Source organism: Gossypium hirsutum, chromosome A07, assembly GCF_007990345.1.
Source record: "Gossypium hirsutum isolate 1008001.06 chromosome A07, Gossypium_hirsutum_v2.1, whole genome shotgun sequence".
NCBI classification, from domain to species: Eukaryota; Viridiplantae; Streptophyta; class Magnoliopsida; order Malvales; family Malvaceae; genus Gossypium; species Gossypium hirsutum.
Window position 1 is genome coordinate 15,502,785 of NC_053430.1, and position 72,089 is coordinate 15,574,873.

Here is a 72,089-nt window from a genome sequence, read left to right on the forward strand (position 1 = left end):
ACATTTTCGTTCCTCCAGGATGCAAAGCAAAATGACTATCATGAGCTTCGCGAAATATCAACTCTTTTAATTCAGAAACATCTGGAACGTAGATTCGGTTATGAAATCTCAAGCAACCACAATAATCAATGCTGAAATTTTCTAATATACCATTCTAACCCATTTCTGTTTTCTTCGCCAACTTGTTATCATCTAACTACTCTAACTTGATTTGATCAAACATCACCGGTTTGATCTTTAATTTAGCCAATAGGATTTTATTGTTATTGATACTGAGCTGAACAAACATTACTCACAATTCAATTGTTGCTTTTCTATTCAACGCATCAGCTACGATATTAGCTTTACCAGGGTGGTAATCAATAACTCAATCAAAATCTTTCAGAAGTTCTACCCAATGACGTTGTCTCAAATTCAACTCCATTTGAGATAGGAGGTTTTTAAGACTTTTATGATCGGTATAGATATGACACTTTTCACCGTACAAGTAGTGTCTCTAGATCTTTAGAGCAAAAACCACAACAGCTAGCTCTAAATCGTGTGTCGAATAATTACGTTCATGCATTTTCAGTTGACGAGATGCATAAGTGATCATTTTCTCGATTCTGGTAAAGTCAAAACTGGCGCTTCAGTCAACATCTGCTTCAATTTCTCAAAACTTTCTTGACACTGATTGTCCTAGATAAATTGAACATTCTTATGCAACAACTTTGTCATCGGCAAAACCATATTCGAAAATCCATTTACAAATATTCGGTAATAACCAGCTAATCCAAGAAAATTGCGAACCTTTAAAATATTCCTCGGTGCTTTACACTGAACAATTGCCTTAATTTTTTTCAAATCAACTCTAATTCCATCTGCTGAGATAACATGACCCAAAAAGACAACCTCTGATAACCAGAATTCATACTTACTAAGCTTTCCGTATAACTATTTTTTTCGTAACACTTGCAAAATAATTCTGAGGTATTGATCATGCTCGAATTTGGTTTTCAAATAGATCAAAATATTATCAACAAAAACCCTATTCTGGAGACCGATACGGGTTAGAGGTATTACATTTAGTGGTATCAAAACTTGTAGGTTTAGCTGATTATCGGACTAAATTGAGCTCAAAATTGAGTCTAGAGGTACATGCCATAATTGAATTGAATTGAGTCTAAATGTAATACCCCTAAGCCCATGTGCCAAGCCGTATACCCTTTTAAATGGCTTCGCACGCCAGTATGCTAGTTGTGTGTCTCACATGGCCAAGTCACATGCCAGTGTGTCTGGCCGTGTGGACCTAAAATGTGCCTTAAACAACAAATTTACCATTTTCTACAAGCTTGAACATTAAACAACTCAAAAACCATTCGTTTAACATGTTCAAAAAATGATCAAACACATTCAAAACATGCCAAAACAATCATCCTAGGTGCCTAACCAATGTACCCTCATTGGTACCACATTTATATCATCAAATCATATCATCAAAGCATCATTCAAATACAAATTATAAACATACCAAATTCAATCCAATTTTCCTAGTTCATAAGCACTTAAACATCAACTTAAATTTACATGCACATATCTAGATTTGGTTCAATTTACCATGCCATAATATGGCTTCAAACACAAACACATGTTTATATATATACCAAACCAACATTACACTTATAACTTCATTTACACACCATCCACAAAATAACTATCATTTAGACATCCTAGGTACATGCCGACATAAAATATAAACATCACCACATTTGAGTTTGGGATCGTTGTTGGATGCTGAATCGATGATCAAAAGTGAAGTACCTAATTTTCGCACAGAAAAATAAAGCCATAGACTTAGTAAAAGTCAGTGGTATTTCAATAATCCGAACATTTAAAGACAAGATAATATAATATGCCCAACTGAATTATAAGCACATATTAATGTCTAGTATCATAACTATCTTATGCTAGTCTTTTTAATTTATACATATTAGCATATCACTTTATATTTTATTCAATTTACACAAGCTATCATATTTTTTTTGTTAAACAATGTCCCAATTCACACAATTGCTATATAAATAATTATTCACATATCAAACCATATTTATTTGTACAATGGCATTAGCCATTCAATACTCAATTCATGAATATATCATTTCATACCATACTCAATTCTCATTAGTTGCTATATAATAGCTTTTCACAATTTGATCCACATATCATTTAAACAATAACATTATCCATTCCATATCCAATTCATGAGTACATAACTCATGTATCTTATTTTCATGTTTCAGATCACTATTCCAATTTCAATTCACATACAATATCATCCAATATCAATCATAGTACCATTAATTTAATTACCCCTATTAATATGACTCGAACTCGGATGGATACAAGGATCTAACCAATATACCAGTTTAGCACCCAGTGCCTCATCGAATAAATCCGAAGTAATATGCGTCCAACGCTATATACATTGACACCCAGTGTCTCATTGGTTAAACTGAAGTAAATTGGCACCCAGTGCCTCATAGGCTCGAAGTCGAAGAAATCCATGAACTCTTTCTATCCTATGGCATGCCATCTATATCGGACTCAGCCCGATACAGTTAATAGTGTTTAATTTTACATTTCAGATATAACCAATATCCAATACTAATTTTTCATATAATCACATAAATTCATTTCAATTCAGTAATCAATACATTCAATATATAACTACCAATTCGATTATCAAAATGTCAATTACTCACCTCAACGCTTACCATATGCATTAAATTAAATTATAACAATTAACAACTAAGTTCGGATTATAGAAATACAAATCAAGAATTTCGAGCTATTCCATGTCGATTTTATCTTTTCCATTTTTAGTCGAGGATTAGACACAGAACCAAACAATTAAAATTCATTAATACAATAAATTTTCAATTACATATTGAATATTTCAATTTTTACTCAATATTTGCCTAAATTTCAATTTAGTCCCTAAACCGAGACTAATTTTTATTCTTCATATTTGATCTTATATTTTTATACTAATTTCACTTTAACCTAAATTAAGCTGCCTATTTTCAATTAAACCCTTAAATTTTAAATTTTTCACAATTTAGTCCCTATTACTCAAAACTTATAATTTGTTCTATAATTTAATCCTTTTTCATTTCTAACTTAAAAATCTATCAATTTAATCCTTAATACTAAAATCATTCAACATTAATAACACTTAAAAACTTAATAATTGCTAAAATTTTAACATGAATTGAATAACCCTAGGTACCGGGATTCCAAAAACATACCAATTACAAGAAAAGATACTAAATTGACTAACAAATTAAATATTTTAACAATTTGAATCCCTAGGCGGTGCGTCTCCTTCTTTTCTTCTTTCTTTATTTTTCTTAGTTTGTATGTTCTTTTCTTGTTTTTTTACCTATTTTGTTTTATTATACTTTAATTATTATTATATAATATATATACATTTACATTATTAAGATAAAATATTTTAACTTTAATTATTATAATATAAGTATAATTACTACATTGGCCCTTTAAATAATTTTTAATTTATAATTCAACTTTCACCCTATACGTAATTTAGTCCTTATACTTAATTACTTTTAATTCAAGTAAATTCACTAAACTGAAACCTAATTAACTACACTACTAACTTTATAAATATTCATTAAAAATATTTACAAACTTAATTTACGAGAATAGAATTCCAAAAATACACTTTCTGACACACCAAAGTATGGGGTCATTACAAGTATAATCAACTACCATATTAAAAACATACAATTTTAGGTTGTATAATATGGTTTCTCATTGGACAAGTTGACGTATACCATAATTGAGATTAATCTTGTATAGAATAATAATGTCCTTCGATTTTAGGAAATTAATTTTCTTTTTCGGAATCATATTATTGAATGTTGATAATACTGATTAATCTTATCCAGAGCACTTTCTAGAAAAGATTAAACAGACAACATGAAATACTTTCACTGAGCATTTGGTTGAGAAATCTTTTATCAGAAAAGCAACTATCATAGATTCAAATTAAAAATTGTTACTATAAAATATAAATAACTTCTCCTATCACCTTAACATACAAATATATATTAAAACATTTGGTTGACGAAAACTAAATCATACAAATCCCAACTACGGTATCCAAACGCCATCCTTAAAAAAAAAAGCTTCGATTTGATCTCTTTTAGTGAAAAAAATGGCTGAAAATCTTATGCATGCTTTACAATATAACAGCTATGGCGGAGGCGCTGCTGCTTTGAAGGTTAAAATCTACATACGATTATTTATTTTCCTTTTTTTTCTTTTTTTGTACTGTTTTTCTTCATATAGTTTTGTTTGGTTGAGATATTAGTTCGTCTTTTAAGTGGAGATTTCAATTAAGGTTGTTAATTTAGTGTTTATATTGATCTAAGTTTGTTCTTCGGATTCAAAATTCTATTAGTTAAATTTGTTATTGAAGAAAGCGTGAAGATGATTCCAGTGAGTGCCGTGAGTTACTAAGGAAGTGGAATTTTCTGGAACGGAAATGAACTAGGGATTTGGTATTCGGAATTAAAATTTCACAAAAAGGATCTGAGATTGAGAGGTTGACTTGATGGAGAAGTTAAGTCTTGACCCATTTTATCGTCGGATTCAAATTTTTATTAGTTAAATTTGTGATTGAAAGCATATAGATAATTTGAATTAGTGCCGCAAAGCACTAGGATAGTGGAATTTTCTGGAATTGAAGTAAATTAAGGATTTGCTGAGACGGAGAGGTTGATACTTTACAGTGAAGTTAAGTGTTTTAAATTTTTTATATGGAACTGCTTGATATAAACTTGAAAAAATAATAGCCAGCGACTTGATGTCATAACAGCTTTGAATTTTGTGCTTGTTCCAGCATGTTGAAGTTCCGATCCCCACTCCAAGTAAAGGTGAAATTTTGCTTAAGCTGGAGGCAACTAGTCTAAACCCAATTGACTGGAAAATACAGAAAGGGATTCTGCGCCCAGTTTTACCAAGAAAATTTCCCCACATACCTGGTAGTTTATATATTCTCGAGACTCTTTTCTTTTTATCGATGTTTGAACCAGACCAATAGAGGTACCGGTCCGGAGAATGGCTTTGAACCGGTACAGACCGGTTGAACTGATGGTTTACATTTGTGGAGTTTGCTTTAGTTGCAACTATTGATGGGAAAAAATGTGTCTATTTGTTAACTCAAGTTATCATTAAAGGACAGAATTTGTCTACTTGTTAAGGCATATCCTTCTTTTATAATTAACCAACAAAATAATAGACTGGATTGTAGGTCTCTTAGTTTAAGCACTTGTGGTTATTTGATAGTAATTTTTGGCATCCTATTGTCATAGAGCTAATGCTTTTAAAACGTGAAGATCTGATATCTCAAATGAAAGTTGTCTAGCTATATACCATTTGCAAGTTACATTAAAGAACCTGTCTTACAGTAAGCTTTGCAGTTTTCTCTCTGTTGATATTTGGATCGCCGCGTTTTAATCATCGATTAAAGATTTTTATTTTCCTGTGCAGCAAGTGATGTAGCCGGAGAAGTCGTAAAGGTTGGACCAGGAGTCACAAATTACAAAGTTGGGGATAAAGTTGTATCTCTTCTTGATCATTTGGTAAAGTTCTCATTCTCATTCTTAACATCCCCCCCTCCCCCCCCCCAAAAAAAAAAAAATACAGCATAAAATGTCTGGCCCTGTAGTCTCGTATTATAGACGAATCAATATCAATTATGTACATTGCTATGGCCATATTCTAATATGAATTATATTTGCAATGATAGACTGGTGGACTAGCTGAATATGCTGTGGCTACGGAGAATCTGACAGTTGCAAGGCCACCAGAAATATCAGTTGCCGAAGCTGCTGGTTTACCCATGGCTGGTCTCACAGCTCACCGAGCAGTCACCCATGGGGCTGGGGTCAAGCTTGACGGAAGTGGCCAGCAATTAAACCTCTTGATTACTGCTGCTTCAGGTGGTGTAGGTCATTATGCAGTTCAACTAGCAAAGCTTGGAAACACACATGTAACAGCTACTTGTGGGGCTCGTAATCTGGATTTTGTCAAAAGCCTCGGAGCAGATGAGGTTCTTGACTACAAAACTCCTGACGGTGCAGCTCTGAAAAGCCCTTCCGGTCGCAAATACGATGTAGTTATCCACTGTGCTTCTGGTATTCCTTGGTCTACCTTTGAACCTAATCTAAGTTCAAACGGGAAGGTAATCGACATAACCCCTGGTCTTAGTGCTTTCCTAACTTGTGCTATAAAAAAGCTTACCTTCTCAAAGAAGAAGCTGGTACCACTCTTTATGTCACCGAAAAGGAGAACCTCGATTATCTGGTTAACTTAATGAAAGACGGGAAGCTGAAGACGGTAATCGATTCAAAGTATCCCCTAAGTAAGGCTGAGGAAGCATGGGCTAAGAGCATTGATGGTCATGCCACTGGTAAGATCATTGTGGAGCCTTAATCTATGAAATATTACTTTATACTTACTGCAGTGATGCTTGGAGGTCATGCTGCTTGTGTGTATAATTAGGATTTGTGTATCTTGAAAATTATGTGTATGAAATGTATGGTTAATATACACATTGGATGACATTGCAAAATTTTCTTAATGTGTTATAAGCTTTGTATTCACAAATTTAGCTCTTCTTTTATATGTTTCCTACTTTTCCTTACTTTTTCTAATTGACAATTTGAGCAATGAAATGTTGTTGGGACGTGGAGTTATATGTGTTTTTTTTCATGTCTATTTTATAATTATGTTTGGAGTTAATAACCATCTTTTATAATAATGTCTATTTTAAGGTTAAAAATACTTGTTGAAAATTGTATGGTTGAAAATTGTATGGATTTTCATTGGATACATATTTCAATGTTTTTTTTAAAAAATTAAAGTTTAGCTTATGAATTAAATTTCTTGTGAATAATATCTATTATATATAATATTTGAAAGTTTATTGAGCAATTTTTTTATGAATTTTTTTATTTTAGAAAATATTTAAAATTTATGAAATTACCTTTTTTTATCCCATCTTCAATTATTTATTGTAACACATTGATTTTGATTTTATAGAATGTAGTAAAAATTTTAAAAAATGATTATATAAATAAATGTGACATTTATCATACTTTTAATTCACTTATAAAGTATAAAAAATTTTATTGACAATATATTAAATAATTACCTATTAATTTTTATTATTTTTAATTATATTCACGTTTGATTAACTTGTAATAACAATTTATTCCTCAATTCAAATAATATCCTCAACGCATGTGGAGTCTATTTTCGTTTGAAATATTTTTCCCAAGCCTTGCCATCATATCTGTATATTTGTTACCTTCTTTAAGGTTAATAAATAATGGCTTTCTTGTTTTTGGCAAAATTTTTACGTAAAATACTAACAATTTTGTGTCTGAAAACCGAAAGTTACTTTCAAATGTGTGCCTTTTATGCCTCTTGAGTTTCGTATTTTTCTAAGTTTTTAATTTCTTTAAATTATAAATTTTTTTAAAAAAATTATAATTTTTTATATTAAATCTCTTGATATAAAATTTCGCTAACAAAAAAAAAAGTGGTCATCTTCACATGTCAAATTTAAAATTTTGGCTTAAATATTCAATGACTCAAATTCATTTAACTCAAATTTAAAATTATCCAAACTCAAATAGATTTAAATATAAAATAATTTGAATTTGAAACTACACGAATACGAAACTACAAAACTCAAAATAGCCTATACAACCTCTATAAATTGAAATGATTCAAACTCAAAATTGACCCGATTTAATACTAACTTGAACCAATCAATTGATATAATTTACTTTTCTTATCAATAAAAATGGCCGCAAAAAGGCCATTGTATCACTTTCTTAGTATAGGTACATATTGATATTGACATTTTCGATGTATCATTTTAAGTTTATTGATGTTTTTAAGTATTTTTCACATGTGATTTTTTCTTTTCTCCAAGTTGTTTGCTTCTCATATTTTATTTTGCCCAAGACAATGTCAACCTTTAAGTTGGTTATTGCTCGCTTTTTTCTCCTTCCATCAATTCTTTCTTTCTTTATTTCTTCTTCTTATTCACTCCACATGTATTCTCTCTTTTCAGTTTGCAGATCTATTTTGTAGGTATTTTTGTTGTTTTCACAAGTTGTGATGGATAGATGACGATGCCTGTCATTCGCTAAAACTTCACTGGCTACCCGGTAGCTTTTCTTGGAAAATGAGTGGCTCTTCATTACCTTCTTAATTTGTTTCTGTTTTGAGAGTATTTCAGAACAATAAATGATTTCACGATTCGATTTGGGCTCGTGTTGTCTTAAGTTTTATATATATTTTTGTTTGTTTTTCCATTGTTTAATAAGTCTTCAGTTTTGGAAGTTTTTGATTGCTTTTGTAGCACGATTTTTAGTCTTGCTTATACATGTAATCTTAGTTTTACGAGTGATTTTTGAGATGATTTTGTTGTCGCCCTCTATAATTTGGTGAATGCTTGATTCTTTTGTCAATTTTTGCTCGCCGCTTTGGACCATCCGGGGCTAATATCCTTGTCATGTTAAATGCTTGCTGTACAATCTCGATTCTGCCCGGGCCTTAAATGCCCAATACACCCAATTTGCCTAGCCCAAAACCTACTTTTACAATCCCTAAACCCAACACTCAAAACCAGACTAAATTAAAACAAGCCCACTACCCGGTTACAGGCCCAGTTACATTTACAACATAAGCCCACCTACCCAATCCAACCCATTACAATTGAACCCATTAAAACTCTTAACCCATCAGACCCACTAACCCAAAACAACCATAACCCAACAACCTATTAAATACCCACAGCCCAATTACCCATCTGAATTAACCCAATAACCCAATTTGACCCAACAACCCAACCTAGCCCACCAAGCCCACATCTTTTTCAATTAAAAAAAAACCAGTCAAAAGAAACCCTAGGTGTGCCGCACCTAGGTCTCCCCTTGTCCCATCCACCATAGACGTCTGCCACCACCTACTCAGCACCGCTTCAACCACTACCTGCACAGCAAACAGAACACGCAACAGCAGCAAAGAATAAGAAATAGACAGTGTAACAAATGGGCTATAAAAGCCGAATGGAAAACTATTGTAAAAGGGAAGGAAAAAGTTTGTAAAAAATACAGAAAAATCAAAAGAGAAAAAACGGGCCATTCTTCATCAATACGAACAACAAATTTTAAAACAAAGAAATCAGTTCAAATCGAAGGAAAAAAAACAGTAAGCAATAAGCAGATTCAGTCCAAGGTAGCCAATATTTTTCTTTTTCATATGCACATCCATCTACACACATATACATAAAGATTTCATTTTTTATTTTTGATTACACGCGTATATATATACAAGAATAAAGAACATATAAAATATAAAAAAAGACCTAAAAATACCATTTTTTGAAAGTTCGGCCACCGTGTAAGGTGGCCGACGGCGACGGTGGCCTTCCGGGCCGGATTCTGGATTTGATCGAGAGAAAATAAGTTTCTCTCTCCCTCTTTTTTTCCTCAACACGCAGAAATGATTTAATTTTCAAAATTTTTTAACTTTTATAGTGGCCTGGAACGGCGTCGTTTTAGGCCTTGCACTTAAGCACTGAAACGGCGTCGTTTAGGTGCCGACCCGCGTGTTAACCCGACCCGCTCCAAGGATCTGCGTGTTTTTTATTGGAAGGGCTAATTTCACTTTTAGCCCCTCCGATTTTTTATGATTTCACAATTAGATTTATTGTGCTTTTAATTTGGCCCTACAATTTGTTGTACTTTTCAATTCGGTCCCCAATGCTGCTGCGCGTTTTAGCTGGAGGAGTTTATTCTGCATTTGGTCCCTCTAGGTCATGCGCGCGTTGCAATTTGATCCTGTTTCCTATTTTATTTCTAATTTCACCCCAATAATTCTATTTTGGTCTCAATTTCACCCTTTTTTTGTTTTCATTCTTAAATATTATTTGTAATATTAATTTTGCTATTATTACTGTTATATTATTGTTACTTATTATTATTATTATTGTTATGTACATTTTATTTATACTATTCTTAATATTATTATTATATGTATTATCATTATTATAAATATTAGTGTATATTTTTATTATACATGTATATATACTCTTTATATATGGTATTATTTTTAACATTATTATATTTACTATCATATTTATTATTTTTAATATATTATTATTTATTATTTTATTTTCCTTATCTCATTATTATATCATATTTTCTTTTTGTATTTTTTCTATTACTATTATTATTATTATTATGTAATAATGTATACCTTTTATGTACGTATATGTATATACATGTTTATATATGGTGTTACTTTATTATGTTATTTTAATATCTTTATTATATTTGCTTTTTATATTTTAATATTTTAATATTTTAATTATCATGATTACTATATATTAGTGTGTGAATTTTTTTATATATGTATATGTTTTTTAATATATTTATGTATATACTTATGTAGGTTGTTAATAGTCGTTTTTATTCTTAATATTTATATATTATGTAAATATTCTAATATTATATTGTATATATCTATATATATTTTTTGTATATATTATGTATATATGTTTTCAATATTGTATTTTACGTATATTATTATGTATATATTTTAATATTATTAGATATACATCTTTTATATTATTTTATGTATATTTCTAATATCATTGTATATTTCTAACATCATTATTATTTATATATATATGTATGTATGTATGCATTTATATAGCGTATGAATAGTTTTTTTATTTTATTATCATTTCTAATATATATATTATATATATTTTATATATTATGTATGTATTGTAATGTTATTAGTTACATATTTCTTATGCTTTTCCATGTATGTATTTTTTATATCATCTTATGTACGTATACAAACACTACGTTATATACGTATATAAATAATATAAAATTTTAATACCATATTATGTACGTATTGTTATCATATCTATTTTTATCCCTATTATATTTGTTTTTAATACTAGTACATACATTTTAGGAGTGTATATATACTTTTATATATAGTATTATTTTCATACATCATTATATTTATTATTATACCTATTATTTTCACTATTATCACTTATTATTTTATTTTAATATTATTATGTTTTTCATATATGTTATGTACATACATTTTTCAATATTTATTTCCTATATATATGTATTATGTATATATATTTTTTAACATTACTAGTTATATATTTTTACTATCTTATGTATATACTTCAAACACTATTACTATTTATATATATATATATATTTTTAAGTACATACTCTTAATATCATTATTATGTATATATATTCATTGTTTTTATTTCGTGTTTGATACTATTATTACGTTTAACATATCGCATGCATTATTATTGTCCTTAATATTGTTGTCGTATTTATTATGTGCTTCAATGTGTTTCTAAATCTTATTTTTTTTTCCTCGCCCATTTTATATCAATTGGTTGTTCACTATTTTAAAGATTTTTATTCATGTTTTTATAAATAAGGCAATGTACCGATTTAACATTAAGCCATAGATTTCATCGCTATATTAGATGAAATTTGTCGGCTCGTGTTAAAGACGGAACACCCTTCTAAAAAAACCGAAAAAACTAAAAGATTTTCATTTTTAATTAGATCATGATTAAATGTTAAATTGAATTCGTACTTTTGAAAATTAAGACAACACGAGTTTAATAATGATACCAATTTTGGGTGTCGCGAGGGTGCTAATACCTTACTTGTGCGTAACCAACTCCCGAACTCTATTTTTCTCTAGATTTTCACATAGATCCAAATTCAGCCTTCATTTTTGTTCAAGAATAAGTTTTCTTTTAAAAAAAGATGATTTATTAGGTGTCCGATCACACCTAGAAAAAGGATCGGTGGCGACTCCCCTTTTTAATAAAATCGAAAGTCATTTTGAAATTTTCAATAAATCGCCTCAATTAGCGACTCGAAAGCTAAAATTTTTACGTCGCTACACTTGCAACCACTCTAGATATATGGTGCTTGAGTTGTGACAAAGTCAATTGTCAACGTGTCATAATATTCTATTGATGCTTAGGCTAAAGCCTTTGTTGTGTTGACATATTTTGTCCTTTACTATATACGACGAGTGTTTATTATTTTTTTTCCTGAATTGTATGGCTCCATTCATTGAATGAATTAATGGATTTCCCTTTAAAAAAATTATTCACATATATATATTCAGGGGCGTAGCCAGGGGGGCTGGCATGGGCCCCGACCCCCCTAAAATGGAAAATTTTATTTTAGGCCATTGAAATTTTTTAAAAATTTTAAATTAGTAAAGATAAAATTGTACTTTGCCCTCCCTAAAATTATAAAAATTCAATTTAATCCTTTACAAATTATAAAAATATAAACTATAAAAAATTAAAATTTCATCCGACCCCCCCTAAAAAATTTTTCTGGCTTCGCCCCTGTATATATTTATAGTTAATTTTAGTTTTTTAATAAATGATGCATTATTTTAGTTAAAAAATAAATTATTATTGTATATGTCGAAACCATTTTCAAATCGAGTATTGGAAAATGGGAATCGATTTTAAAAACAAAAACGGGAGTCGCCACCAATCTTTTTAGGTGTGATTGGATCACCTTTAAAACATTTTGTTTTAAAATCATTAGTTTTGGTCCACGAAATAAAAGAACGGGTTCGGGAGTCAGTTACGTACGAGGAAGGATTAGCACCCTCGTAACGCCCAAAAGTTGGTACCTAATCGATTATCAAATGTCTTTAATGTCGGAAATTTAAAAAAAAAATTAAGATGTAGTGCTCTTTAAAATATTTTAACTTTGAAAATTGAGATTCACTCGCGTCAAAGTATTGACATTAAGTTAACCATTTTTGAAATTCCTATCTCGAAACAGCAAAACGCCATATCCAATAAGTTAGGACACATTGCTTTGAAATTCCAAGATAGTGGCTTGCATTTAGAAAACCTTTAAAAAAACTTAGAAGGGTACTTAATTATTCGAATTCAACGAGAAAAGTGGCAACCCAATAAGTTAGGGCACTACTTTCTCGAAATTTCCAAACACAAAGCATTGCCTTTATATTTTTTGAAATCCTTGAAGTCTCATTTTTAAAATCGATGCATGAAGGAGTGCATTAACATGATAAAACATAACATACAAGATAGTGTCGTAATCATTTTTTTTGAAAACGGGATCGACTTTGGTTTTGAAAGTGACAATTAAAACGGGAACGGATTTGAAATTGGATCCTTTCTATTAATATCGATTTTAAAATGCTTGAATTAGCTCAAATCGATTGTTTAAAGATTTCCTTATCTCGAGATATCGAAATATCACATTCCTTAAGTTAGGACATAATAACGTGAATTCCCCAAGCACAAGGTCGTCTTTTAATTTAAATGAGAGTTTCGTGTGTTTTAAAACTATAAAAGGATATTTAGCTATTTAGAGATAACGAGAAAATCGAAACCCCGTAAGTTAGGGCACAATTCCTCGATATCTCAAAATGCATAACATTGCCTTATTTGGAAAATTTCGTTTTTGAATAGTAGCGAATGCAATATTTAAACAACAAGTGTTATTTATTTGGAGTAAAAGTGGAACGATCCATATTGGATAAAACGTTGAAGTCTAATACACGATACGATGACGTGAGAAAAAAATATAGTAATGTGCATAGAATGATAGTGCGCGGAATAATAATGCATGAATAAAATATTACACTAGTGAATGACAATAATATGAAAATATAAATAACGAATCATAGTACATGCAATAGCAACAATCATACAACATTTAAATGATAACATCAATAAATAAGGACCAATGAATTAAAATGATAAAAAGGTATAAAACAAATTAAAATAAATAAAGTGTGAACAAATTTTAGAATGATAATAAATGAGTTTAAAATAAGTAATATAAAAAAGGTGTCTTAAAAATCCATTACCACACAAAGTAGAATTTAAAAAAAATGAATAATTTTATATAATATGTATATATAAAAGGGGTAAAATGATATGTAAAAAAACCTAAAATAAATAATGATAAAATCATTTGAAATAAGTAAAATGGGTTTAAAATAAAGTATATAAAATAATTTTAAAATAAGTAATATATAATAGTTAATTTAAAATGATATATAACAAGTTTAAAAAAACATATAATATGTGAAAGAATTAAAAAGGGACAATATAAATATACTTTGTAATAGTAACAATTCAAAGATAATAAAGAGAGAGTTATTTGAAATACATAATATACAATAATAACTTAAAATATATATAAAAAAATTAAAATAAATATATAATAATTTTTGAAGAATTATAAATATATAAAAAGCTTGAAATAAACTATATATATACATATATATAATAGGTAAGGAATAAAAAAAATACATATAAAGTAGATTAAGGTAATATATATACATAAAGCAAGTTAAGATAAATAATAAGAATTTGAATAATCAAAACATTAAAATAAGTTAGAATAGATATAAATAAGTAACATATAAAATATTTGAAATAATATGTAAATAAAACAAACACAAAAAAAGGTTAATAAGTGAATTAAATAGATTTAGGTCATGACTAAAAATAAATTAAAATTCGAGGTATAAAAGTATAAATACTGAAAAGTTAATTAAGGATAAAAACGAAAACCAAATAGGATCTGAGGGCTAAATTTTAAAACAAAAGAAGACAGAAAATGAGGCTGATTGAATTGCATAAATATCCCTTTTAGGGAAAATGCCAAACCCCCCCCACCATACCAAACGTCATCATCTCATCGTCATCATTTAAAAACAAAACCTTTCTTTTTCATTTCATCTCCAGTTCCTTTTTTTTTCAACAGAGAGCCTTTTTTTTTTTTTGCTTTCTCTCATTTCCCTTTTCTCCCCACCCCTTGGTTTCTCTCTTTTTGGCTAGGGTTTTAAGACCCATCCTAGCCGCCGTCGTCCCGACTCCGCCATGGGTGGTGGTTAAAACCGCAAGGGACGTTTTTAGGCCCGTTTCAGAGCTATTCAAATGCCACGTTTCCTTTAGCCCGAAGACGAGAAGGAAGGAGATCCTTTTACCCCCTTTGGAATCGACTCTGTCGACGGAGATGAGGCTCCGTCGGCGCGGCTCTGGTGCGGTCCAGGTAAGTGTTTCCTTCCTTTTTGTTTAGAGAATAAATTTCTAAAAAAAATATGATATGAAATATAAAAAATACCAAAAGAACATGAGAATAGAAATCGAAATCGACCTTCCTCTTTTTTTTTGCTTTTTTGATTGCTTAATATGTGTGATACAATTTTTGTATCTTCCCCCCACTTTGTTTTGACTTCTTCTTGGCTTTATAGCCGATTACAATAGTAGAAAAATATTGTTTTTCTTTGTCTCTACCACTGTTCGTGTCTTGTTTCGGTTTTCTACTCCTTGTTTGTCTTTTCTTTTGCAGGTGTGGTCAGAGGCGTGGAGGGCAGAAGGTATGGGCGATGGTATGGGACGCCTGTTTCAGGTGTTGTGCACCCTGAGGCCAGCACATGGAGGCAGCGGCGCAAGGCTTGTGGAGCTAGGGTTTGAATTGTTGAAAAGTTTTAAGATAGTTGGGTTAGGATTTTGACTTGGGCTTGGGTATTGGGTTAATGGGCTGATCTGGTCTGTATTTTGATTTGTAAAAGGACGGTATAAATGGACATTTTGATTTTTTTCAAAATTTGGTTTATTTATTTTAAGGCCGGGGCAAAATATAGGTTCTACAGTATACATGTAAATATATCTCAATTATATCCATATATAAATATAAGTTTTAAAATTATTAATTTTTTTTCAATAATTTAATCTAATAACTATTAATTTGAAATTTACTTGTAGAAAAATTAAAATAGTTAAGATAAAAAAATTTAAAATTAGCTGAAATACCAAAATTTTGTACTAGTCAGTACAAGTCAGTATTGACCAAAAAAAGTTGAAACACACCGAAAATTTAACCAAAATGGAACGTAGACTATTTTATACTGGTTTAGAATCGGAATGGTATGATCAATAACCAGTTCATTACCAACTACCATATTAAAAGCATACAATTTTGGGTTGTATAATATAGTTTCTGATCGGATAAGTTGACGTTTACCATAATTAAGATCAATTTTGTATAGAATAACAAAGTCATTCAATTTTAACGAATCAATAAATGTTTTCGAAATCGTAATATTCTGATTAATCTTTTCAATACGAGTACTTTCTGAAAAGATAAGTGTGCTCCACTCCTATAAACAGATAACCACATGATTGGAGAAACGCTTTGACTGAGCATTTGGTTGAGAAATTTTTTATCAGGAAAGGAAATATCATAGATTCAAATTCAAAATTGTTACTATAAAATATTAATAACTTCTCCTATCACCTTAACATACAAATATATATTAAAACAAAAACTAAATAATACAAATCCCACCGACGGTATCCAAACGCCATTCTCTGAACTTCATTTTTCCTTCAAAATAAAGCTTCGATTTGATCTCTTTTAGTGAAAAAATGGCTGAAAATCTTATGCATGCTTTACAATATAACGGCTATGGCGGAGGCGCTGCTGCTTTGAAGGTGAAAATCTACTTCATTACAATGATTTATTTTGCTTTTCTTTTTTTTTTGTACTGTTTTTCTTCATTTAATTTTGTTTGGTTGAGATATTAGTTCGTCTTTTAAGTGGAGATTTCAATTAAGGTTGTTAATCTAGTGTTTATATTGATCTAAGTTTGTTCTTCGGATTCAAAATTCTATTAGTTAAATTTGTGATTTAAGAAAGCATGAAGATGATTCCAATGTGTGCCGTGAGTTACAAAGGAAGTGGAATTTTCTGGAACGGAAATGAACTAGGGATTTGGTATTCGGAATTAAAATTTCACAAAAAGGATCTGAGATTGAGAGGTTGACTTGATGGAGAAGTTAAGTCTTGACCCATTTTATCGTCGGATTCAAATTTTTATTAGTTAAATTTGTGATTGAAAGCATATAGATAATTTGAATGAGTGCCGCAAAGCACTAGGATAGTGGAATTTTCTGGAAATGAAGTAAATTAAGGATTTGCTGAGACGGAGAGGTTGATACTTGACAGTGAAGTTAAGTGTTTAAATTTTTTATATGGACCTGCTTGATATAAACTTGAAAAAATAACCGGCAGGGACTTGATTTTATAACGCTGTGAATTTTTGTGCTTTTTACAGCATGTTGAAGTTCCGATCCCAACTCCAAATAAAGGTGAAATTTTGCTTAAACTGGAGGCAATTAGTCTAAACCCAGCTGACTGGAAAATACAGAAAGGGATGCTGCACCCACTTTTACCTAGAAAATTCCCCTTCATACCTGGTAGTTTATATATTCTCGAGACTCTTTCTTTTTATGAATGATGTTTGAACCAGACCGGTAGGGGTACCAGTCCAGATAATGGCTTTGAACCGGTACAGACCGGTTGAACCGATGGTTTACATTTGTGGAGTTTGCTTTAATTGCAACTATTGATGGGAAAAAATGTGTCTATTTGTTAACTCAAGTGATCATTAAAGGACAGAATTTGTCTAGTTGTTAAGGCATATCCTTTTTTATAATTAACCAACAAAATAATAGACTGGTTTGTAGGTCTCTTAGTTTAAGCATTTGTGGTTATTTGATGGTAATTTTTGGCATCCTATTGTCATAGAGCTAATGCTTTTAAAACTTGAAGATTTGATATCTCAAATGAAAGTTGTCTAGCTATATACCATTTGTAAGTTATATTAAAGAACCAGTCTTCAGTAAGCTTTGCAGTTTTCTCTCTGTTGATATTTGGATCGCCGCATTTTAATCATCGGTTAAAGATTTTTATTTTCTTGTGCAGCAAGTGATGTAGCCGGAGACGTCGTAAAGGTTGGACCAGGAGTCACAAATTACAAAGTTGGGGATAAAGTTGTGTCTCTGCTTCATCATTTTGTAAGTTCTCATTCTCATTCTTAACCCCGCCACCCCCCCCCCCCAAAAAAAAAAAACCAACATAAAAAGTCCTGCCCTGTTGTCTTGTATTATAAACGAATCAATATCAATTATGTAGATTGCTATTGCCATCTTCTAATATGAATTAGATTTGAAATGATAGACCGGAGGTGGACTAGCTGAATATGCTGTGGCTAAGGAGAATCTGATAGTTGCAAGGCCACCAGAAATACCAGTTGCCGAAGCCGCTGGTTTACCCATGGCTGGTCTCACAGCTCACCAAGCTGTCACCCATGGGGCTGGGGTCAAGCTTGACGGAAGTGGCCAGCAATTAAACCTCTTGATTACTGCTGCTTCAGGTGGTATAGGTCATTATGCAGTTCAACTAGCAAAGCTTGGAAACACACATGTAACAGCACTTGTGGGGCTCGTAATCTGGATTTTGTCAAAAGCCTCGGAGCAGACGAGGTTCTTGACTACAAAACTCCCGACGGTGCAACTCTGAAAAGCCCTTCCGGTCGCAAATACGATGTAGTTATCCACTGTGCTTCTGGTATTACTTGGTCTACCTTTGAACCTAATCTAAGTTCAAACGGGAAGGTAATCGACATAACCCCTGGTCTTAGTGCTTTCCTGACTTGTGCTATGAAAAAGCTTACCTTCTCAAAGAAGAAGATGGTACCACTGCAATTGTCACCTAAAAAGGAGAACCTCGATTATCTGGTAAACTTAGTGAAAGACGAGAAGCTTAAGACGGTAATCGATTCAAAGTATCCCCTAAGTAAGGCTGAGGAAGCATGGGCTAAGAGCATTGATGGTCATGCCACTGGTAAGATCATTGTGGAGCCTTAATCTATGAAATATTACTTTTTACTTACTACAGTGATGCTTGGTGGTCATGCTGCTTGTGTGTATAATTGGGATTTGTGTATCTTAAAAATTATGTGTATGAAATGTATGGTTAATATACACATTGGATGACATTGCAAAAATTTCTTAATGTGTTATAAGCTTTGTATTCACAAATTTAGCTCTTCTTTTATATGTTTCCTACTTTTCCTTACTTTTTCTAGTTGATAAATTGAGCAATGAAATGTTGTTATGACTTAGATTTATATGTGTTTTTTTTTTCATGTCTATTTTATAATTTATATTCGGAATTAATAGTCATCTTTTTTAATAATCTCGATTTTAAGATTAAAAATACTTGTTGAAACTTGTATGGCTTTTCACTGGTAGCATATTTCAAAATTTTTTAAAATTAAAATTGTACTTATAAATTAAATTGCTTGTTAATAATATCTATTATATATAATATTTGAAAGTTTATTGAGCAAATTTTTTATGAATTATATTTTATTAAAAAATATTTAAAATTTATTAAATTACTTTTTTTATCTTATTTTCAATTATTTATTGTAACACATTAATTTTTATTTTTATAGGATGTAATAAAAAATAAAAATTAATTATATAAATAAGTGTGAACACAATTTATACATAATACAAAAGTTAATAACGAAAATTAATCTAAACTATTAAAAACTATTAAATCTTGTCACACATAATATAGGTGAAAATGCATGTAACAAAGTTTTAAAAAAATGAAAAACATTGATATGATAACAAAAAATGGAGTTAGAAAAATAAAAAAAATAATATTTTATGTTCAGGTTTCATTATATTTATCTATTTTTCTAGATTTTATATAAAAAACAAATAAAATTACCCTTAAAATTATTTCTATTACTAATTAAAAATAATAATTTTTTAATAAATTCACTCTTCAATATAGTGGAATAATAAATAATAGATAAATAATATATTTACTCATAAGTCTTCTCTCAATCTATAAATAAAAAAATAATATATTTTAGCATACTTAAACTTTCATTCTCTTATATTAACAATAATATTCATATAAATCAAACAAATACTCAATTTAACTTCACTCTAAGTTTATAATATATTAGAGAATTAAATATGGTAACAGATAATAGATAACAAATTAAACATTTCGAGAGATTTCTTGCAAAATCATCGAGGGTGTATCCGTCAAGTCAACAATGTGGTCCCCATTTGTTTAAATGGTTATGGCTATCGCCTAGCAGTTAACAATACGAATCCCCACCTACGTTATCCTCCGCCATTCTCTGAACTTTATTTTTCCTTCGAAAAAAAAAAACAAAACAAAACAAAAAAACTTCGATTTTATCTCTTTTAACGAAAAAAATGGCTGAAAATCTTATGCATGCTTTACAATATAACAGCTATGGCGGAGGCGCTGCTGGTTTGAAGGTAAATATCTACTTTCTTATGATGATTTATTTTGCTTTCCGTAGTGTTTTGTCGCATATATAATTTTGTTTAGTTGAGATATTAATTCGTTTTTTAAGTGAAGATTGCAAAAGGTTTTTAATCTAGTGTTTATATTGATCTAAGTTTGCTCTTCGGATTCAAAATACTATCAGTTAAATTTGTGATTGAAAAAGCATGAAGATGATTTCAGTGAGTGCCGTGAGTTACTATGGAAGTGGAATTTTCTGGAACGGAAATGAACTAGGGATTTGCTATTCGGAATTAAAATTTCACAAAAAGGATCTGAGATTGAGAGGATGACTTGATAGTTAAATGTTGAGCGATTTTATCGTCGGATTCAAAATTTTATTTGTTAAATTTGTGATGGAAAGCATATGGATAATTTGAATGAGTGCTGCGAGGCAGTAGGATAGTGGAATTTTCTGGAATGGGAGTAAATTAAGGATTTGCTCTTTTGAAGAGATCTGAGACTGAGGCTGGTACTTGACAGTGAAGTTGAGTGTTTAAATTTTTTATATGGACCTGCTTGATATAAGCTTGAAAAACTAATAGCCAGCGACTTGATGTCATAACGGCTTTGAATTTTTTTGTGCTTGTTACAGCATGTTGAAGTTCCGATCCCCACTCCAAATCAAGGTGAAATTTTGCTTAAACTGGAGGCAACTAGTCTAAACCCAGTTGACTGGAAAATACAGAAAGGGATGCTGCGCCCATTTTTACCTAGAAAATTCCCCTACATACCTGGTAGTTTATTTATTTTATCCTTTCACGACTGTTTTGGTCTTGAAATATTATCGAGACTCTTTTACTTTTACTTGGTTAGTGGTATTTGTATTTAATTTACACTATCTGTTAAGTATCTGAAGTTACATCAGTCTTCAATATCTGGGTTTGTTGTAGTACCATGTCAAATTCCCAATCAGTATTCAACTTGGAATCTAATTTGCTTCGATTTACATTGTGAAGTTTGCTTTAGTAGTAACAATTGATGGGAAGAAATGTGTATTTGTTAACTCAAGTTTTTATTAAAGGACAGAATTTGTCTATTTGTTAAGGCATATCTTTTTTCTATAATTAACCAACATAATAATAGACTGGTTGGTAGGTCTCCTAGGTTAAGCAGTTGTGGTTATTTGATGGTAATTTTTGGCATCCTATTGTCATGGAAGATTTGATATCTCAAACAAAAGTTGTCTATATATCGTTTGCAAATTATATTAAAGAACCCATCATCAGTAAGCTTTGTAGTTTTCTCTGTCTATATTTGGATTGCTGCATTTTAAGCATTGGTCAAAGAAAATTTTTTTCATGTGCAGCTTCTGATGTAGCGGGAGAAGTTGTAAAAGTTGGACCGGGAGTCACAAATTACAAAGCTGGGGATAAAGTTGTGTCTATGCTCCATCATTTTGTAAGTTCTCATTCTCATTCTCAATCCTTCCCCCCACCTGAAAAAAAAAATTAGCATAAAAGGTCTGGCCCTTAGGCTCTCAACTGGCATGTCATTAATCATTCTGAGAACAATCAGAAAGGAGATTTCTTCATGAAAAGTGGAAGAATCACCGGCATTTTACTAGCTTAATAGATCACAATTTGAAAAATAGTTAATGATATTTGTGTTTTTGGTATTAGCTCAAGCAATTAATTGAGCACCGTGCTTGGTAGGACTTTAGGCAACAATTCTTGAGGTAAAATATGGATCTCCTTATGGCCAAAAAATCAACTTCAGAATCCAACAATGACAGAACAACATAAATTGTAGCCCCATAAAAAGGATTTTTATGGACTGGTTCTACATTTTTTGTTCTAAATAAACCATGTTGATCTTCCAATGAGTGATCTTGATTAGCTCTAGTTATGAGAACTGGTTAGCATTGGCCTGCTTGCCTGATTAGATTAATCAAAGTAAATTGAAGCTGTCATCCCCAGAATTTGAAATCCTGAAAGCTTTTGGCTTTCTTTATTTTGCTTGTATTGATAGTGATGCTAGAGAAATATAGGTATATTCGATGTTTCACTGGCCTTATTACAACTATAGGATTATCCTGAGACCCCAGATTTTATTACAACTTCTACTTTTCATATCGAGTCATATCGTGTTTAGAATGCAAAAACTATCTACGTGGATATCATTTCTGAGGTAGTGATTTTACTCTCATCATGTGGCCATTTGGCTGAGAGAAACTTAGATATCATTACTGCAGGCCAGTGGTTCGGTGAATTTATCTTCTATTCGTATTATCAATGAATCAGTATCAGTTATGTCGATTGCTATGGCTATCTTCTATTATGAATTATTTGCAATGATAGACTGGAGGTGGACTAGCTGAATATGCTGTGGCTAAGGAGAATCTGACCGTTGCAAGGCCACCAGAAGTATCAGCTGCCGAAGGTGCAGGTTTGCCTGTTGCTGGTCTTACAGCTCACCAGGCACTCACCCAGTCGGCTGGGGTCAAGCTTGATGTAAGTGGCCAGCAAGTAAACCTCTTGATTACTGCTGCTTCAGGTGGTGTAGGTCAATATGCAGTTCAACTAGCAAAGCTTGGAAACACCCATGTGACAGCCACTTGTGGGGCTCGCAATCTGGATTTTGTCAAAAGCCTCGGAGCAGATGAGGTTCTTGACTACAAAACTCCCGATGGTGCAGCTCTAAAAAGCCCTTCGGGTCGCAAATATGATGCAGTGATCCACTGTGCAATGGGCATTCCTTGGTCTACCTTTGAACCTAATCTAAGTTCAAACGGGAAGGTAATCGATATAACCCCGGGTCCTAGTGCTCTGCTAACTTTTGCTATGAAAAAGCTTACCTTCTCAAAGAAGAACCTGGTACCACTGCTATTGTCACCTAAGAAGGAGAACCTTGAATATCTCGTTAACTTAGTGAAAGATAAGAAGCTTAAGACGGTAATTGATTCAAAGCATCCCTTAAGTAAGGCTGAAGAAGCATGGGCTAAGAGCATTGATGGCCATGCCACTGGTAAGATCATTGTGGAGCCTTAATCTATGAAATATTACTTTATACTTACTACAGGGATGCTTGAAGGACATATTGCTTGTTTGTATAATTATGATTTTTTTGCACTTTGAAATTTATGTTTATGGAATGTTTGGTTAATATATTGCAAAATTTTCTTAACGTGTTGTAAGCTTCGAATTCACAAATTTAACTCTGCTTTCATGTGGCTCCTACATCTCCTTGCTTTTCTTGGTTGATAATTTGAACAATGAAATGTTGTTGGAAGTTGGACCATCTTGTGTTTTTTATTTCCCAGTTAATGGTTATTTTTCCTTGTAATATCATTTTCAAGGTTTAAATTTGCAATATTTCTTTGATAGTGTCGTGTCTCTTATCATTACATTTAATACTTGTTGGTATTTGTATACTTTTTTATATTCCAATTTTTTTTAAATTAAAATTTTGCTTTATCAATATTTATGATATTAAAATATTTGAAAGTTTAATTTTGTCAATTTTATTTAGTTCTAAAATATTTAAAAATGATTAAATTATTTTTTTTATTGTAACACATTAATTTTGATTTTTATCGTTGTCAATTAAATTGATCTTGTGACATTAAATTATTCATCAGTTAAAATTATATCTTTGTAGAGTTTTTAAAAATAATATATGGAATAATTATTGTTTAAGTACATATTGTACATCTGTTACCTTCTCATCAGTTTGTACTGATGATTAAGAATCATGCAATCTATGGTTGATGTATGCGATTCAATCAAAAATCTATCATCATAGTTCATGCATTGACTAATCATTTCAACTGATTTTTTTAGCCTTGACTATAATAATTTATTGGTCAAATTTTACTTATTTGTACTTGTAGGATGCGTCAGGTATGAGTTTAATTTTTATAATTTAATTTATAAAATTTTTGAATTGATTTGTTTTAGTTATTATGATAATAATTAAATTTATTTCAATTAAATTTTATTTTAATTTTATATTATGTTTAAAGTTGTAAAATTTATCCATATTCTCTTATTTAGTAAATCTTAGTTTTTCAAAATTTGAAATTTTAGTCTTGACGTAAATGATAATTACTAAATCTATTAATTGATTTTTATGAGTGATATGTTAAAATAGAGTGATATGTTAAAATAGTAAGTTAACATTGACATAATATATTTACCGCATAAAATTTTAAAAATAATATAACTTAATTTAACCATTATTATTTAGTTAAAATTTTAAAAAATAAATATTCAAAATCAAACAAGTTAAAGTAAAAAACTAAACACACAACTTTTATATATATAGTACAATAATAAATAGTATAAATAAATTTAATCTATTAACAATTATTAGATTTCGTCATAAGGGTGAAAAATGTATGTAATAAATATAATAACAAAAAATAGTTTTGGATGAAGTGATAAAGTTAAAAGATTAAAAATCATAATGTTTTGAGTTTAAATCCCATTATCATGGCTATCTAATTTTTTAGATTTTATATGTAAAAGGATAAAATTACCTTTAAAATTATATTTAGTATTGATTTAAATGAGAAGTTTTTGAAATATTTACAATTGTAGTGTAGAGCAGGTTGAGCTTTGGGCGATTTACGATAGACTCCTTCTGACGTGGGTGTTAATTGGGCTAATATTATTGTCGATAAGAATTGCGCTCAAGCTGTGGAAGCCATTTTAGATAAATCTTCTGGGCATTTGAACAGGGATTTGGTCTTGAGAATCCAGGAGTTATGTAGGAGATAATGGTAGGTGATCATACAACAAACTCTTAAAAAAGCCAATGTAGCTGTGCTTACACTAGTTAGGATGATGAGAGCTTTCCCTTATGGTCTGATAGCGTTTACGGAGACTTCGACAGTGGTCGTGGAGCAATTACGATTGAATGTTCGGCTTATGTGTGATGGTATTGGAATAATTTTATAATTGCTTCCATTTTTTTATCTAAAAAAATAAGAAGTTTTTAATAAATTCATTATTGAGTTGTGACTCAATTGAAAATGATATTAATTTAATAAAAGACTTAAATATGATAATAAACATTTAAATATGATAATAGATAAATATTTTTTAAATATGAAATAAATAATACAACTTTAGCAGCTACCAAATTCAACATTTCAAGAGATTTCTTGCAAAATCATCCAGGGTATATCCGTCAAATTAACAATGTGGTCCCCATTTGTTTATATTGTTATGGCTAGCGGTTAACAATACAATTCGCTCCTACGGCATCCATACGACATTCTTTGAACTTCATTTTTTCTTATAAAAAAAAGCTTCGATTGATCTCTTTTAGTGAAAGAAATGGCTGAAACTCTTATGCATGCTTTACAATATAACAGCTATGGCGGAGGCGCTGCTGCTTTGAAGGTAAAAATCTACTTCATTATGATGATCCATTTTGCTTGCTTTTACTTTTTTCTTACTGTTTTATCATATAAGTTTAGTTCCTTTTTTTAGTGGAGACTTCAATTAAGGTTGTTAATCTAGTGTTTATATTGATCTAAGTTTGCTCTTCGGATTCAAAATTCTATTAGTTTAACTTGTGATTGAAGAAAGCATGAATATGATTTCAATGAGTGCCGTGAGTTATTAAGGAATTGGAATTTTCTGGAACGGAAATGAACTATAGGGAATTTGCTATTCGGAATTAAAATTTCACGACAAGGATATGAGATTGTGAGGTTGACTTGATGGAGAAGTTAAGTGTTGACCGATTTTATCGTCGGATTCAAAATTTTATTTGTTAAATTTGTGATTGAAAGCATATAGATAATTTGAATGAGTACTCCGATGCACTAGGATGCTGGAATTTTCAGGAATTGAAGTAAATTAAGTATTTGCTCTTTTGGAATTAAAAATTCCAAAAAAGATCTGTGACTTATGGGCTAGGACTTGATAGTGAAGTTAAGTGTTAACTGATTTTATCGTCGGATTCAAAATTCTATTAGTTAAAAAATTGTGATTGAAAGCACATTCTGGAACGGAAGTAAATAAGGATTTGCTCTTGGAAGAGATCTGAGACCGAGAGGTTGATAGGTTGATACTCTTTTTATTTTTTTTTTAAAATTTAATCGGCATGCTTTATTAATACCACAAAACAAGACAAAATTGGTTGTTTGGAAAACTCCACCCACAGCAACACTAAACCACCAAAAACAAACAATTAAAACAAAAGAAATTTTTTATATGGACCTGCTTGATATAAACTTGAAAAGAAAATTTACCAGTGACTTGATGTCATAACAGCTTTGAATTTTTTGTGCTTGTTACAGCATGTTGAAGTTCCAATACCCACTCCAAATAAAGATGAAATATTGCTTAAACTGGACGCAATTAGTCTAAACCCAGTTGACTGGAAAATACAGGAAGGGGTGCTTCGTCCATTTTTACCTAGAAAATTCCCCTGCATACCTGGTAGTTTATATATTTTGTTCTTTTCACTTTTTCTGTCTTGAAATTTTCTTGAGAATTTTTTTTGTCAATGATGTTTGAACCGGATCAGACTGGCCAGTTAGACTAGGAATAGGCCAAGGTATTGATCCGGAGAATGACTTTGAATAGATACGGACCAGTTGAACCGACGGTTGGATTGGGAACTAGTCGAGGTATCAGTTTAGAGAATGACTTTGAACTAGTTTGGATTGAGAACCAGTACTGGCCGGTTCAACAGATTAAAAAACCAGTTGAACCGAGTATTTTGAGTTTTTTAGTTTTTTTTTTAATTGAACCAATCGAATTCATCAAACCAGCGAACGAGTGGCCTGATTTCTAAAACACTATTGTTAAGTATATCTCAAGTTACGTGAGTCTTCACAATCTGTTTTTGTTGTATTACTATGTTGAATTCCCTAGCAGGGCTTTCTGAAAAATTTACTTAGTATCTGCCGGATTATTCAACTTGTAATCTAATTTGCGTCGATTTACATTGTGGAGTTTGCTTTAGTGGTAACTATTGATGGGAAAAGAATGTGTCTATTTAACTCAAGTTATCATTAAAGGACAGAATTTGTCTATTTGTTAAGGCATATCCTTTTTCTATAATTAACCAACATAATAATAAGCTGGTTGGCAGGTCTCTTAGTTTAAGCAATTGTGGTTATTGATGGTAATTTTGGCACCCTCTTGTCATGGAAGATTTGATATCTTAAATATATTTTTTTTGCAGCTAGTGATGTAGCAGGAGAAGTCGTAAAGATTGGACCAGGAGTTACAAATTTCAAAGCTGGGGATAAAGTTGTAGCCATGCTTCATCATTTTGTAAGTTCTAGTTCTCATTCTTAATCCCCCCCTCCCCAAGTCAGCATAAAAAGTCTGGCCAGTAGGCTTAGTTTTCAGAATCAGATAGGTGGTTGAACTGATGATACCACCATTTTGATTAAATAATTAATTAAAAAATATATAAAATATAAAATATAAAATCTGATTTAAGTGGTTCAACCAGTCCGTATTGATTCCTGAGTCAAAAGGTTCAAAGCCTTCTTCCGGATAGGTACTCTAGCTGGATCTTTGTCCAACAGTCCGATCAGCTGGTCTAATCTGGTTCAAACAATCTTGCCGGCATGTCATTAATCATTCTGAGAACAATCAGAAAGGAGATTTCTTCTTGAAGAGTGGAAGAATCACCAGTATTTTACTAGCTTAATGGATCACAATTTGAAAAATAGTCAATGATATTTGTATTTTTGGTATTAGCTCGAGTAATTAATTGGGCGTTGAGCTTGGTAGGACTTTAGGCAACAATTCTTGAGGTAAAATATGGATCTCCTCATGGCCAAAAGATCAACTTTTGAATCCAACAATGATGGAATGCGCGTAAATTGTAGCCCCATAAAAAGAAATTCTAAGGACTGGTGCTACATTTTTTGTTCTAGTAAACCATGTTGGTCTTCCAATGAGTGATCTTGATTAGCTTAGCCATGAGAACCGCTTAGAATTGACCTGCTTGCCTGTTTGGATTAATCGGTATCGTGTTTAGAATGCAACCATCCTTTGTCTATGTGACTATCATTACTCTCATTATGTGGCCATTTGGCTGAGAGAAACTTAGATATCCTTACTGCAGTCCAGTGGTTCAGTGAATTTATCTTCTATTTATATTATCAACGAATCAGTATCAGTTATGTCGATTGCTATGACTCTCTTCTATAATGAATTATATTTACAATGATAGACCGGAGGTGGACTAGCTGAATATGCTGTGGCTAAGGAGAATCTGACAGTTGCAAGGCCACCAGAAGTATCAGCTGCCGAAGGTGCAGGTTTGCCTGTTGCTGGTCTCACAGCTCACCAGGCACTCTCCCAGGCAGCTGGGGTCAAGCTTGACGGAAGTGGCCAGCAAGTAAACCTCTTGATTACTGCTGCTTCAGGTGGTGTAGGTCATTACGCAGTTCAACTAGCAAAGCTTGGAAACACACATGTAACAGCCACTTGTGGGGCTCGTAATCTGGATTTTGTCAAAAGCCTTGGAGCAGACGAGGTTCTTGACTACAAGACTCCCGACGGGGCAGCTCTGAAAAGCCCTTCGGGTCGCAAATATGATGCAGTGATCCACTGTGCAGCGGGCATTCCTTGGTCTACCTTTGAACCTAATCTAAGTTCAAATGGGAAGGTAATCGATATAACCCCTGGTCCTAGTGCTTTCCTAACTTTTGCTATGAAAAAGCTTACTTTCTCAAAGAAGAAGCTGGAACCACTCTTTGTGTCACTTAAGAAGGAGAACCTCAATTATCTCGTTAACTTGGTGAAAGACGGGAAGCTTAAGACGGTAATCGATTCGAAGTATCCCTTAAGTAAGGCTGAAGAAGCATGGGCTAAGAGCATTGATGGTCATGCCACTGGTAAGATCATTGTGGAGCCTTAGTCTATAAAATATTACTTTATTAGACTAACTGCAGTTATAAGCAATTAAAACAATAAACAGCGATGCTTGGAGGTCATGTTGCTTGTATGGATAATTAGGATTTGTGGACTTTGAAAATTATGTTTATGAAATGTATCATGTATGGCTAATATTACATTTTGGTTGCAAAATTTTCTTAATATGTTGTAAGCTCTGTATTCACAAATTAGCTCTTCTTTTGTGTGGTTCCTACATTTCCTTGCTTTTTGGTTTGACAATTTCAACAATGAAATGTGATTATGTTGGACTTGTATGCTTTTTCTTATTAGTTCATATTTGAGGTTTGAATTGTATGTATTTTAACTATGTTCATATTTCAATTTTTTAATTAAAGTTTTGCTTATAAATTTGTTTTTATGTAAAAATATTTAATAGTTCAAAATCTTTTTTGAAAATATGTGTTAATTATATGAATAAGTGAATATTTTAATATTTATAGGGATAAATATTAAATTTATACATAAATATTGATTAAACTTATAATTTGATACATAAATTTTTATTTGGTGTTATTATATAAATAAAATTTAAATTGAGGTTCATATGTATTTATAAAACTTTGATTTATTTCAATTGTACATGTTTAAAAGAAATAAATACATACATTCTTTTGTCATATTGAATTAATATAATTGTGTGTGTAATATAATGTAAAGTTGTTTTAACTTGATAATGTAGTTATAAAATCAAAATTTATATATGACATTGCACATTGAATCAAAATTGAAAGAATTATTATTATATTGAAATTTATATCAACAAATGATTTTTAAATATATAATTAGGATATAAAAAATATAAAATATGAAATTGTGAGATAATAAAATGTATTAAAAATCGATAGAATTTTTATATTAAAATTTATATGAATAAATGATTTTTAAATATTTAATTAGGGAATAAAAATTATAAAATATGAAATTTTGAGATAATAAAATGTATTAAAAATCGTTGAAAATCAGTAATTATTGGCAAGGAGAAAAGTAGAGGTTTGAAATGGGACAAGCCGGCAAGTTTGATACAACGAGTAGAAGAAGAAATCAATTGTAGCACATTCAAGAAGTTATGATTGTAAAAAATAATTTACAATACATGAACTTATTTATACAATATAAATAATTTACAGAGAAATTCTCATATAAATATACAAACTTTAAAAATATATTTAATTTGATTATAGAATAATATATGAAATAATACAATATGAACTAATCCAAGGTGAAGGGAGAAAAATTTTGAAGGATAAAAATTAAATTTTAATTTTTAATAATTTATATTTTTATAATTTTTAAAAGATTAAATTAAATTTTTATCATTTTTAGAAGATTAATCTAATATTTTTATTATTATTTTAAGAGATTAAAGTATAATTTTACTTTTACTAATTTAAAATTTTAAAATTTTTAAAAAATCTAAATGACCAATTTCCTGTTTTAAGGGGTCGACTCCTGCTAGCTCTTTAGATCCATTACTGTACAATAACACACTTGGGTGAAAAATAAAATAAAATAAAACAATATTTTTCTTAAAATATTAATAATTATAAATAAAGTAACAAAAAGTTGAATGAAACTGATTCCTTTTTTCATGTAAGCGAATTTTATTTAAAATTTTGTTTATATTGTGAGTAGTTGCTAAAATTGTGAAAGTGGAAAAACCTTTTTTAACCTTTTTTTGTGAATTTATTAAAAAAATTAAAATTATTAAATTACATGTCTATCTTAATCAAAGCCATTTATTGTAGTATATTAACTTGATTTTTATCATTTTCTTGTCCTTCGATTAATTCATCCTCAAGTATCTATAATAACAGTTTAACATAATAATACATAAAAAGTATAGAAATGTAACCAAAGGTTTTCTGCGAATTTGTTGGAAGAGGGGTATACCCGTTAATTTAGCTAAATGCAGGCCTCATTTCCATGTCTGAAATTTCACTATAAAAACAACCCCTCAAAGCCCAATTATCTAATTGCAAAAGCTACATAATTTAATCACACTTTCTGGTCCTTCCCGCTTTCTCTTTTATCTTCTCAATTCTCAGTTACCTTCTTCATTCATTTTCTACTCACAACTGAAAATGGCTAAGAATACTATGATGCGTGCTGTTCAATATAACACTTATGGCGGAGGCGCCGCTGCTTTGAAAGTAATCTTCTTCATCCTTTTATTTGCTTGCTTTTTCATTTTTTTTTGTCTTTTTGTTAGCATTTTTTCTTATAATTTTCCGAGATCAAAAGTTAAAACAAAGTAAAAATGATCTAATTATGAATCTCATAACTCTATTTTATCAGAATTGAATTTAATTTAACAAAATTCGACATTATGAAAACTGGAAATTAATTCAGTTTCAACTACTGATTTTTGCTTCTTCTTCTCTCTTTTTTTTTCTTAAAATTGATTAACTATCGAGTTTTACTATTTCATTTTTGCCTAACTGTTGATCTTTAATGTCAGTTTTAAGGTGATGTTTGACAATATGAAGATGAACTTATTGGACTAACATCTCAGTTTTTTTATAGAAGAATATAAATAAATTAAAATAGAGGATTAATTTCCGAGTTTTTATAAGGTAGGAGTATAAATTCATAAAACGGTTAGAAATGGAGATTTGAGTCCAGATTGTTTATCTAGTGTGATTATATTGACCAAGGGAGAGTAAGAATGGATAATTAAAGAAAGGTTTTAAATTACTTTTAATTTACTAAGTAATATAGAAGTTCATATTGTTTATGCTTTTGGTGTTGATTTATGTAGGTATTATAGCAAAATAAAAAGTTGCTAAATCTGAAGCTTAGCTTAGTCATCTTTAACAATAATATCCGACGACTTCGGATTTCGAAACTTAATATATACAATCTTTCTCTTACGTAAAAAGATAAAAAAAAAGAAAAAAAAGTAGGCATTGAAAGCTTTGTTTGAGTCAAAGCTCTGAAATTCCAATTTGTATTGTGGAAGACAGAGAGGTCTATCCACTCGTTTGCAGTGAAACAACTTCATGATATCAAGGTGTATATTACCCTGCATGTGACTGTGGTGGTATCCTACACTGTAGGCATGGATGCATGTATGTATGCATGCATCTGTTTATGTATGTATGTATATGCTTTGTATTGTGGAAGGCAGAGAGGTCTATCCACTCATTTGCAGTGAAACGACTTAATGATATGAAGGTGCATGTTACTCCTGCATGTGGCAGTGCGTGCGGGCGTGTTGTTCAAAACTCCAAAAGGGATATGAAACTGAGAGGGTTCATGGTACAATTATAACATATATCTGAAAATGTATTTGCTGCAGCATGTTGAACTTCAAGTTCCTTCTCCAAAACAAGATGAAGTTTTACTAAAAATGGAGGCAACTAGTATAAATCCATTTGACTTGAGAATACAGAAAGGGATAGTGTGGCCATTTTTGCCTCGCAAATTCCCCCACATACCTGGTACCTTCCATTTATCTCTCCATCTGCAAACATTGCACTTCTCTTCAATGCCAATATTTCAAATGCCTATTTGGCTAAAGAATTTTTTGTTGGAGAAGGTATTGATGCAGCAGGAGAAGTCTTTGAGGTCGGATCAGGAGTCAAGAATTTCAAAGCTGGCGATAAAGTTGTGGCCGTGCTTTTCGTAAGTTGCCATTCTTATTCTTCCGGTCTATGTTATTCTGATTTGAGTGCGAGTATTTGTTACATGTTTGACAATATGTATCAGATAAGAGTATCAGATACGAATACGAGCTTCAGGGTAGCATGGTAATTCAATTTGGATAAATAGTTTATGGCATTTGTGCAACCCCAATAGTTCTTGAAGAAAAATCTGAACTTTTTAAAGCTTTTTCATATATTTGGAAGTCCCAAGGACTGTCGTGTCCCGTTACCTGTTCAAGTCTGTGTTCCACTTAAACTATTTGTTGGTTATTATTGGAACAACCCCAAAGCCCCAAACTTTTGTGCCGTATCTCTTTCGGTATTGAGTCGTATCATGTTTATAATGCAATCACCTTATTTACATGACTATCATTTCCGAGTAAGTGATCCTCAGACTTTGTTCGTTTAATAAAGGAGCTTTGTTTCATCTGCAATTTAGCATCGTTTTAAGTCATTGGCTATGGCAAATTATTACGAATATATATTGCAATGACAGAACATATGTGGAGGTGGACTGGCTGAATTTGCTGTGGCGAAGGAGAATTTGACAGTTTCAAGGCCTCCAGAGGTAACGGCTTTTCAAGGAGCAGTTTTACCGATCGCCGGCCTCGCAGCTCACGAGTGTCTCCTCCGTACTCCCGGGTTCAACTACGAAAAAACCGGCCAGCAACTAAACCTCCTGATTACTGCCGCATCGGGCGGCGTAGGTCAATATGCAGTTCAACTAGCAAAGCTCGGAAACGCACACGTGACAGCCACTTGTGGCGCACGTAATCTTGATTTAGTCAAGAGCCTCGGAGCAGACGAGGTTATCGACTACAAGACCCCTGACGGGGCAGCTCTCAAAAGCCCTTCCGGCCGCAAATACGACGCTGTAATCCACTGTGCAACCGGCTTTCCTTGGTCCACTTTCAAGCCCAATTTGAGCACAAACGGCAAAGTATTCGACATTACTCCTACTCCTAGGGTTTTCATGACTAACGCTTTACAAAAGCTTACCTTTTCAAAGAAACAATTAGTTCCATTGCTTATGACACCTAAGAAAGAGAAACTCGATTTTCTTCTTAATTTTGTGAAAGAAGGGAAGATTAAAGCCGTAGTCGACTCTATACATCCCTTAAGTAAGGCCGAAGAAGCATGGGCTAAAAGCATTGATGGCCATGCCACTGGTAAGATCATTGTAGAACCTTAAGTTTATGGAGATCTCAATTCATTATTTAATACAGGTGGTTTCAATGCAATAAAAATGATGAAATTTGAGTTTCATCATGTTGTAAATGATAGCTATGTATAATTAGGATTTATGAATTTTGTTTTAATGCAATAAATTTGATTTTTCTCTAAACTTACATAATTTATACTCTCCAACAGAGTTAGTATCATAAGTTGATTGAATATCAATTCAGCTGGACAAAGACGAAAAACACCTTTACTTTTCAAAGTAAATTATATTATTTTAAAAGTATTTTTATAGCAAAATGTACACAATATGATTTGGAACTTATACCTCATTAGTTTTTATATCTATGTTTTACCATTCAACCAAAACCTCATTAACTTTTACATAAATTTATTTATTTCTTACTTATATCGTGGTGTACCTTGATATAATTTTCTATTATATATAATCTTAATAGGCGGGGAGAATCAATTTATAATATTAACTTTTAATTTGTTATGTTTATCAAATAATCGAAATCTATTTAAAGTAAATAAATTAATGACTTGAAATTGGGCGCAACTTAATTTTAGACTTAATTAAGTTGATAACATACACTAAAATCTTGTATTCTCTTACTTGAAAAGAGATAGTTAACCCTTTCATCTATTAAGTAATTTTTTAATAATTTTTAAAGTTTTACGATTTAATTTTTTTATAAACATTTTCACGTTTCGTAAATTAAATATTTCTTTCAATATTTGTAAAATGCTTAATTTCTTAAAATATTATTCACATTTTAAGTAATGTACTTTAATGTTTTACGAATTAATTTCTTAAATATCGTTTCGAGTTTTAAGTAAGTTTTCATGTTTCAAGTAATTTTTTCATGTATTAATTAATTTTTCAATGTTTTACGAATTGTTGAATTTTCATAAAAAACCATTTCAAGTTTTAAGTAGCCTTTCATGGTGTTTCATCATTTTTTGATTTAAAGAAAAAATAAAAATTAACTTAATAAATTATTGATGTTGTAAATTAAATGGATGTCTATAACCCCTAATCATATTAAAGTAACAAAATTTTTTACTTCATTTATAATCAGGAGATCATTAAATGGAGTAATTAAGAAAATTTAGTTCATTAAATGTAATTGAATGTAAAGAAGCTTATAAATAGCACTTTGTAAGTGAAAATATGACTATGAAAATTTCTCTTGTATTTTCATCCACTTTTATTTATTGTTTTATTAATTTTTCTATAACACGTTATCAGCACGAGCTTTTACGAGTTCATAGTGAAGTTCACGTCATTTCGAATTTATATAATTTACCTGTATAACTCCCATTAAAATATACGGTATACGTATTTTCATAATTATTTTATTTTATTTTCTAGATGAAATATTTGCTTTGGATAACATTCGAATATTTATTTTTACAACTAAAATCTAATAATGATAGTTATATATACATGTTTTTTTTAAAAGAAATTTCAATTAATGTAATTTGTGTTAAGTTATTATTATGACTATTCCTCTTTATGTCAATATTTGACATGCATATTGTAGCGACGTAAAAATTTTTTTAGTTTCGCTTGGTCACTAATTGTGGCGATTTATTAAGCATTTGAAAACCAACTTTCGATTTTTTTAGCAAAGGGAGTCGCCACCGATCCTTTTTTATAGGTGTGATCGGATACCTAATAAAATTATTTTAAAACAAAAAGAAGGCCAAATTTAGGTCTACGTGAAAGTCCAGAGAAAAATTGGGGTTCAGAAGTCAGTTACGCGCGAGGAAGGTATTAGCACCCTCGCGACGCCCAAAATTGGTATCTCATAAACATGTGTTGACTTGATTTTCAAAAATACGAGTTCAATATAATATTTAATCGTGATCCGATTAAAAAATGAGAATTTTTAGTTTTCGATTTTTTTTTTAGAAAGGGTGTCCCGTTTTTTAACACAAGCCGACGAATTTCACCCAACATAGCGATGAAATCGATGGCTTAATATTAAATCGGTACATTGCCTTATTTTTGAAATTAATTAAAACATGAGAAAAAATATTCCTAAAGTGAGAAATTAAAAATAGATAAAGGACGCAAAAAAATGATATCATTAATGAAAAATATTAACATGGAATACTAGAATATTAGAATAACAATAATAATGATATTTGCAAAATAAAAACAAATCATGTACTAATAATAAAATAGGAAAAATGATATATTTGGTAATAATAATATAAAATAATAATATGTACATAAAAATACATATATATATGCATATAATAAAAGTATGTAATAATAATAATATCTACAATAAAAGAAAATATTAGGAAACGTACATAAAAAATATATACATAAAAAATTTACAACAATAATATAAAATAATGATATGTACAAATATATATACATATGTACATAAAATATACACTAATATAATAATAGTTATAATAATACTAGCAATAGTAATAATTTGTAATAATAATATATACACAATATGGTATTTAAAATATATATATGTATATATAATAGTATTTAAGAATATATACATAAGAAATATATAACTAATGGCATTAAAAATATATACATAATATATATAAAATACCTAAAAAAAAGAAGGGGAAAGAAGAGAGAAGGGAGGGGGAAAGGAAATCCGGCCAAGGGGGCCGGTCACCGGCCGATCGTCGGCCGCCGCCCATCACCGGCGCCGGCCACCGCCGGCCACCTCCCACGGTGGTCGGAAAAGGTAATTTTTTTCTTAACAATATATGTATATATAAAGAAAGAAAAAATAACACAAAAAAAGAAAGAAAAAATATTCGAAAGAAGAGGAAAAAAGAAAAAAATGCAACCTTTTTATTGATGTTTCTTTTGTGTTCAAAATTTAAAGGGATTTTTGTGTTTGTCTCATTTTTCAATCTTTGTAAAATCCCCCCTTTACATGATTTTTGAATGGCTTTTTATAGCCATCTTTTACATGATTTTCTATTATTTCTTTTTCTATTTTGTAGGTGGTGGTGGTAGACAATGGATATCAAAAATGGGAGGAAAAATGGGGCAAGTGGGAAAGTGGGTAAGTGGCTAGGGTTTCTTGGTTTTTTTTTTGGGTTAGGTTTTTTTTTGGGTTAGGTTTTTTTGGGGGGCTTAATGGGCTTTTGAATTGGGTTTAATATTTGGGTTTTGTAATGGGTTTGGGTAGATGTAAATGGGTCATGGGTTAAGGGTTTTAGTGGGTTTAGAGGTTTGGTTGGGTTTTGATATAATCGGGCCCAGGCAATTTGGGCTTCTACAGCTGCCCCTCTTTGCTCATTGTCGTGCAACGATAATAGAGCAAAGACTTTCAAGGAAGACCAAATTTGCCCGGTCTTGCTAGGTCTTGACTTGCTTTGGAACTCTTCTTGTTTAGTTAGTCCCTTTTCAGTCCACTGCATCTTGTAGCTTTGGTTCACTCCACTGCATCTTATGATATACGCCTTGTAGCTTCAATCTATTCCAATGTAACTTCAAGGATATGAAATTTATGGCTTCGACCTACTTCACTGTAACTTCAGAAAGGTGAGATCTACAACTTTAATCTGCTCTTCTATCGCTTCAATGAGATAAGGTTTGTGGTCTTTTCTTCTGTGACTTCAAAAAGGCAAGATCTGATGTCCTTGAACAACTCCACTGCAACTTTAAGGAGACAGAATCTGACGTCTTCAATCAGCTTCAATCTTTATTCTCTACTCGGCATGTGCTCCTGAGCTCAACTCATTTTTCGCAATATGAATTGACTCTCTAAAAACAGACATTAAAAACAGAAATCGAAAATAGCTCAGCGCGTGAGCCAAGGCTCAACTCACCTCTCGCAATATGAGTTGATTTTTTGAAACTTAACTTGAAAAGCAGATTTTGAAAATACCTCGATATGTGACTGGAGGTTCAACTCACCTCTCGCAATATGAGTTGATTTTTGAAAAACAGAAATTAAAAGACTCAACTCAACTCTCGCAGAAATTAAAAAGCTCAACTCACCTCTCGCAATATGAGTTGAATTTTTTTGAAAAAAACAGAAATTGAAAATAGCTCAGCACGTGAGCCAAGGCTCAACTCACTTCTCGCAATATGAGTTGATTTTTGAAAACAGAATTTGAAAAACAGATTTTGAAAATACCTCGACATGTGACCCGAGGCTCAACTCACATCTCGCAATGTGAGTTGATTTTTTGAAAAATATAAATTGAAAAAATACCTCAGTGTGTGATCTGAAGCTCAACTCACCTCTCGCAATATGAGTTGATTTTTTTGAAAGACAGAAATTGAAAATAGCTCAGCGCGTGAGCCAAGGCTCAACTCACCTCTCGCAATATGAGTTGATTTTTTTGAAAGGCAGAAATTGAAAAACGGAAATTGAAAATACCTCGGCGTGTGACCTGAGGCTCAACTCGCCTCTCACAATACGAGTTGATTTTTTTGACAACAGAAATTGAAATTACCTCAGCGTGTCTTGAGGCTCAACTCACCTCTCGCAATATGAGTTGATTTTTTGAAAAACAGAAATTGAAAAACGGAAATTGAAAATACATCGGCGTGTGACCTGAGGCTCAACTCGCCACTCGCAATACGAGTTGATTTTTTGACAACAGAAATTGAAATTACCTCAGCGTGTCCTGAGGCTCAACTCACCTCTCGCAATATGAGTTGATTTTTTTTTGAAAGACAGAAATTGAAAAACGGAAATTGAAAATACCTCGGCGTGTGACCTGAGGCTCAACTCGCCTCTCGCAATACGAGTTGATTTTTTTGACAACAGAAATTAAAAATACCTCAGCGTGTCCTGAGGCTCAACTCACCTCTCGCAATATGAGTTGATTTTTTGAAACATACGAAAAATTGACAATACCTCAGCGTGTCCCGAGGCTCAACTCACCTCTCGCAATATGAGTTGATTTTTTTGACAACAGAAATTAAAAATACCTCAGCGTGTCCTGAGGCTCAACTCACCTCTCGCAATATGAGTTGATTTTTTTAAACATACGAAAAATTGACAATAACTCAGCGTGTCCCGAGGCTCAACTCACTTCTCGCAATATGAATTGAATTTTGAAATAAAACATCAGAATACCAGAACATGTCATCTGGTGGAACTCATGTGTCTTTTCAGCTATCATCACATCTTCTTGCTCTACTGGAGTACCTGTATATGTCATGCATGATATTATCATGATATGCACATGTTTGTCTTAAATGCTTTTATGCCTACATGATTATGCAGTGCTCCTTAAGCATGCTTGTCGTATGTCCATTTAGCCACGATTGTTGAGGATCTGTGTTCATTGCTTTGATTCTCGACTTTCTCTTCAGGCCTTATACCTGTCTTCAAGCTTCAGAGTAATCGACGTTTCTCAGATATCACTCTTCTGCCCCCGATTGAACTTTGTTCTTACTTTGAGACTTTTGTGCTTATCAAATTTTCATCCAGGTAATGCTTAACATTTCTTTTGTTTAGAGTATGTCATTTCACCATTTATCATGTAAATAAACACATAATGAGATGCATGAAAAAGGTCAGATAGGGACAAAAATGATATTTAATATTCATCTATTTCAAATGTGGCAAACAAAGCAAGTTAACCAATGAGAGTAAAAAATGTCAAAAAGAAAGAAAGGATCGTATTCAACTGATACAAATGCTCTAGATATTCAACACATGAACTCTTTCTCGTTTCTCAATCAAAAATCTTTTCGAGCGCGGCTTCTTGCGTAGAAGATTTCGAGCTTTCAGAAATGCTTCAAATACTATAGCCTCACTGCTTGACCTATCGTTCGACCACCAGGTTTGTTTCATTAGGACGCCCTCTCGGGTTTTCATCCTAATCTTTTTGTACTAATCAAGACGCCCTTTTCGGGTTTTCGCCTTGATCCCCCTTTTTTTTTTTGAAGATGCCCTTTTCGGGTTTTCATCTTAAGCATAATATTTCTTCACAGCATCTGAGTTCACTGGATTCAACAACTCTTTCCAATCCATCTTGGTAAGGATCAAAGCTCCTCCTGAGAATGCATTCTTTACGACACATGGTCCTTCCCAATTTGGTGCCCATTTTCCTCGCAGGTCTTTTTGTATTAGGAGAATTTTCCTCAGCACGAGTTCTCCTTCATGGAATTCTCTTGGCCGTACCTTCTTGTCATGGGCTGTGATCATTCTTTTCTGGTACATTTGTCCATGACAAATTGCCCTAAGACGCTTTTCTTCAATGAGGTTTAGCTGATCATATCGAGCTTGTACCCATTCTGCTTCTTCTAACTTTGATTCCATTAAGACTCGTAGAGAGGGGATCTCAACCTCAATAGGTAGCACAGCTTCTATTCCATAAACCAGAGAGAAAGGAGTTGCTCCTGTAGATGTTCGCACAGATGTGCGATATGCATACAAAGCAAATGGTAGTTTCTCGTGCCAATCTTTATATGTCTCAGTCATTTTCCCAATGATCTTCTTAATATTTTTGTTGGCTGCTTCCGCAGCCCCGTTCATCTTTGGGCGATGGGGCGAGGAGTTATGATGATTTATTTGGAATTACTCGCACACTTCTTCCATCATCTTATTGTTCAGATTCATGGCATTATCTGAAATGATTCTTTGAGGCAAACCATATCAGCAAATGATTTCCTTTTTCAAAAATTTGCACACTGCAGTCTTCGTCACATTGGCAAACGAAGCGGCTTCAATCCATTTTGTGAAGTAATCGATAACCAAAAAAATGAATCAATGTCCATTTGAAGCTTTTGGAGAAATTGGCCCTATGACATCCATGCCCCACATAGAAAAAGGCCACAGAGAAGTCATGATATGAAGGGGTGAATTGGATACATGAATTTTATCACCTTAGATTTGACATTTGTGGCATTTTCTGGCAAAATTGATGCAGTCACTTTCCATTGTCAGCCAATAATAACCGAGTCTCATGATCTTTCTGGCCATATTGAAACCATTGGCATGCGTTCCGCAAATTCCCTCATGGACCTCTTCAAGTATTTTTCTAGCTCAACATCATCCACACATCTCAAAAGCATCTGTTCTTTTCCTCTTTTGTACAGGATGTCCCCATCAAGAACGAATCCTGCTGCCATTCTTCTGATTGTTCTTTTTTCATTCTCGTTTGCTTGTTCGGGATACTTTTGATTCTTGATATATTCTAAGACATCATGGAACCATGGCCGTCCATCTGTCACTTTCTCAATACTGAAACAATGTGCAGGGGCTTCATATATGCTCATTTGAAGAGGCATTATTTCTGTTTCCCAGTTTGCTTTGAACATTGAAGCCAAAGTGGCCAAGGCATCAGCCAATTGGTTTTCTTCTCGTGGGAGGTAATTAAAAGTTATTTCTTCGAATTCTTTAATCAACTCTGCCACTAGATCTCTGTATTTAACCAGTTTCGAGTCTCTCACTTCCCAATCTTCACGGATTTGGTAAATCACCAAGGCTGAGTCTCCGTATACCTCTAAAGCTTCGATGTTTCGTTCAATAGCTGCACGGAGTCCCATGATACATGCCTCATATTCCGCTATGTTATTGGTACAGAAGAAGCTCAGTCTTGCAGTGAACGGATAATGATTCCCGTCTGGTGATACCAGGATTACTCCAATTCCATGCCCTAAAGCATTTGACGCACCATCAAAGCACATCTTCCATGACTTCTCTTTTGATGACTCGGATTCTATTTCTGTGATGCATATTAAGTCTTCGTCTGGGAAATCGAATATTAAAGGCTCATATTTCTCTGTCGTTCGAGTTGCTAAGAAATCAGCTATTGCGCTCCCTTTTATCGACTTCTGACTTACATAGGCAATGTCATATTCCGAAAGGAGGATCTGCCATCGTGCCATTCTTCCTGATAGTGCCGGCGATTCCATCATGTATTTTATTGGGTCCAGCTTTGAAATTAGCCATGTCGTGTGATACAACATATATTGTCTGAGTCTCCGAGCTACCCAAACCAGAGTGCAACAATATTTCTCAATAGACGAATATTTTGCCTCATATTCAGTAAACTTTTTGCTGAGGTAGTAGATCGCTTTTTCTTTCTTTCCTGACTCGTCGTGTTGCCCCAGTACGCAACCCATTGAACTTTCGAACACAGTCAAATACAATATCAATGGTCTTCCAGGAGTTGGCGGTACTAGCACTGGAGGACTGGACAAATATTGTTTTATCTTATCAAAGGCCACCTGGCATTCCTCGTTCCATTCTCCCGGGTTATGTTTTCGAAGAAGCCGAAAGATTGGGTCGCATTGGTTGGTAAGTTGAGCGATAAATCGGGCGATGTAGTTTAATCTCCCTAAAAATTCTCTAACTTCCTTTTGCGTGCGCGGAGGTGGTGATTCTTGGATGGCTTTTATTTTATCTGGATCAACTTCGATACCTCTTTCACTGACAATGAAGCCTAGCAACTTTCCCGAGGTAGCCCCAAATGTACATTTGGCCGGATTGAGCTTTAGCTGGAACTTTCTCAGTCTGTCGAACAATTTCTTCAGATTCACTACATGCTCTTCTTCCCCTCAAAATTTAGCAATCATATCGTCGACGTAGACCTCTATTTCTTTATGCATCATGTCATGGAATAACGTCACCATAGCCCTCTGATATGTTGCTCCAGCATTCTTTAACCCAAATGGCATCACCTTGTAGCAGAATGTTCCCCACATTGTTACGAAGGTAGTTTTCTCCATATCCTCAGGGGCCATCTTGATCTGATTATACCCCGAGAATCCATCCATGAAAGAAAACAATGAATGTTTTGCTGTGTTATCCACCAACGTATCAATGTGTGGTAAGGGAAAATTATCTTTAGGACTTGCTCGATTCAGGTCACGATAATCCATGCACATTCGTACTTTGCCATCTTTCTTTAGTACCGGGACTATGTTAGCCACCCATTCTAGATATTTGAAGGCTTGTAGGAAGCCATCATCAAATTGCTTCTTGACTTCCTCTTTTATCTTCAACAACATCTCAGGCCTCATCTGTCTTAGCTTTTGTTGAATGGGCTTGCATTCTGGCTTTAATGGGAGCTTATGGACCGCTGCATCTTCATCCAATCCTAGCATGTCCTGATATGACCATGCGAGTACATCTTTGTACTCACGGAGCAAAGCTATCAAATTATGTCTGGTGCCCCCTGAAATAGAAGTCCTAATCTTCACTACTTGCTTCCTTTCTTCAGTTCCCAGATTTATTGTTTTAACAGATTCTTGATTAGGCAAAATCTATTTATCCTCTTGTTTCACCATTCTTAGCAAGTCAGGGGACGAGACATAGTCTTCAGCATTTTCTTCGACTTCAAATTCTCCTAAACAAACAGCCTTCTCAAAATCGATTTCAGGACTCGTAATGGGTTTGTTCATGCTGTTGATATCTGAGCACCTGAAAGTTGAATGGAAAAGGAAACTATAGAGGGGCATCCAAGTATTGGAACCAACAAACGAAATGTTATGGCATGGTATGAGGCAAATGTACAGATAGGCTATGAAATGAGGAGATGATTATGAAATTAGTGATAATGCGAAAGATCGTGATAAAATGCATCTTCATTGATATTCATTTAAATGATAAAGAGTGAATGCAAGCTCTTACAAAAGAGTTCTATTATATCTAAGGACACAATAGAGGGTTAATATTTGAGCATTACTCTGAAGACTTATAAACTACAAGAAGGTCCTCAGCAGTCCAATTGTTCAACATGAAACCAAGAGGACAATGGCGTATCATTGAAACATCTTTAATAGCCCCACTTCCTTTGTCAATGATATTTATACTGACATTTTGAAAACCCCTTTCAATTAAAAACAGCGTGCTTTGTATATTATCCTATCCGGGGTATATCATTCCCGCAGATGTAAATGTTTATGACAAAGGAGCGTATGTTATGGGCTCCCATTCTACTTCTCGGTCCAAAGTTCTCACAATCCTTCTCTCCTGATCTTTTTTCCACTGTTTTCTTCTTTGACGCATGTCCGGCTGGAACCCAAAATCGTATCGGGCCTTGTGATGTACTGGCTTTAGAGTCCTGACTATTCCTTATAAGTACCTTCCCAAACCTTTCCTTGCTCGGGCTCCCTTTCCTACAGTCAACTTGACACCCATCTTGGTATTTCTCGACAGTTTTGGCTCGGGAATTATGTTTCCCTCAATGATGAATGTGGCATTCACAAATTCAAGAGATCGGAAGGAACATTTCAGAGTGTCTTAACTCACTTCAATATATGGTGCGTCGGCAGAAATAGATGCTACAATATCTTCTTCTCCCTTGACAGTGACCAAACAGCCATCCATGAAAAATTTCACTTTTTGATGGAGGGATGATGGGACTGCTCCAGCAGAATGGATCCAAGGTCTTCCCAAGAGACAATTGTATGATGGTGTAATGTCCATGACTTGGAACTCAACATCGTATATGTAGGGACCCACTTCTAGAGGGATCTCGATTTTTCTCATAACTTCTCGTCTTGTTCCATCGAATGCCCTTACTGTAGAATGACAGGGCCTTAGATAGGATAAATCCATCGAAATCCTGGAAAGTGTGGCCAAAGGCATGACATTGAGTGCCGATCCATTGTCGATGAGCACGTTCGGTATTATATAGCCCTTACAACGGGTTGTGATATGCAATGCTTTCACTAAGCCTCTACCATTGGGCGGTATTTCATCATCACTAAAAGAAATAAAATTATCCGCATTCAAGTTGTTCATCCATCTATTCAATTTTTCAATGGATACATTTTTTGCCACATAAGCTTGATTTAACACTTTCAGCAGAGCGTTCCGGTGTGGTTCTGAATTCAACAGTAGAGATAATACCGAGATTCGTGCTGACTGCTTACTCAATTGTTCTACCACGTTGTACTCACTGTGCTTGATTAATTTTAAGAATTCCTGTGCTTCCTCCTCGTCCACAGGCTTTTTAGCTTCTTGTTCAGGCACAGTTTCATGCTCATCTTCGGTCCCGTGCATCGGTGCTTTTCCTTTCTGTTTCAAGTCACTGTTCTTCTTTATCTCCTTCGAATAACAACTTCCACTACGAGTGAAATGACCTACTTTCCCGACGCTTCCAGTCATGGCTTTAGGATTTTCATCTTCAGGTGTGACGATATTAACGTCATACTTCCATGGTACTGCTTTATTGTCCTTGTAAGGGAAAGGAAACGGTACTTCAATTATCATTTTTGGTTTCACCGGTTCCTTCCTTATATCGCAATAAATTACGAATGGTCGATCGGCACTATACGGACAACCTGACGATTGATTATCGGAGGTACATACTTCTTTCTCATTGTCCTTTCCTTCATTAATGATCTCAATCTCCTTATTATCTATCCGATCTTGCAGTAACCTTTTAAATTCCTCGCATGGTTGAATGTCGTGCCCTACAATTCTATGAAAATCACAAAAAACCTGACATTCTTTTCTGAGATTATCGTCGGGGCGACAGAGCAATCCATTCTTAACCAGTACCTCCCAAATTTTCTACAGAGGCGTCCTTATTTCTGAAACACATCTTCTGACTTGCCATTCATCTTCTTTCCCCACTGTGCTCACATTCCCTTCAGTATGGTTAGGGAACGGGTTACTATCGAATCGTAGGATACCCGCATCAATTAGACCTTGAACTCTCCTTTTAAAAGCTAGGCAATTTTCTGTGGAATGTCCCTGGTTTCCCGCATGGTATGCACAACTAGCGTTTGGGTCGTACCATTTCGGGTATGAGGTTTAAGGGGTGCCATGTAATAGGGAGATATCAATTGTTTCTCCAAGAGTTTTGGGTACAATTCCCCATACGACACAGGGATAGGAGTAAATTATGGCTTCTCGGGGTTAGGCCTTATTGGTCTTGGTTCGTTTCTGGGTTGGTTTTGAACTGGTGCAGTGTTTTGTGAAAAAGTGGTGACGGGTCTTTGGTTGTTCATGGCGTATACGGGGTAGGAGTGAGGTGGTGTTTGGTAGTAAGGGGTTTGAGGAGGATAATATAAATTTGGAGGTGGATAATTTCGAGGTCGGGGTTGATTTGGATATGGATTAGGGGCATAACGGTTTCTCATTCCCACCATGTGGGCTTTTGGTTCTTTCTTCTTCATAGGCGCTGCCCATTTTGAACCTTCTGAACCTTCCATTCTACCGCTCTTGACGGCATTCTCTATGAGCTCACCAGATATTACAATATCCGCAAACTCCTTCGTGGCACTTCCCACTAGTTTGTCATAAAACGGCGCCTTTAAGGTGTTGATAAAGAGAACAGTTATCTCCGTTTTTGTTAGTGGGGGTTCCACTTGGGCCGAGACGTCTCTCCATCCCTGCGCATACTGTCTGAAGGTCTTTGATGGCTTTTTCTCCATCATTTGCAAGGTCATCCGGTCTGGCACCATGTCTGATATATGCTTGTACTACTCGCAGAATGCAGACGCCAAGTCCTTCCAGGATCGAATCTTTCTCTACTAAGTTGGTTGTACCACCGAAGAGCTGACCCTGTTAGACTATCTTGAAAGCAATGTATAAGTAGCTTATCCTCGTTCACATAACCGGTCATTTTTCGACAGAACATGATGAGATGTACTTTTGGGCACCTTGTCCCATCATACTTTTCAAAATCAGGAGCCTTGAATTTCGGAGGCAAGATTAGATCAGATACTAAACTGAGTTCTTTGGCACCTAGTGCGGAGAAGACTTCAGTGCCTTCTATTACTTTGAATCTTTCCTCTAGACTTCTATATTTTGCATCATGATTATCCAATTTCAACTTGGCTACCTCTGTTGGGTCGTCCAGATCTGGAACTAGTGGATCAGCAGAGCTTGCCCCTGGGTTTGACACGAATATTCCTTTCCCCAGATTAGTGGGTGGAGCAGGTGGCATAGGTCGTTGTTCCAAGACTGTGGGTTCCCCTTGAGTATACCCTCTTTGTGTTGTATATGCGGGTGGTGGAGTGAATCCTGGGGGATAGAGTGGATCCTGATCGTAGTGAATTCTTGACTGAGGTTCCATAACATCGGGGTTCTGCACGGGTCCTTTTCCTTTGACCAAAGTTGTCATCATCTCCATCATTTTGGCAATCTGATCTCTTTGCTCGAGTGATTCCTCTCGAGATCTCACCATTAGGTCTCTCGTTTCTTGTTGCGATTTGGCCAGTTGCTCTTGTAATTCCTTTTGAGCCCTTTCCATCCTTTCAATTCTCTCATTGAATTCAGCCTCCATTACTCTAGCTTGTCGGCGCGTTTTATACGGATGACGTGGTTCCAGTCTTGTGGTATTACAACTGCGAATTATATATTTTATCTTCAGCGACCGAGTATGGGATATGCAATGTATGAATGAATGCATGAATGTCAAATGAATGTCAGTCATGAATGAATATGCAAAAATTTGGTGTTAATTTCAAGATAGCCCTTATTTAGGCATTTCCTTAATCAAAGGAGTATTACACAACGTTTCGGTCACTCGTATAATTGACTCCTCCATCAGAAACCCATTTTTGGCAACCAATCTCTAATCAACACCTTCCTAACAAGATGCCTTTGATGCATGATGAAAAATAGAAATACAGACAAACAACCTTGGTTAGCATAACACATATGAACAGAGAAAAACTATGGAAAATCTAACAAATTAAGCTCCTTGGTCCAATGGACTCAATTCCCTTGCATAGAAAGCGTAAATGTAAAAGAAGCAGAAGGTAAGATGTGTTTTTCCGGTGTACTTATTTCGGTGACTAGTAAACGGACAAAGGTTAGGCATGGCTCTAGTTAGGTGGCTCGTACAGTTCACTATATGCGGTTTTGGCTCTAGATAGATACTCGAATTGTCCATACTATCATCTACTAAGATTAGTATATAGCCTCAGTCATTGCCCATCATAGGCTCACGAGTTCAATTCGAGGGATTACATTTACTTATGCCTATGCGGAGGGACAAGTTAACTCACGAAAGCATAAGTCATATGTAACCCGAAAGTATTCACTAGCCTGTGCGGAGGGACGAGTTAACTCACGAAGGCGTAGCATTTACTTTCACTTAAACGGACGGAGCCCGGGTAGAGAGCTCATGTTATGCGAAAATGCAAGTGCACGGTGTGTGGGGAAAAACTCATAAACCTTTACGTTTTACTTAAAAAACTAAACCAAAACTAAAATCACAAAAATTTAAAGTTGAAAAACAACCGGATAAAACAAGTTAGAATATATACAACACGATGCAAATGCATGATTTTTTGAAAACAAAAAATTTGAGGATCACGACTAAATGTTAATTTGAACAAGGAACTTTGAAAATTTTGACAACGCGAGTTTAATTCGACTCGACTCGCAAGTTTGGTCCCCAGTGGAGTCGCCAGCTGTAGCAACGTAAAAATTTTTTTAGTTTCGCTTGGTCACTAATTGTGGCGATTTATTAAGCATTTGAAAACCAACTTTCGATTTTTTTAGCAAAGGGAGTCGCCACCGATCCTTTTTTATAGGTGTGATCGGATACCTAATAAAATTATTTTAAAACAAAAAGAAGGCCAAATTTAGGTCTACGTGAAAGTCCAGAGAAAAATTGGGGTTCAGAAGTCAGTTACGCGCGAGGAAGGTATTAGCACCCTCGCGACGCCCAAAATTGGTATCTCATAAACATGTGTTGACTTGATTTTCAAAAATACGAGTTCAATATAATATTTAATCGTGATCCGATTAAAAAATGAGAATTTTTAGTTTTCGATTTTTTTTTAGAAAGGGTGTCCCGTTTTTTAACACAAGCCGACGAATTTCACCCAACATAGCGATGAAATCGATGGCTTAATATTAAATCGGTACATTGCCTTATTTTTGAAATTAATTAAAACATGAGAAAAAATATTCCTAAAGTGAGAAATTAAAAATAGATAAAGGACGCAAAAAAAATGATATCATTAATGAAAAATATTAACATGGAATACTAGAATATTAGAATAACAATAATAATGATATTTGCAAAATAAAAACAAATCATGTACTAATAATAAAATAGGAAAAATGATATATTTGGTAATAATAATATAAAATAATAATATGTACATAAAAATACATATATATATATGCATATAATAAAAGTATGTAATAATAATAATATCTACAATAAAAGAAAATATTAGGAAACGTACATAAAAAATATATACATAAAAAATTTACAACAATAATATAAAATAATGATATGTACAAATATATATATACATATGTACATAAAATATACACTAATATAATAATAGTTATAATAATACTAGCAATAGTAATAATTTGTAATAATAATATATACATAATATGGTATTTAAAATATATATATGTATATATAATAGTATTTAAGAATATATACATAAGAAATATATAACTAATGGCATTAAAAAATATATACATAATATATATAAAATACCTAAAAAAAGAAGGGGGAAAGAAGAGAGAAGGGAGGGGGGAAAGGAAATCCGGCCAAGGAGGCCGGTCACCGGCCGATCGTCGGCCGCCGCCCGTCACCGGCGCCGACCACCGCCGGCCACCTCCCACGGTGGTCGGAAAAGGTAATTTTTTTCTTAACAATATATGTATATATAAAGAAAGAAAAAAACAACACAAAAAAAAGAAAGAAAAAAATATTCGAAAGAAGAGGAAAAAAGAAAAAAATGCAACCTTTTTATTGATGTTTCTTTTGTGTTCAAAATTTAAAGGGATTTTTGTGTTTGTCTCATTTTTCAATCTTTGTAAAATCCCCCCTTTACATGATTTTTGAATGGTTTTTTATAGCCATCTTTTACATGATTTTCTATTATTTCTTTTTCTATTTTGTAGGTGGTGGTGGTAGACAATGGATATCAAAAATGGGAGGAAAAATGGGGCAAGTGAGAAAGTGGGTAAGTGGCTAGGGTTTCTTGGTTTTTTTTTTTGGGGTTAGGTTTTTTTTTGGGTTAGGTTTTTTTGGGGGGGCTTAATGGGCTTTTGAATTGGGTTTAATATTTGGGTTTTGTAATGGGTTTGGGTAGATGTAAATGGGTCATGGGTTAAGGGTTTTAGTGGGTTTAGAGGTTTGGTTGGGTTTTGATATAATCGGGCCCAGGCAATTTGGGCTTCTACACATATTATTATTTAGCAAATTTGGTATATATAATTGAATTATTTTACGATTGAGAATACTTATTATTTTAATAATAATTTTTTTTATTTTGATTCAAGTGATTATAATGTCAAATCTTGCTAAACTTGAATTTGCGGCCTTAGACATCTCAGGCAAGAATTATTTGTTATGGGTGTTAGATGCTGAAATTCACCTAGATGCTAAAGGTCTAGGAAATACTATATTAGCTGATAAAGAAGCATCTAATCAAGACAAGGCAAAAGCAATGATTTTCATCCATCATCATCTATATGAATGATTAAAAGTGGAATATCTCACTGTGAAATACCTTCTTGAGTTGTGGAAAAGTTTGAAAGAAAGATTTGACCATCAGAAAACTGTGATACTCTCTAAAGCTCGTTATGATTGGATGCATTTACGGTTGCAAGATTTTAAGACTGTAAGTAAATACAATTCAGAACTTTTCAAAATTAGTTCTCAACTAAAATTATGTGGAGAAAACATAATTGATGAGGACTGGTTAGAGAAAACATTTTCAACCTTCCACGCTACTAATGTGCTCTTGCAGCAGCAGTACCGTGAAAAAGGTTTTAAAAGGTATTCTGAATTGATTTCATGCCTTTTGGTGGTTGAACAAAATAATGAGCTATTGATGAAAAATCATGGAATTCGTCCCACTGGTTCTGCTACATTCACTTCACCATTCCCTGAAGTGAATGTAGCAGTACACAATAATTATGAAAATAGAAAATATAGAAGTCGCGACCGTGGTCGTGGACGTAGTGAGGGACGTGGTCGAGGACGTATTAGTAATCGTTATCATGGTGGTCATAACAATGATACTTCTAACCACCAGAAAAAGAATAACAATGAAAGAAAAGATTATTGAGAATATATGCTACCGATGTGGCATGAAGGGGCATCGGTCACGTACTTGTCGTACGTCTGAGCATTTAGTGAAACTTTATCAAGCATCCATTAAAAGGAAGGAAAAGCATTTGGAGACAAATTTTATATCCCAAAATGATGAAATAGAGGCAAAAGATGAAGATATTCACTATAATACTAAAACTGACCATGGCTACGAGGATGATAAATTTAATGACCTTAATAATATAACTCACCTAGATGTGGCAGGTTTATTTGAGAATCATTAGAAAAATTGATGTTATTTTGACATTTTTATGTTGTTTTAAGTATATTTTATTTTCTTGCATAAAGAATAATTTATATACTTAATAAATATTTGCAATGTTTCTCATATTATATTTTGTTTGTTTTTATGAAGAATATGAATATTCAACAAAATTTCGATGAACCCAAAATCAATGAAGATATGTGTCTTGTAGATAGTGCTACAAAACATATGATACTCAAAGATAAAAAATATTTTTCTCATTTGACAATGAGTAATGCTCATGTTAATACAATACCGGGTAGTTCAAAACTTATTGAAGGTTCTGGAAGAGCTATTATATTATTACCTAAAGGTACAAAATTTATCATTGATGATGCTTTATATTCCACTAAGTCTCAAAGAAATTTATTGAGTTTTAAAGATATTAGTCTTAATGGATATCATATTGAGACTATGAATGAGAAAAATATTGAATATCTATATATTACAGATGTTGAATGTGGAAAGAAATATATTTTGGAAAGCCTACCTGCTTTTTCATCAGGTTTATATTATACACATATTAATGCAATTGAGTCACATGTTACTACAAACCAGAAGTTTTTAGAACCACATACTTTTACTATTTGGCATGACCGATTAGGTCATCCTGGATCTATTATGATGTAAAGAATCATGAAGAATTCAATTGGACACTCATTAAAGAACCAAAGATTCTTGAATTCAAGGATCTATCTTGTATCGCTTGTTCTCAAGGAAAATTGATTATTAGACCATCACTAGCTAAAGTTGGGATTAAATCTCCAGCATTTTTGGAACGTATTCAAGGTGATATATGTGGGCCCATTCATCCACCATGTGGACCATTTAGATATTTTATGATATTAATAGATGCATTTAGTAGGTGGTCACATGTGTGCTTATTATCAACTCGCAACCTGGCGTTTGCGAGACTACTTGCTCAAATAATTCGATTAAGAGCACAATTTCCAAATTATGCAATCAAAACTATTCGTCTTGATAATGCTGGAGAGTTTACATCCCAAGCTTTTAATGATTATTGTATGTCAATTGGAATAAAAGTTGAACATCCTGTAGCTCATATTCATACACAAAATGTTTTAGCTGAATCATTTATCAAACGCCTCTAACTAATAGCTCGGACATTGCTTATGAGAACAAAACTCCCTGTTACAGCTTGGAGATATGTTATTTTGCATGCAGCAGCACTTGTGCGCTTAAGGCCAACAAGTTATAATAAGTACTCCCCATTACAATTGGCTTTTGGTCAGGAGCCAAATATTTCCCATCTTAGAATTTTTGGATGTATAGTATATGTTCCAATTGCTCTACCACAACGCACAAAGATGGGTCCTCAAAGGAGGTTGGGAATATATGTTGGTTATGAATTTCCTTCTATAATTAAATCTGTTGAACCATTAACTAGAGATTTATTTACTGCACAATTTATTGATTGTCATTTTGATGAAACAACATTCCCAACATTAGGGGAAGAGAAAATACAACTGGTAAAAAAAATTACATGAAATGAATCATTATTATCTCAATTAGATCCTCGTACAAGTTAATGTGAATAAGAAGTTCAAAGGATTATACATTTGTAAAACATTGCCAATCAATTGCCAGATTTATTTACTGACCTAAAGAGAATTACAAAATCTCACATACCAGCTGAAAATGCTCCAATATTAATTGATATCCCAATAAGACAAATTGTTAGTACAAAAGAAAGTAATCCACGCCTGAAGCGTGGAAGGCCAATCGGTTCCAAAGATAAAAATCCTCGTAAAAGGAAATGATCAATTATTCAAGATGGTAATATTGTGGAGGCAAGCGCCCCAAAAGAGGCCAAAGATATAACTAATCAAAAAAACCCTAAAAGAGGTTCAGGTACCTCAAAATGGTGATAACGAATAAATCTCAATAAGTTATGTTACTTCAGGAAAAAGATGGAACCGAAAAAATATAGTTGCCTACAACAATTTTGCTTATAATGTTGCTATTGAAATAGCAAAAGAAAATGAGGATCCTGAGCTTAAATCTATTGAAGAATGTAGAAATAGTAAAGATTGGCCAAAATGGAAAGACGCAATTCAAGTAGAATTAAATTCGCTTTCTACACGTGAGATTTTTGGACCTATAGTCCAAAAACCTAAATATGTAAAGCCGGTAGGATATAAATGGATATTTGTGCGAAAACGAAATGAGAAAAATGAGGTCGTAACATATAAATCACGACTTATAGCACAAGGATTTTCGCAAGGACCCGGCATTGATTATGAAGAGACATATTCTCCTGTGGTGGATGCAATCACGTTTAGATACCTTATTAGTCTGGCAGTATGTGAAAAACTTGACATGCGTCTAATGGATGTTGTTACAGCCTATTTTATGGTACACTTGATAGTGAAATTTATATGAAAATCCCAAAATGATTTAAAATCCCTGAAGGATATAGAGTTTCTCGAGAAAATTGCTCAATCAGATTAAAGAAAAGTTTATATGGATTAAAACAATCTGGACGTATGTGGTACAATCGTCTTAGTGAATATTTATTAAAAGAAGGTTGTAAAAACGATCCAATCTGCCCATGTGTTTTTATAAAAAGGTTTGAATCAAACTTTGTAATAATTTCTATTTATGTTGATGATATAAATATTATTGGAACCCCTGAAGAGCTTCAAAATACAGTAAATTATTTAAAGAAAGAATTTGAGATGAAAGATCTTGGAAAAATAAAACTTTGTCTTGGCCTGCAGATCGAGCATTTAAAAGATGGAATCCATGTCCATCAGTCAACTTATACGAAAAAGATCTTAAATAAATTTTATATGGATAAAGCACATCCATTAAGTACCCCGATGGTTGTATGATCGTCAGATGTGAATAAAGATCAATTTCGTCCTTGTGAGAATGATGAAGAGTTTCTTGGTCCTGAAGTACCATATCTAAGTGCCATAAGAGCATTGATGTATCTTGCAAATAACACAAGACCTGATATAGCTTTTGCTGTAAACTTGTTAGCAAGATTTAGTTCTTCTCCAACACGTAGACATTGGAATGGAATTAAACATGTATTTAGATATCTTAGAGGGACCATTGATATGAGGTTATTTTATTCAAATGATTCAAAATTTCTATTAGTTGGTTATGCTAATGCTGGATATTTATCGGATCCACATAAAGGTCGATCTCAAATGGGATATTTATTTACATGTGGAGGTACTGCCATATCATGGCGTTCGACAAAGCAAACATTAGTTGCTGCCTCTTCAAATCATGTTAAAATAATTGCAATGCATGAGGCAAGCCGAGAGCGTGTTTGGCTAAAGGTTATTAACCCAACATATCCAGAAGATATGTAATTTGCCTTTATAGGAAAATATGCCAACTATCTTATACAAAGATAATGCAGCATGTATAGCTCAATTAAAGGGTGGTTATATCAAAGGTGACAGAACAAAACATATTTCATCAAAATTATTCTTCACTCATGATCTTGAGAAGAAATGTGACATAGAAGTTCAACAAATTCGTTCTAGTGATAATTTAGCAGATCTTTTTACCAAGGCATTGCCAACTTCAACATTTGAAAGACTACGAAACAAGATTGGAATGCGTCGACTTGAAGATATAATGTGATGTCGTCATTAAGGGGAGTCAAAAATACATTATACTCTTTTCCTTTAACCAAGGTTTTGTCCCATTGGGTTTTCTGGTAAAGGTTTTTAACGATGCAACTTGTAATAGGAGATTGTGTACTTTTTTTCCTTCATTAGGTTTTTATCCCACAGGGTTTTTCCTAATAAATGTTTTAATGAGGCACGTTCTTATTTAAAAGACATCCAAGTGGGAGTGTTGTAAATTAAATGGATGTCTATAACCCCCTAAGCATATTAAAGTAATAAAAATCTTTACTTCATTTATAATCAGGAGATCATTAAATGGAGTAATTAAGAAAATTTAGTTCATTAAATGTAATTGAATGTAAAGGAGCTTATAAATAGCACATTGTAAGTGAAAATACGACAATGAAAATTTCTCTTATATTTTCATCTACTTTTATTTATTGTTTTATTAATTTTTCTATAACAATTGAAAAAATATATGGAAATTTTGATTTTGAAAACTTAAAACTTTATATAAAAATAAGAGTCTCACTGAATTATTTGGCTAAATGTGATTAAAAAATAATAATTTTGAGTTTGCATAAAAAATTATATTAAAATTGAAGTTCAAAAATCGATTACGAAAAGTTTTAGAAACATTCAAAATTGATACATTGTTAAACACGTATTATTTTAATTTTAAAAATACGAGTTTAATTCATTGTTTAAATGTAATATGAAGACACAAGAATTTATCAGCATTTCTTTTAGAGTAAATCACATTATATTTAAAAACAAAACCTTCTTATACTACCCTACTACACAAGCAGGGACGATGCTGGGTGGTAGGTTCTCCACATCCTAAAATGAAAAGTTTTAGTTTTATTCTATTAAAATTTATAAATTTTAAATTTTAATTTAATACATGATAAAATTGTATTTTTATCTCTAAAAATAATAAATTTTTATTTTAAATCTTTAAAAATTTATAAAAATATAAATGATTAAAATAATAAAATTATATTTTAATTGAATTAATTGGTTTCTTTACATAATAACACAAAGTTCAAGTTATTATTATAATTTTTTGAAGTATAATAAATGCAATAGAATAAAAGTAAAAATATAAGCGATTGATCTAAAATTCACATATCACAATCTCACGTAAAGAAATCAAAGATTTAATAATTATGATATAAAAGACTGAAAATATATCATAATTATGATATATCAAAGATTTAATAATTTATTTCACGCCCATCTTTGGGCATGGGCAAAATGCCTTTATGCCACAGGACACACACACAAAATATCTTTTAGATTATTTAAAAGTTATTTTTTAAAATTATTAAATACCCAAATGAAACAGACATTTTAAGTTGTAAAATACTTTTTTATTTAGTTTTGTTTATGGTGGGTGAATATTTGTTTAAATAAAATATTTAATAATTTTTTAATATATTTAAATAACTTACAGCATGTTTAGTTGGGGGCTTAAGAATAGATTTCAGCCCAATTCGACGGGCCCACCACTAAACATTAGTTTGGTTGGGTGTAATGTTATTAAAGCCCGAATCTATTCAAGGCGTATTACAGAGAAAATGTTAAATAGCCATTCCGTTCTCTCACCACTGAATAGTCATTCGTTCCCGTGTGAAGTAAAAATTGTTCCCCCTTTTCAATTTTAGTCCTCACCTCTAACAGAGAATGAAGAAGCACTAGAGCCATCATCTTCTCCCTTAGTTCACAGGTAACTTTCTTTTTTTCTCATCTCTATGTTTCCCTTTTTCCATTTGATTGTAGAAAATACCTAGGCCAATCTATTATTCGTTCCTTCTTTTTTTTTTCTTCACCTTTTAAGCCAATAAAACCCTTTGGTTGCAGAGTTGCAAAACTTTTTTTTTTAGCTTTTTCACTGCATTTCTCATTTCCCCTATATGAACTTTTTGGTAGTTAGAGTCATCAAAAAGGAATCAAGAAATATCGGAATGGGGAAATTTGGGACTTCGAGGACGAAGTGGTGGTGGCAGCGTCGACGGTAATTTCACTCCCCCTCTCTGAATTTTTTTCTATTTATTGTTATTTTTAAGCTTAGGGTTCTCATCTTTGTTTTTCTTAGTTGGAAGCCAAAGACAATAAACTTTTCATGCATTTAACAGAAATAGTTTCATATTCGAATAATTAAAGCACGAAGATTAACATTTTGTGAAGAAGAAAAAAAACAAAGGCAGTATTTTGCTTTTATTGGCAGCATGATTATGTGAAAATACTGAAGTTGTTTCTTCATTAGAAACTTCTAAAGAACTAGTGAAAAAGAGGATTAGATAGTGCATGGAATGCATTTTGATATTTGATTATGGTTACACGAATTATCATTCATTTGGGGATCATCTCTAGGAAGATCTTTTCAGCTTGTGAAAGCAGGTGTGTATGATGTCCTGCTTTGAGGTCAAGATCTCGACAGCCTGTTAAGCATTACAAGAAATTATTGTCTGAAATATTCCCCAAGTCTCCTGTGAGTATCTACTCTCTTTTTTTTTCTTCTTTTTGGATTATACATTTTGGTAATAGTGGTCTTGGTGAAACTAGAGAGGAAATCTTTGTACATATTTGGGTTTTTGGTGATGGCTATTTAAGTTAGCTTGCTTTTGAGTACTTTAATTTTTAATGTGGGGATATCAATAAGGAATATTTGATCCTGCAATATGCCAATAATGTCTGCTAGAGTTTTTCTTTTTGAATCGGCGCTAGATTGTTACTGTGATTGTGGCTATTCAGTTGGTTACTCGGACTCACCTGTGAGTGCCGGATACAAGTATGTGTCTTGTAAAGATATGTTCAATTTTGACATAAGTTTTTCATGTATTTGGAGATTCATATCCTACACTCATATTCATGCAAAATAAAGAATTAAGCTACATAGCTGCCTAGAGTTCTCAGCTTTGACTCTAATGCCATTTGAGTACTATAATTTCACAAATAGAATAAAAATACACTCCTCTATAGTTGGTTTTTATACTTTAAAAGAAAAAAAAAACTTATTCTTTGGTTGGATCTTGGAAGTAACTAAAGATTAAGCAAAATTGTTAGATGCAGTTAATTAGCAGTTCAGTTGGTGCATTTCTGAAGAGTCATTGTTCATTTTCTATTAGTTCATGCCATTGTTTTAGATGTCAATTTTCTGTACATTACAGAAACTGTGGCCAAGGAAACATTAGATCAAGTTATGGCAGATGCACTTTCAAAATCTGGTTTTACTCAATCTGCAGCATACATTTCATGTCTTTTTTTCGCAATGGCATTTTAAGGATGCCTTTTTTTTTTCTTATTCCTAGAATGCTTACAAGTTATGACTCTTTTCGTGTACTAGAATACTGTGAGAAATATATCAAGCCTAAAGATGTTATAGGAGTAGAAGAAGTGAAGTCAAGTGACGAAAAACTGAGTGAAGATGAATATGCTGCCTCGAATGATGAGGAAATCATCGGAAAATAAATTTTTAGGCATATATTATGCCCTGCATACTTATTACAGAAATTGTCTTGTGTTGTACATGATGTTCAGCTCCAGGAAAATTCGAACACGATAGAACCGGGGAATATTTGGAAAAATTCCTACTTACCCTTTTTTGTCATTACTTTCCATGGATGTTTGTGTAAATTAATCCATTGTTGTTCAATAATTCAAATATTTATCCACTGCTGAGACTTTAAAAAACAATTCTCCCATATGCTCCTACTCCTTATGTGCCTGCATCAATTATACTACCGTTTATTATGTTTTGTTAGTGTTCATTTATACATTGGTTGATCTAACTTTGGTGATGACTTATTTTGCTGCCAATGGAATTTATACCTCCCATATCTCCAACACTTTATAGTGGTATCCATTTTGCATGGCTTTTGATTTGGTCTACAAATTTTTGGTAGCTAGGGTAGTCTCATAGAGAAGTTAAAACATGGGTTTGTTTGGTGTATAAATGTTTGAAATTTTTCATATATATAAAAATGAGAATAATTATTGCTTTTGGATCAATATTTGTAATTTTGGCAACTCCGATTCTATGAGATTATGTTCTGATTTTTATTAATTCATATTTTAATAAAAATTATATTAAGAATATTATTAAATTATATGTTTTTGTTTTTATTTAATTATATTTAGTAATAATTATATTAAAACATGATTAAATTATTTACTATTTTAATAATAATCTTAGTAAAGTTTAATAACAATAATTATGTACTTAAAAAAATTTGTTAGGAGTACTCTGGTCATTTTAACTTTTTTTCTTATACTATTACAATATTATTCCATTCAACCAAACACAAGAATATCATTACAGTTCTATTCCATTCCATTCAACCAAACAATTGAATTATTGATTACAATTCTATTCCATTACAGCTCTATTTAATTACAGTGAACCAAGCGTACTATTAGAATCTTCTCAATGAGGTATTGGTTTATGAGTAACCATATTCGATAGCTATTATGTGTAATTTTGTATATAAATTTTCGAGTCTCTTTATGTGAGATTATCATATGTGAATTTTAGTTCAATCAATTATATTTCTACTGCATTTATTACACTTTAAAAAATAATAATAATAACATCAAGCTTGTGTTATTATTTTTTTATGGAAAGAAATCAATTGAACGAAACCAATCTCACATGTAGTAAAATGAGTATTAATTGCTATATAGACACCATGATAAATACAAGTTGAATCTAACATCTATACATCATAATGTCTAGTTACTAATGTAACAAGTGAGAAATCTGAATCTTCATCATCACACTCAGATATACTTAATTTTGTTATAACTTTCCATTTGTCAGGTTTACCCTTACTTTTCATCTTTGGATAATTTTGTTGGATCTTGTTACGCTTCAAAATATGAATATTTGATTTGTTATACTTTCTCAAGTAATCTTATTTACTCCGGTGGTTAGCGATTGGATGTGTGTTGGGGTCCGGTAGTTAGTGTGGATAAGTTGTTAGAGACCTATAAGTAGTGGGTAGTATTAGAGTAATGGGGTTTTTAAATTAGCTATTTAATTTTTGTTTCTTTTCTTTTCTTTCAAAATCAAATTGGATTTTTCCAACTTCTTTCCAAATTCTTTGGTTCCCACTTCTGCTATTTTTTTTTCTTTTGGTGTTCTTTCTTTTCCCCTATTTCACGTGAGTTTTGGGTTTACAATTGTTTTCTTTTTACTTGCTGGATATTCTTTGAAGGATTGTGTTGTGATAGGGTTTTGAAGAAAATCTGAAGCAATGTTTAATGTTGGGTGCCTTTCATTTTGAATTTTCCCACTAAACTTACTTTCTCAACTTCATTTTTATTCTTTAAAGAAAATATGATGCACGCATTACAATATAGTGTTATGACATTTAATTTGGGGTTTAAAAATAGTTAATTTCAGTTTAATTCTGTTTATCTGTTAAGCTAATTAAATTGTAACAAAACGGTACGTCTAATTAAATTGTAACAAAACGGTACGTTTTGAGGGAGGGAATTAGTTAAGTGAAACGGGGCGTTTTACTGTTCAGTTTTGTAACAAATTGACAGCTATAATGACCGTTGTTCTTTTTCTTTTAAGCACCCTTGTGTGTGCTGAGTCTGTTATGAAAATACAGTACCATTTTCTTATCCTTTCTACCTTCTCTTTGTTATTTCTCTTTCTTCCTTCTTCCTGCCATTCTCTCTTTTCTCTTCTTCTCTTCTTCAGTAGCTCGCATCAAGGTATCAGAGCTTCTCTTTCCTCATCGCCAATGAAGGGGTAACCACCAGGCTTCAAAAAGAGATGAGTCAACTGCAATAAAAATTCACTCAGTTAAAGTCATATCTGGACACTAAGATTGATGCTAAGTTTCAATTTTTTCACGATACTATAAAAGGAGGAATTTGAACCAAGATTCGCACGAGTCTTCAAGCTTTATTTGAGCAATACATGGGGTAGATGACACCAACCAGTGCTATTGGGTCTAATAAGGTAGCTCCAGTGGAGATGAGGCTGGATAAGGGGAAAGGTATCTTAAAAAGTGTCCCCACTGAAGCTCCAAGGAGGAACAGTTGCTACTATTACCTTTAAGTGAATCAAGACAAACGAGAACATGGGTTCGAGGGTCTTCAAAAGATAGAACTAGAAACTTGTATAGGTTTAAATGTCAGCATTTTGATGGCAGAGATTTTTGTGGATGATGGTTAAAACTTGAGCAGTTTTTCTTATCAGAATGTGTCCGAGACGAGGCGAAGGTGAATGTAGTCATGCTACATTTTGAAGGCAAGGCCCTAGACTAGTACCATTTTTTTTCCAACGCCGTAGTGGGTTACAGCAACTGTCATGGGAGGTTTATGCTCGTGGACTGAGGACCGGTTTAGCTCAGATACTCTCCTCGACCCTATGTCTAAGCTCGTTACTCTGAAGCAACAAGGGTCCATGACTCAATTTCATGACACATTTGTAAGTTTGCTTAACCAAATAGATCTTATTGGAGAACATGCGATTAGTGTGTTTGTTAGTAATCTCAAACCAGAAATTGGCCAATACTTGCGGTTATCTCCACCTTCCACGCTAATAGATGGATTTCGGTTAGCTCAAAGAGTGGAGAGTATTATTTCAGAGCCTATGAAATGAACACTCTATAGCGGGGGAGTTAGGGGATCAATTCGACCTCTCTTACCAAATGTTCGACCCCTCTAAGCAGTTCCTGCTCTTAGCACCACAGGAGGTTCTAAAAGCCCTGTAAAGTCACTGTCTCAAGCTGAAATAGATGATAGAAAAAGGAAGAGGCTTTGTTTCTGGTGTGCTTCCAAATATACTCCAAGACACAAATTCCAAAAATCTCAATTGTATCAATTGGTGGTTGAAGTTTCCTCTGATGGGGAAGCTGAGCCAAAGAGTCCTGAAATAGATGAGTTCCAAGATTGTAAGGAGCAATTGGAACAAGGGGAGCAGGAACCAGAGGTAACTTCACTCGTACTATCTTTGCATGTATTGCATGGCTCCCAAGGACACAACACAATTAGACTGTTAGCTCACATCAGGCCAACAAAAGTCATTATTCTTGTGGATTCAAGGAGCACACACAATTTCATGGATTTTAAGTTGGAGAAACGGTTAAACTTATCTACTGAGCAGACTGCTGCATTGAAAGCCATGGTGGCCAATGGAGTTCGGCTGTCTACTCAAGGAGTTTGCAAGAATATACAGTAGGAGGCTCAAGGATCGACATTTACCACTGATTTTTACTTGCTTCCTCTAAAAGGGTGTTATTTAGTATCGAAAATTCAGTGGCTCTTATCTCTTAGATCCATCATCTAAAATTTTTCTTCCCTTACCATGCAATTCGAATATCGGGGTCAAAGTTATATCTTACAGGGTATGGTTCCTGGTCTTCTTCGACTCTTGTTAGACAGTCAAGCTGCTAGATGTTTCATAGTCTTGAGCTTTAGTCCCCAGCCTATGTTGTTCTTTTGTAGCCAACAAATAATGCTGACCTTGCCACCATCTTCAGAACATCCACTGTTGCTCAAACTATTAGCTGATTTTGATGATGTCTTCTAAGTACCATCAGGCTTACCTTCCACTCGACTTCAGGACCATTGTATCCCTTTGTTCACGAGTAGTCAAAGTGTGACCATACAGGTACCCCACTATCCAGAAGAATGAGATTGAAATATTTGTACAAGACATGTTGTACGAGGGAATTATAAGGGACAACAATAGTCCCTTTGCATCACCTATTGTGATGGTCAAAAAGAAATATGGAAGCTAGCGTTTGTGCGTGGATTATAAGCAACTTAACAATTTAACCATCAAAGATAAGTTTCTAATCCCCATTATTGAGGAATTACTAGATGAACTTGGCCAAGTTCTCTTCTTTTCTAAACTAGATTTGCGGTCAGGGTATCATCAAATTTGGATGTGTGAGAAAGATGTTCACAAGACAATGTTTCAAACTCATGAGGGCCACTACGAATTTTTGGTCATGCCATTTGGCCTCACAAATGCCCCATCCAGTTTTCAGGCATTAATGAACATTGTCTTTAAGCCAGTTTTGAGGAAATTTATCCTAGTTTTTTATGACATCCTTGTTTATTCAAAAGATTGGGCTGACCACCTGAGGCATTTGGAAGTAGTATTGCAACTACTATGAGAAAACAAACTCTATTTAGCGCCCCAAATCTTACATTATTATTTTTGTATGTTGTGTTGTATAAATGCATGCTTGCTTCAGTGGTTTAGTATCCTGAGAAGTGTTGGGGAAGTCTTGAGTTCAAGCGTTGGCTTGACCAAAATTTTTGTTTTTAATGGAATTAAACTTGTCTCTAGTCGGTAGGCTTCTTAAATAAAAATGATTAAAACATGAGAGAAAGGGCTTGCTAGTCTACGGGATAAGTGGCGTGTTGTGATGCTTAAAGGTCTTAAGTTCGAGTCCAACCATGTGTAAAGGAGTATTTATTTTGCTGCTCTTGCCGTGTGGGAAGTTGGGGTTGACCACAACACTGCTAGTTGAGTAGAGTTTGAATGTGGTGGTTGAGGAGATAATAGTGGAGTGATTTGAGGAGAATTATGTGGGATTTAAAAGTGGTGGAGTTGTAGCCCAATAGGTACTTTGACCACTCAGGAAATTAGGCTGTGGGTAGGTTTTAGTACGTTATTTCAGGTTTTGGGGGAACATTTTTGGGTTCTTTTCTCTTCTCATTTTCAGCTTCTAACAAGTGGTTTCGGGTTATTTCACTCATTTCCTTGGTAGCCGAATTCTGCTAGGGGATTTTGCTGGTAATTTTCATTTTGTCCATTTTCGGTTTTGCTCTTCAATTTCAATGCCCTACTGACCATTTGTGCTTTTCTCCCTCTACCTCTTAAGCAATCACATTTTTCCTTCTTGCCTTGTTGTTGGCCGAATACCTCCCATCTCTCTCTCAACTCTTTCGATTTTGTTAGCCGATTATCTTCTCCTTTTCTTCCCTTGTTCTTATAGACTGATTGTTCTCATTCTCTGTCTCTCTTAATTGGTTAATTCTTGACCGATTTCCCCTTCCTTTTTTGCTCTCTCAATTGGTTATTTTTGACCGAATTCTACCCATTTCTTTTACCCTCACTGTGTCTATCTTCTTCCACTGCTCTTTGTCAATTTTGGGGGTAGTTACAAGTGCCTGGTTTGGTGTTTCGGTAAGACTAACTCTTGGTTTAGTTCAAACTATGTTTTTGATTAGGCGTTAACAAGAGGTTGTTTGATTTACAGTTGTAACCGAGGGCTTGTGTCATCGTCCTCTCTCGATTGATAAGGTGAAAAAGACTTCGATTGTCCCATCAATGTAAGGGGGTTAACAATTGGATAATTTCAAAGTAGTATAATAGTATTATTTTGATGCTGACTTATTACGTGTTTACCTATGTTTAGTTGGTATACAAGAGCTTGTCGAAGGAGAGGGAAAAGATCATCTGTTGGCGTTAGGGTGGACGGATCCCCTCTCGTGGCTTGTTTAAAGGTACGTTATTGTGTGGATTCAACGAATAGGTTAGTTGTGTGCATCCGATTAGGTGTTCGATTAAGTGAGTGATTGAAGATCATTATTAAATGTAGGGTTTATAAGTGCGAGCAGTTTCTTCTCTCGACAAATAGAAGCAAGGTGTGTAAAACACTACCTCTACTCGTCAATCAGCAAAAGTCAGAATAAGTGACCGATAACGCTACACGAGTGTGCCTTGCTCGTATGGTAAACCGAACGCCTAGACATGGGCGTAAGATCTTTGAGGCCGACCATGAGTGATTTCATGGGCCGAGTCTAATTTAGGCCATTTGGGCCGAAATGGGCCGTGTAGGCCCCACACAGGTAAACCACATGAAAGTGTGGAGAATATTGAGTCAGGCTGTGTAGTTCATATGGCCAAGGCCATTTCTGGGCTAAGTGAGCCATACGGGCGTGTAGGCCCACATGGGCTCGTATTATAGGCCTTGGGCCTACTTTTACTGTTTGACTGTTAATGTTGCACGGGTCGCTCGAGACGACTGTGGACCTACTATTGGGTCGGTAAGTGCACCTAGACCCCAACTTGATAAATGACTGTTATGCCCTTATGTGGTAGAATGACTATTATGCCCTTATAAGATGTATGACTGATTGAACATGCCATTTTATATATGTTGCATACATGCATGATATTATGATATGTTGCATGGGGATGGGTTTATTATGATTGGAGGAAGTGTACTGTACTGCCAGCTCTGCTGCAAATACTGTTAGTACCGTAACCGGTGCTATTTTAGAGTGTAGGGATGGGTGGGTTGATTTTATCCCCACAAGAAGTGTAGGGCTGGACGGAGTGGAGTGTAGAGGCTGGCTGGGTAAGATTTCTGATTGCATATCTGTACTTTTACTATTACTGAAATGGGCTAAGGCCAACACTGATACTGATACGGTAATGGGCTAATGCCCTAATTGAAACTGAACTGTTACTAATATGGGCTTAAGCTCAGATTGTATTTGCCTACTGTATGATTGACTGTTTGCACTTAGGGATTACACACTGAGTTTTCATAAACTTACCCTACTACTTTTCTGCGCAGGTAATCTCTAAGAGGACCGATGCTACGAGGGACTCGAAAGTGGCCACACAACTGCAATAGCTTACGCATTCGACATTTTATTTACAAGTAATTTAATTTGGATATTTGTTATGTAATAATGCCTCTTTAATTTTTTTAACGCTTAATTTGGGATTTTATATATGTTGATTCATATCTGTTAGTAGTAGGATGCGGGTTTTCAAAAAATAAATATTTTTCAAAACACTACGTTTAAGCAACATATTTTAAAAGCTTCTGCAACAAACAATGTTTTAAAATGTAATAACAAATTAATATGGTTAACCCTTTACTATACGACTTGAGTTTCAACAACGAACGAGACATCCTAAATTTTTGTTAAGATCACAAAGAGGTTTAACATAGAACGGGCTTTTCAACGGCATTGTATTTTTTTCGAAAAATACTTCAATGTGGCATCGCTAGATTCGACCATAACGTATAGGCCGAGTTTGGGGTGTTACACTCTATGCCAAGAAAAACAAATGTAGCTTTGCCATTGCTCAGGTTGAATATCTAGGACATGTTATAACAGTAGGGACTGTCAGCATGGATTCCTCGAGGGTTGTAGGAGTTCTTTCCAGGCCCATACCTCAAAACATTAAGGAACTTAGAGGATTTTTGGAGTTATCGGGGTACTATAGGCGGTTCATTCGAAGGCCCAACCTCTCACTTCACTTTTAAAAAAGTACCAACAATGACATTGGACAAACTCTTCCCAAATAGCTTTTCAAGCTCTTAAAGACGCTATTTACACTGCACTAGTTGTAGTTCTTCCAAATTTTGGTGAACCCTTTTGTGTAAAGACCGATGCCTCTGGTACTGGCGTTAGAGCTGTGTTACAACAATGAGGGAAACCAATGGCGTTTTTTAATAGGTCCTTAGGCATTAAACACCAAGCATTGTCTATATATGATAAGGAGATGTTGGTTGTGTTGCTCGCTGTTAAGAAATGGCACTCGTATCTTTTTGGGAAATCCTTTGTCATCAAAACAGACCACCAAAGTTTGAAGTTTTTATCTGAAAAATAGGCCATTATTCCATATCAACAAAAGTGGGTGTCTAAAATGCTGGTGATCGATTATTCCATTGTTTATCGAAGGGGATCTCAGAATATTGTGGCTGATGCTTTATCCAGAAGGACTCAACTGCCAAAGGGTCAATTCCATCAGTGTTTGGGAACAGTGTCACTTACGTGGTTTGAACTTTGGGACAAAATTCTACAAGCTACAATTGAAGATGTCAAGCTACAGCAGTTGTCCAACGACTTGTCAAAAAACCCCCAACACCATCCCAAGTATACATTGGATGGCTTATTTATTAAGAGAAAAGGGAAGGTTGTGATTGGCCACAACATAGAACTAAGGAAAGCAATTTTCGAGCTATTCCATAATAAAGCTATTGGTGGCCATTCAAGAGTGCATGCTACTAGGCGTCGCATAAGTAGCTTCTTGTACTGGAAAGAGTTATCGAGAGATGTCAAGCAGTGGGTTCAAGAATGCACCACTTGCCAACAGTACAAGCATGACAATGCTGCATATCCTGGATTATTGCAACCATTGCCAATACCTGATCGAGCATAGGTTGCTGTCAGTATGGACTTTATAGAATACCTTTTTTTGTCTAAAGGTAAAAGTACTATCTTGGTAACAGTTGATAGACTAACCAAGCATGCCCATTTCCTAGCCTTGGCACACCCTTTTACTATTACGAGTGTTGCTCAACTTTACTTAGACCAGATGTATAAGCTTTAGGGCATTCCTGAATCCATTGTATCCGACAAAGATCGGATCTTTCTTAGTAGATTTGGGCAAGAACTCTTCAAATTACTTGGCACTCGATTGTACCTATCCACAGCCTATCATCCACAAACAGATGGGCAAACAGAAGTCCTCAAATAGGTGTCTTGAAGGTTAGTTGCACTGTATGACTGGTGAGAAACCCTCTGAATAGGTTTATTGGCTACCTTTAGCTGAATGGTGGTACAACACGACTCACCACTCAGCTATCAACACCACTCCTTACATGGCCCTCTATGGTCAGGAACCCCCCAACCATTTACCATATTTACCAGGATCTTTGATGGTAGCCAAGGTGGACAAAACACTTCAGCATCAAGAAGCCTTAAGGAAGCTCATTCGGTTTCACTTGAAAAGATCTCAAGAGCGTATGAAACAATTTGCTGATAAAAAAAGATCAGATCGATCATTCGCAATTGGGGACCTTGTATATCTGAAGCTACAAACTTACAAACAGCATTCGCTGAAGAAGATGCACAATCTGAAGTTGTCCCCTAGGTTTTATAGCCCCTACCCTATTGAAGCCAAAGTTGGTCAGGTGGCTTACAGATTGAAGTTACCTGAGGGAGCAAAAATCCATTCCACATTCCACGTGTCCCAGTTAAAGAAACATATTGGCTCAGCTGTTTATTCACCAGCATTGCCACCTGTTGGAACAGATGGCTCAATTCTGAAAGAACCAGCACGCATCATTGATAAGCGGATGATCAAAAAGAGAAATTATGCGGTCATTAAGGTGTTGGTGGAGTGGGCAGACACTTTTTTGGAAGACTCAACTTGGGAAGTTTAGTTAGAATTCCAGAAGCAGTATCCTACCTTCGATCATTGAGGACAAGGATCTGCTTAAGAGAGAGAGTATTGTAACACCCCTATACCATGTTCGACTCAAGGAACCTGATATAGGAATATTACATTTGGTGCCAAAGTAATTCTTGGCTAATCACTAATATATTAGAACATAAAAATAGACACTTGGAACATACTTAGTATTTTTCCTAAGTACATGCCATTCTATTCAAAATTTTAAAACATACCTTGTTGTTGCTTGAAGATGTGATGAGATGAAAGCCTGCAATCTCAAAATTCAACTCTTCAAAAATTCATGTACCTAATCTGCGCATGGAAACAAACCGTACGCTGAGTATACATCCAGTGGTATAACTATAATTCAAATACTTAAGGTAAAACAATATATATACACATTAAATCTTACCACTATTTTACTTTTAATAAATTATTCATGCATTTAAACTTTAAATTTTCTTAGTAATATGTATCTTAAATAACTTTTCTTCATTTTAATTTATATATCTTCTTACTACATCAATATCCATTTTATGCATTTCATCAATAACCATTTCATAAATTATTATTTCATAAATTTCATTTCTATATCTCAATTCAATAACTTATTCTCAAGATAATATTAATTTCTATTCATAATCAATCAATAACAATCAATTGTTCAGTATAATCATTCTGTAGTCATCAATTATTCAGTAACATTAGTCTTTCAATAATTATTTAAACCAACATTTTTCAATAATAATAATAATAATAATAATAAATTCATATGATTATATTCAATTAACTCATAAACTATTTCATTATTTCCTATTCATTCTATTTTCACTTCTTATTTCGATATCTCAATTTCAATTCATAATTTCATTTTCTCATACTTTCAATAGTTCAATCGATCAAATTCATTCGATTTTCTCATTTCATTTATTCAACTGATTTCAATATCGATAATTCGATATTTAACAATTTCATGAACCTTAAGTTCATGCTTCAAATTTCATGTCTCAATTCAATTCACAATTCAACTCATAATTTCTTTATCATATTTTTAATAATATGATTAATCAAATTTATTTAATTTTCTCATTTCAGTTATTTACCCTATTAACAAACCCGGACCTTGGCGGATACACGGATCCAACCAACACACCAGTACAGCACTCAACACCTCATCGGCTTTGCCGAAGTAAACAGTAACAGTACAGTACTCAGTACCTCATCGAATTAAACCGAAGTAATAGTAATAGTACGACACACAAGGTGCCTCGTCGACTTAAAGTCTAAGTAACAGTACGAAACTTGTAGTGCCTTATCGACTCAAGGTCGAAGTATCCCTGAACACTTCCAATCCTATGGCATGCCAACTATATCCGACTCAGCCCGACTAGTTAATAGGGTATTCAATTTATTTTTCTATTTCGAATTCACTTTAAATTCAATCACAATTCAATTCAAATTCACTTTTTCACTTTCTAATCAATATACAATTCAATACCAATACATATTTCAGATAAGCACATATAATCATACTTTGATTCAATTGAATCCACTTTTCAATCAATACACAATTTACATATTCACCATATTCATAATTTAATTTACTTTTATTCAATTCATATTTTGGATTCATTTTCCAATCAAGTTCCAATCACTAATCACTTTTCAATTAATATACATTTCAAATAATCATATATTTTCTTCATTCAATTCATTTTGATTCAATTCAAATCACTTTTAATTTCAAATTTGTTCACATTTAATTTCAATAGCCATAAACACTTTTAAATCAATTTCATTCAAATCAATATCATTATTTCAATTACTTTCCTAAATTTATCTACCATGCATTTTAATTAAAATATAACAATTAATAATAAATAGATTTGAATTATAGTAATACAAATCCGGATTTATTCGATTACTCCTCGACAACTTTTTTCTTTCCTTTCGATGCCGATACCTCGGGTTCCTTGTTAGCTGCGAAAATTAAAATTATTATACCATTAATTACAGCACTAATTATAACAAATAATTGAATTTCTATTCAATTTACACCTTATTTTCAATTAGGTCCTAATTAACTCATTCACTTTACTAACTTAATTCTTACTTCATTCTTATTCAAATTCCTATCAAATTCAATCTAACTATCAAGTATTCATAATAAAACCCTAATTTAAAATTTCTTTCAATTTAATCCTTCAATCACAAAACTTATAGCTGCTTTTACAATTTAATCCCTTTATCACTTCTAACTTGAAATTCATTCTAAACCTCTAATTCATATTTTTGTTCAACATGAACTATATTTGAAAACCTATGAACTTCCAAAATATTAACTTAATTTCATCAAAACCTTGTTTTAAAACTTCAAAAATATCAAAATTAAGTAAAAAGGACTTAATTGACTTACCTTTTAAAGCTTAAAGCTTCAAATCCCTAGTTTTTCCTTTTTCTTTTCTTTTTCTCCTTTCTTTCTTTCTTTCCCGTTTGCTATTCTTTTCCTTATTTTCCTTCCCTTTTTATTTACTTTAAATTATATATATATATTATAATAATTACTATAATAAATATCTATTTAATAACAAATATTTATATTACATTTGTACACACATATATTTTACACTTGTCTATCATCATCACCATCCAATTGTCCTTATTTTATTTATTTTATCATATAAAAATCTTATAATATAATTTTTTTAAATTAATTTAACATAATTTATATCTAAATAATTAATTATATAATTAAAATATAACATAAAAATCTTAGATTTCATTTCTTGTTAATGGCTTAATTGACATTTTAATCCTTTTTATTTTCTTTTAATCTATAATTCAACTTTTACCCTTTATTCATTTTAGTCATTTTTCCTAATTACTCTTAATTAAGCTAAATTCACCTAATTAGAACCTAATTAGGTACACCACTAGTTTCATAAATGTTTCTAATAATTATTTACGAACTCATTTCACTAAAACGGAAGCTTAATATTGCATTTTTTCGATGCTGTGAATTTTAGGTCATTACAAGTATTGTTATGGCTTTTAATTTTGGGGGTTAAAAGTAGCTAATTTCTGTTTAATTATGTTTATTTGTTAAGCTAATTAAATTGTAACAAAACGGCACGTTTTGAAGGAGGGAATTAGTTAAGTGAAACAGGGTGTTTTGCTATTCAATTTTGTAACAAATTGACAGCTGTAATGACCATTGTTCTTTTTCTTTTAAGCACCCTCGTGTGTGCTGAATCTGTTATGAAAATACAGTACCATTTTCTCATCCTTTCTACCTTCTCTCTGTTATTTCTCTTTCTTCCTTCTTCCTCCCATTCTCTCTTCTCTCTTCTTCTCTTCTTCTCTTCTTCAACAGCTCTCATCATATAGCAGCTATGGCAGAGGGGCTGCTAATTTGAACGTAAAAATCTACTTCTTCATCTACTTTGCTTTCTTTTATATTTCTTTCTTAGTTTTTTGTCATATATTAATTTTTTGGTTCGTCTCTGTTTACAGCTTATGTTCATCGAGTGCTTATATTCAGGGCAGAGGCGGATAAAGGGAGGCTGGCAGGGGCCCTGACTCCCCTTAAAATGGAAATTTTTAATTTAAGCCCTTGAAATTTTTTTTAAAATTTTAAATTGCTAAAGTTAAAATTGCACTTTGGCTCCCCTAAAATTATAAAGATTCGATTTAATCTTTTAAAAATTATAAAGATATAGGCTATAAAAAATTAAAATTTTATTCGGCCCCCTAAAAATTTGTTCTGGCTTCGGGCTAGCAGGGTTCGGCTTTCTTAAAGTGAAATTTGTTTTTATTTTGATATTTTTAAAATATTTAAAATTTTAAATTAGTAAAGATAAAATTATATTTAGGCCTCTTGAAAATGAAATAAAATTATATTTAGGCCTCTTGAAAATGAATTTTTTTATTTAATCTTTTAAAAATTATATTTTTACAATCGTAAAAATTACAATTTAAT

At 33.0% G+C, this 72,089-nt stretch overlaps 3 protein-coding genes, 3 long non-coding RNA genes and 2 pseudogenes across 7 annotated transcripts; all 8 read left to right on the forward strand.

Moving 5' to 3' along the window:
- The first annotated feature begins 4,020 nt into the window (after positions 1-4,020).
- Positions 4,021-6,764, forward strand: LOC121232159 (chloroplast envelope quinone oxidoreductase homolog; annotated as a pseudogene).
- An 8,012-nt stretch (positions 6,765-14,776) lies between these two features.
- Positions 14,777-15,773, forward strand: LOC121232160 (uncharacterized). The gene is made up of 2 exons (XR_005930385.1): positions 14,777-15,215; positions 15,516-15,773. It is a non-coding gene; the product is annotated as an uncharacterized lncRNA (long non-coding RNA).
- Positions 15,774-16,365: 592 nt separating this feature from the next.
- On the forward strand, positions 16,366-19,102 carry LOC121232158 (chloroplast envelope quinone oxidoreductase homolog; annotated as a pseudogene).
- A 1,023-nt stretch (positions 19,103-20,125) lies between these two features.
- On the forward strand, positions 20,126-23,477 carry LOC107943455 (chloroplast envelope quinone oxidoreductase homolog). The gene is made up of 4 exons (XM_041117641.1): positions 20,126-20,323; positions 20,947-21,088; positions 21,661-21,752; positions 22,652-23,477. Exons 1-4 carry the CDS (start codon positions 20,258-20,260, stop codon positions 23,339-23,341), a joined length of 990 nt encoding a protein of 329 aa, XP_040973575.1. The 5' UTR covers positions 20,126-20,257; the 3' UTR covers positions 23,342-23,477.
- Positions 23,478-25,540: 2,063 nt separating this feature from the next.
- On the forward strand, positions 25,541-29,397 carry LOC121232161 (chloroplast envelope quinone oxidoreductase homolog). Its single transcript, XM_041117642.1, has 4 exons — positions 25,541-25,699; positions 26,605-26,746; positions 27,498-27,589; positions 28,503-29,397. The coding sequence occupies exons 1-4, from the start codon at positions 25,634-25,636 to the stop codon at positions 29,190-29,192; spliced, it is 990 nt and encodes a 329-aa protein (XP_040973576.1). The 5' UTR covers positions 25,541-25,633; the 3' UTR covers positions 29,193-29,397.
- A 1,800-nt stretch (positions 29,398-31,197) lies between these two features.
- Positions 31,198-34,202, forward strand: LOC107943452 (chloroplast envelope quinone oxidoreductase homolog). The gene is made up of 4 exons (XM_016877209.2): positions 31,198-31,380; positions 32,529-32,670; positions 32,769-32,854; positions 33,371-34,202. Exons 1-4 carry the CDS (start codon positions 31,312-31,314, stop codon positions 34,064-34,066), a joined length of 993 nt encoding a protein of 330 aa, XP_016732698.1. The 5' UTR covers positions 31,198-31,311; the 3' UTR covers positions 34,067-34,202.
- A 22,299-nt stretch (positions 34,203-56,501) lies between these two features.
- Positions 56,502-58,681, forward strand: LOC107943453 (uncharacterized). The gene is made up of 4 exons (XR_001696012.2): positions 56,502-56,659; positions 56,863-56,947; positions 57,307-57,424; positions 58,280-58,681. It is a non-coding gene; the product is annotated as an uncharacterized lncRNA (long non-coding RNA).
- A 4,692-nt stretch (positions 58,682-63,373) lies between these two features.
- LOC107943454 (uncharacterized) lies at positions 63,374-65,664 on the forward strand. 2 transcript variants are annotated; one of them, XR_005930386.1, is made up of 5 exons: positions 63,374-64,093; positions 64,167-64,239; positions 64,326-64,413; positions 64,509-64,956; positions 65,493-65,664. It is a non-coding gene; the product is annotated as an uncharacterized lncRNA (long non-coding RNA). The 2 variants fall into 2 exon arrangements; XR_001696013.2 differs by having other exon boundaries at positions 64,509-64,758.
- The last annotated feature ends 6,425 nt before the right edge of the window (positions 65,665-72,089 follow it).

What these genes read in the sequence shown, in the direction of transcription:
- LOC107943455 (XM_041117641.1), top strand. Translation starts at nt 20,258, where the DNA reads ATGGCTGAAAATCTTATGCATGCTTTACAATATAACAGCTATGGCGGA. An exon ending in AAAATTCCCCTACATACCTG is followed by an intron (nt 21,089 to 21,660) that starts GTAGTTTATTTA and finishes TTTCATGTGCAG; the next exon opens with CTTCTGATGTAGCGGGAGAA. An exon ending in TGTCTATGCTCCATCATTTT is followed by an intron (nt 21,753 to 22,651) that starts GTAAGTTCTCAT and finishes TTGCAATGATAG; the next exon opens with ACTGGAGGTGGACTAGCTGA.
- LOC121232161 (XM_041117642.1), top strand. Translation starts at nt 25,634, where the DNA reads ATGGCTGAAACTCTTATGCATGCTTTACAATATAACAGCTATGGCGGA. An exon ending in GAGGCGCTGCTGCTTTGAAG is followed by an intron (nt 25,700 to 26,604) that starts GTAAAAATCTAC and finishes TGCTTGTTACAG; the next exon opens with CATGTTGAAGTTCCAATACC. An exon ending in TAGCCATGCTTCATCATTTT is followed by an intron (nt 27,590 to 28,502) that starts GTAAGTTCTAGT and finishes TTACAATGATAG; the next exon opens with ACCGGAGGTGGACTAGCTGA.
- LOC107943452 (XM_016877209.2), top strand. Translation starts at nt 31,312, where the DNA reads ATGGCTAAGAATACTATGATGCGTGCTGTTCAATATAACACTTATGGC. An exon ending in GAGGCGCCGCTGCTTTGAAA is followed by an intron (nt 31,381 to 32,528) that starts GTAATCTTCTTC and finishes TATTTGCTGCAG; the next exon opens with CATGTTGAACTTCAAGTTCC. An exon ending in CAAATTCCCCCACATACCTG is followed by an intron (nt 32,671 to 32,768) that starts GTACCTTCCATT and finishes TTGTTGGAGAAG; the next exon opens with GTATTGATGCAGCAGGAGAA.